This window comes from Ascaphus truei, chromosome 14 (genome assembly GCF_040206685.1).
Source record: "Ascaphus truei isolate aAscTru1 chromosome 14, aAscTru1.hap1, whole genome shotgun sequence".
Classification (NCBI taxonomy): domain Eukaryota; kingdom Metazoa; phylum Chordata; class Amphibia; order Anura; family Ascaphidae; genus Ascaphus; species Ascaphus truei.
In genome coordinates, this window is record NC_134496.1 from 38,989,711 (window position 1) to 39,051,111 (window position 61,401).

General features: G+C 44.5%; 2 protein-coding genes across 2 annotated transcripts; both read right to left on the minus strand.

Annotated features, from left to right (window-relative positions):
• Window positions 1–10,233: 10,233 nt before the first annotated feature.
• CCNL1 (cyclin L1) lies at window positions 10,234–30,182 on the minus strand. Its single transcript, XM_075570549.1, has 11 exons — window positions 29,887–30,182; window positions 26,186–26,260; window positions 25,601–25,710; window positions 18,374–18,494; window positions 17,673–17,737; window positions 15,130–15,229; window positions 14,476–14,580; window positions 13,760–13,901; window positions 12,788–12,887; window positions 12,316–12,405; window positions 10,234–10,820 (listed from the first exon to the last, which is right to left on the minus strand). Exons 1-11 carry the CDS (start codon window positions 30,127–30,129, stop codon window positions 10,481–10,483), a joined length of 1,491 nt encoding a protein of 496 aa, XP_075426664.1. The 5' UTR covers window positions 30,130–30,182; the 3' UTR covers window positions 10,234–10,480.
• Window positions 30,183–31,136: 954 nt separating this feature from the next.
• Window positions 31,137–51,031, minus strand: LOC142465992 (uncharacterized). Its single transcript, XM_075570550.1, has 3 exons — window positions 50,630–51,031; window positions 40,647–41,196; window positions 31,137–32,568 (listed from the first exon to the last, which is right to left on the minus strand). The coding sequence occupies exons 1-3, from the start codon at window positions 50,878–50,880 to the stop codon at window positions 32,131–32,133; spliced, it is 1,239 nt and encodes a 412-aa protein (XP_075426665.1). The 5' UTR covers window positions 50,881–51,031; the 3' UTR covers window positions 31,137–32,130.
• Between the last annotated feature and the right edge of the window lie 10,370 nt (window positions 51,032–61,401).

Genomic DNA, 61,401 nt, shown 5'->3' on the forward strand with positions numbered 1-61,401 from the left:
GATCTTTCAGTACAGCCTTGCACTATATTCTTAACTTAATAACATCTATTTTCTTATACTGGAACAGCAGCAATGTTCCCTTCACATCCACAGCAAAATCTACCACATATTTGAGAGGTGCTTGTTTGTCTAATGGGAATAATTATTCCGAAACATTTTCAAAGAGGAACAGGTCCATTTTTAAGCTCTGTGTTTTGGAGATTCTCAATGAAGCCGTCGTAGTACTTAATTCTTACATATATATATTAACACGCACGCACACAAACATACATGCAAAAATGCACACACGCAAACAAAGACTTACAAACACGCATACACATTGTTATCTATAGATACTGTATATAAAGCTCTCTCTCTGTGTATGTATGTATGCAGGGCCGCCAACAGGGGGGGATAGCCAGTAATGGTGTCCCGGGCACGGTGAGTCAGGGGGCACGGGCCTCACTGCCGGTCACGTGTCACTGTCGGCGGCCGTGTCAGAAAAAAACCCGCTGAAATGCTTTAGGAGATGAGATCCAATCAGAGCCTTCCTCATGGGCGGGGACTAGCAGCTGATATAAGCAACAGCACAGGCGGGAGAAACGTGTTTGAAAGTTCCTGGCTGTGCAGCTGCTTATTCAAACTACACGTATGTATGTACGTGTTGTATGTTTGTATGTGTTCATGCATGTATTAAGTGTTCAAATCCAAGCAACGCTCCAAAAAAACTCATCCTTGGACTTGTTTTTTTTTTTTTAATTTCTTTTGTTTTGTTTCTTTTTTTTTATTAAGTGAAACCTGCAAAAAAAAAAAAAATCATTAACAAAAACTTGAAAAGATTTTTTTACATTTTGTCCCCATCATTTTATAAATATCGAAAACAAATTGAGGTTTAAAAATCAGAGAAACAAAAACACAACATTTTCAGAACCAAATCATAAAGAAACAATGCTGCTGACATTCCAGACATGCAGTGATCAGGGCGCACTACAGAACACTTTTAGGAGTCTCCAGTATCATGCTTATTTCACATCATCACTTCTCCAAAATGACAAACTACTGGAAGGTTGCACGTGAAAATATGCACGTCAACATGAGAAAGGGAAGAGATAAAGACAACAGGGGTTATTCATTAAACTGTAATAGTGCCGATCGGGGCACTATGCATTGTAACGAATAGTGTGTCTGAGATCAGATGCATTGTAAGAAACCCCAACCCTCTCTAATAGCATGTCTGAGATCAGATGCATTGTAAGGAACCCCAAACCTCTCTAACAGCGTACCTGAGATCAGATGCATTTTAGGGAACCCCAACCCTCGCTAATAGCGCGTCTGAGGTCAGAAGCATTGTAAATTCTCCTGTATTTGGTAAAATTTTCAAATGACCTGAAGGTTGCAGGGAACCCTTCAGGGATGCCCAGGGAACCCAAAGCTTCCTAGGAACCCCTGTTGAAAAACACTGGTGTAAGATATATTTAGATATAACCGGTTTAGGTGGCACTGCACCCTTATGAGTTCATGTCTGCACCGTGTTGTGATTCGTTGTCTGTGCTGGCTATCTTCCAGAATACCTCACCCTCCGGCTGCTGTTCCACCTTTGTCCTGAGAAATTATTTCGGTGCAGAGATGCCAGTCCTTCTGGTCTGACCACCTCGCAGCTGTGGGACAAGATAGATACAGCACACACACACCAAGCCTCAGAAACATTCTCACGCGGGAACACATTCTGCGCACAGTTGTGCAATTCCAAAAGTCTAAACAAGGTCACACATAATAATAATAATAATAAGCTGCAGCGTTCTCTCCTCTGCGAGTACGTCTCCCACTCAGGTTTACACCAGCAGTGCTGAAAGGTTTCCAGGACATTGTTGCTTCTATTTATAAGCATAGAAAAATGCTCTTTATTTAACATGTAGGTCAGCAGTTCCCAACCTTTTTTTTCCATTGTTCTGCTAGAATATATTTGTTTTTGCGACCCCCTAATCAATAAATCATATTGACTATCGTTAACAACACTGATCCCAGGCAGTATAGTGTCCTGAGCTTGTGGGGGGAACTCCCGCTTATTAAAGCCCCAAACTGCACCTCACTGTGTGCAGACAGCCTAGGTGGTATAGCTGTCAATTACTGAGGGAGCTTCCAAAGTCTCGCCCCACAATGCCTAGCCATTGTGGATGCAAAGCATTGTGGGGAGCAACTTGGGAAACTACTGCTGTAATTGATGGCTATTCCACTTTACGAAGTTCGCAGTCACCACACGGGCTCAATAACCCACTATAAGGCCTGGAATCCGCCGTTACTTTTTCTTGGAGACACCTCATAAACTCCTAGGGTGTTTCGAACACCCTTTTGGGAATCACTGGTGTAGAGTATTAGGGGGTACAGACAGGGCCGCTTTATACATTAGGCCAAGTAGGCACAGTGCCTCGGGCCTACGAACCTTTTAGGGCCTCCAATATTTCACTTGAAAAAATACCTAAATAAAAAAGATCACAAAATAAGAGAAAACTGCAAATTTTAATTTAAAATGCCTTTGACGTATCGATACCTTTAAATATCGAAACAAAAGTATCGATGCCAAATATCGCTAGAATCGAAAGAAACAAGCAAACAATGAAATTAGCATAAGAATGAGTAAAAATATCGGGGACACAGGCCTCTAGAAATAAAAGTGCCTCGGGCCTGCTAAGGTCTTAAAACGGCCCTGGGTACAGAAACATAAAGGAGTGGTTAGTAATAAGCGGTTTAAAATCTAAAAACCCCCATGCCATGTGTCCTTTTGACTAATTAAGTTATTTTAATTTCAAAGCATCCCTGGTTTCATCCCAATATACAGGGATATACCAAATAAGTAAACATGGGAAGGATGTTGCTCCAGTGAGTAATCTGATTGCCAATTCTTGGAGTCGGGAATTAATTTATTTTTCCGCTTAGGAGATATCACTGGATAATGTTTCACTGGGGTTTTTTGTTTGCCTTCCTCTGGATCAATATAGGGATATAGGATAAAGTATCTGTTGTCTAAATGTAGCATAGGTTGAACTTGATGGACGTACGTCTTTTTTCAACCTCATCTACTATGTAACTATGTAACTATGTAACTCATGGGTTTTTATATCACACTCTAGAAAAGGGCATTTGCACAGCAAAAAAATAATGACTATACTTTATTGATTAAAATGGATTGATGGTGATAGACGTACCTATTGGAGACACACGTGCGACCCATAACATCTCCTAAATCTGCATCAGATCTTTCACTGATCTCCAGCCAATATCCTAGATTTTCCATTTTTAAAGCAACTATAAAACATTGAGTGGATTCCCCAGCAAGTCTGACATTGTTGCCATTGGCTGGACACTAAGAGAGCCATCGTACACATTCATCGTTATCAGCGTAACAAGGTACAAGTTGAACGTGTCAACTGAATGCAAATTAAACAGAAACCAAATTCATCATCCGTTCTACTTTCTTTTCTTTTACTGCGGGGGAAGCTGTGAGCGATGGAAGGTCACTGGAAAACTTCCAGGGGGCTACGTGAGTCTTTGGTCACAGAATGGCCACGAAAACTCGGAAGTACTCACTTGAGATTTGAAACCCCCTCTGCATTGAAGTAGACGCAGGATTGGAATATCGATGGATAGATGCACATTCAACCCGCCTTAAACCTTTCTCACCGACTGCCCCACACCTCTGGAATACCCTTCCCCTCAATATCCAACTGGCACCCTCTCTATCCACCTTTAAGACCCATCTTGAAACACAACTCCTTAACGAAGCATATGAGTAGCACCGTGGCTGATACTTTACACCTCATACATTGACCTTTTTATATTTTATTCTTATTTTAGAACATTCTTATTTTTATCATTTCTAACATCCTTATGTATGCTTCATACACCTCTCAGAACAGAGAGTTATTCTGGAAGTATTAGAAGACCTCATAGTCCACTAGAAACAGCAGTTCTGTGCTGCATAGAGGGCAGAGGTTTATTTCTCATTGTTCATAGCGGAAATTCTATGTATTGTTACATTTTAGTTTAAAAGCATAACACTATGTAACAGTTGAACATGCCTGTGTTATAATTGCAGAAACTCTAGGCAGAGATATTCGCACACATTCCTCAATTGTCTGTGGATGTTCTGCACATTTGTATATACAGTGGCACATGCTATGGAGACTAACGGGCGTTGCCATATATACTGTATTTTGATACACAATGTGAGCATGTATATCCTTGTACATTATTGGTGACCATAGAATACATGCCTTCATGTGGTATTTGATACTTTGATTCATGCAATTCAGCAAACATAAAATCGTTAGATTAAACGATGCATCCAGGCATTGAAACGGATCAGCTCGTTATCAGAAACATACAATTTGCCGGCAGATAAGAACTGACCGCTTGGCTCACCTAGTCTGCCCAGTTTCCTATCTGCTGTAAAAACCTCAGACCCTATGATCCTTTGTTGGCTTTGGGGAAACAGGATTAATAAACGTAGCTACTTTTTTCAGCTTCAGTTGTCCTAGTGCAGGGCTGGCCAACTCCGGCCTTCAAGGGCCACGTATTACGGATATCCCTACTTCAGCACAGATGGCTCAATCAGTGGCTCAGTCATTCTGATTGATCCACCTGTACTGAAGCAGGGATATCCCCAAAGCCTGTTGGTGACACTTGAGGACTGGAGTTGGCCACCTCTGCACTAGAGAATTCAACACTGCACTCTTAAAGGTTCAGCCCAGAGTACTTATCTTTTTTGCTGTTGTTAATCTAGCCCAGTGTTTCCCAACGCCAGTCCTCAGGGAGCCCGAACAGGTCAGGTCTTAAGGATATCCCTGCTCCAGCACAGGTGGCTCAGTCAAAATGACTGATCCGCTGATTGACCCACCTGTGCTGGAGCAGGGATATCCTTAAGACCTGACCTGTTGGGGTTCCCTGAGGACTGGAGTTGGGAAACACTGATCTAGCCTTTAAACTGTTCATTGTGCTTTTTTTTAATGTGAAATTTGTATTTTATAATGTCAGAATCAGTCTCTAAAATGAAATGAAGAAGGCTGCCATTTTGTCAATGGGACGAAATCTTGAATGATGTTTATTATTTTAGCATTTCGAACAATGATTTGAAAAGAAAACAAGAGCAGAATGTTGTTCATTTTTTCCATTACTTCAATGTCACGTGCTTTTTTTTGTTTTCTGTTTTTGTCCTGCTGCGTGGGGCTGTCACTTGAAAGTATTTCAGCTGAGACAGTATTAAACAGGAAGTCCCTCCTAGGGCAAAAGCAAACTAAGGACAGCTGCATCAAAAAAGAAAGAAAAAAAAGAAACGAGACGCCCAGAAAAAGGGAGAAAAAATATACGAGACCTAAAACATTACAAATGCCTCGATACATTCAACATAAAAACTATATTCTAGTAAGTTATAATAAAAAAAATTCATGATATATTATTAACATTAGTATTCTTCATTGTTGGAATGATTATGGTTGTTAAGCTATTTGGATATATTTTAGGGGGCATGTTGAATGTGTTACATTTAGCTAAAAGACCGATCTTTTAAAAAAAATTTTTTTAAATAGGACAAATATAAGTAACTTAAAAACATTTTTTTAACTTTTACATTTCCATGTTAAACAAACGCTTTGAAGTTTCTGTTTATAATATTTGCTCGGCAGTCTGCAAACCGCCGGTAACGTGTTCATTTTGTGTTCTTTGTTAGCAAAGTAATTGTGTTGCTACAATTAGTCATGCAGACACAGAAGTAATTGGCATACTTGAATCCAAAGGTGATTGACTCGTTCTAGTGAAGCCATTTACACTTAGATTGTAAGCTCTTCAGGGCAGATACTTTTGTCTCAAGCACTTATTCCCACTATGTGTTACTGCACCGACACACTTTATTCGAGCAAATACCCGGTATGTACCTGGCAGATACCTGGAATGCTCCGCTCCTCACCTCTGACAAGCCCCGTTGCGTTTGCCTTCCCAGCCTGGGTTCATGCCTGGCTGACGGGCGGCTGATCTGTTAAATGATAATGATTAGGATTTAATAGGCTGCAATGCTTCGCGTGTCTACCAGATGGCATAAATTCCTGAATTGTAATGCAGTATATATATATATATATACTGTGCAGTATTGCAGCCAGCGGGAATAAAATGCTTCAATCCCTGCCTGGAAAATAACTCAATGCACTCGGGCAGAAAACAGTCACAAACCTCAATACACCCGGGTATACCCGAATTCGTGGGACTAGCCGAGCTCGAATAAAGTGTGTCGCCAGTGTATATGATGTCACGTATATACTGCTGTAAAGCGCTATGTACATGGATATCGTCAGTGTTCGACAAATCCATTCACCTACAGGCCCGTGTCGACTGGATTTGACCCCGTGGCGACCTCCTCATGGCCGCCCAAGCAGGGCGGGAATGGGGGCGGGACTAGGTGGCGAGTAGATTTTTGGGTTCGGCGAGTAGATTTTTGGGTGATTTGTCAACTACCGGATATCGTTATATAAATAAAAATAGATATACATACCTACTATGTATTGATATCTATATTTATATAGCGCCATTTATGTACATAGCGCTTCACAGCAGTAATACACGTGATATTCATATAAATCAGGGGTGCGCAAACTCCGGGTTTTACAGAGGCCCCTCGCGCTTCCCGAAGGTACTTAACTTAAATGACGGGGAAGCGGCGAAGGCCTCTGTATACCTCACTTACCTTGGTTCAGCCGGCTTCTGGAGACGCGTCGCCATGCCAATGCGGCGTCATGATGCTGCGGAGTCACGTTGAGTTGCCATGGCAACGTGACGTCATGACGCCGGGAACCAAGGTAAGGGGTTACCTAGATGTTTTCCTTTACACACAGTAAAACGCGGTCACTGTTTAGGTTATGCGGAGTGCCGTTAAGAACAGGGACATTATCCAGTGTTTCAATTTGTACCTATATGTGATAACTCCATCTAGTATATATTATTCATGCAAATGTTTTAATTCTTAGTTACATTATCAGTATGTTATTACTGGAGCCGATGTTCTGAAGGAACGCTCGACTTTAGGAAGCTTGTTGCCTTTCAATGATACACCAAGATAGATTTGCTGTCCTTAATTAAAAGATAAGGGTAACAACTCCACTGATATGAATAGCTGGGCTTCAAGGGCAGCACTGTTTAAGTACATTATATAAAATAGCTGATTGCCTAGCTAAATATCGCCACCTAGTGGCAGTTTAATTTACATTTCATTTTAAATATATAAGTAGTACAATGGAATTTCTGATTGCCTCCAGCTTGTTGACTCTTGGGAGACCTGGAAGGATGGAATCCTCTCTTTGGGGGCTTGTGACAGAATTCTATTGAGTATCCTTGTTGAATAATCTATGGGAACCAGCAATCCTGGATTGTCTGGATGCACATCTCCTTGAACCATTTTAGTCTGACTCATACTGCCATGGCATCTAAAGAGGGAATCCGCTGAACCTCAGAAATGCATTTTCGTGAACGAAGGAAGACCTTGTCCTGGCTCAGATCCGGCATGCGACGTTTTGGCAGCGACCAAAATCGCCACCGGTGCTCTGCCACCAGGATAACTCGCCTCCAGTCACCTCACCCCCGTCCGACATGTTTTAAATGTCCTTGGGAGGATCTCCCCAGCCACCAGTTGAGTGCACCCGTGCGTGAGTCCTTAAGGTCGAAACAGCTGTCTGTTGTGGGTTTACTGGCTATGCGCACGTAGCGACGCCGCCACCGTGAGCTCGGCCTTAGACCGTGGAAGAGGCCTCCCGAGTAAGGAAAAATTGAAGTCTCACCACTACAGAGCCCCGACGGCCCATGGAGGACATGGCTGCTCCTTGGACTGCGAATAAAGAGATCTGAGTAGATCCAACAGGTGGCTAGGATAGCTGGTCAGGTGGGCGTCACGGAGTGGGGGAGAGAACCCTGCTCTTGGACGAATCTCCCATGGTGGCAAAAGCAGACATAGGGGAGGAAGGGGCCAAGTGTAGGCAGGGCAGCAGAGGATGCCGGTGGACGGACACCGAACCAGAGGAGAGACATCTAACAGCATAAAGAGGACAAAAATACAATACACTCCTGTCCTCCATCAATGCTGGTATGAAACCGGACTGCTCAGAGGACTGGAAAGGAGGGATTAATGCAATGTTCACAAGATCAGGTGATTTGTCTTACCTCCAGCATCATGCGCTGGCATGGAGGGACAGATAGAAAATACAGCCAAACTTCAACCACACTTCCAATTACGGGGTGAGCAACTCCAGTCCTCAAGGGCCACCAAACAGGTCAGGTTTTCAGGATATCCCTGCTTCAGCACAGCTGGCTCAGTCAAAAGATTGAGCCACCTGTGCTTAAGCAGGGGTATCCTGAAAACCTGACCTGTTGGTGGCCCTTGAGACAAGGAGTTCCGCACCCCTGTTCTAAGACATTGAATAGGGTCCCATGTTAAAATGAATAAAATGTAAAGCGTGACCCACTGCTCATTAGCATATCACTACCCAGAATCCCTGGCTGCAGTGGAAACAGTTTACCAAGCGATAATGGGGAAAGACAGGGTTGTAGACCTCTCCATGCACAAGTGTTTTGTATTAACAAGACATTGAATGTAATAAATACTTTGCAATGTGAACTTCCAATACAGTGCTACACAATTATACCTAAACCGCAATAGCAAATGAGCAGTATTCAGGAATTGCTTAAAACAGAAGAATGGACACAGTATTGAGTTATGCCGGTACACACATTAATAAATATACCAAATGGGGAAGATAGCGGGTGGGGGAAAATAATAAATGATTTGTTCTTGTATAGCACTACTAGTTTTACATAGCGCTTTACAGAGACATTTTGCAGGCACAGTCCCTGCCCCGTAGAGCTTACAGTTGATGTTTTTGGTGCCTGTGGAACAGGGAGATAAAGGGACTTGCCCAAGATCACAAGGAGCCGACACTGGGAATTGAACCAGGTTCCCCTGCTTCAAACTCCGTGTCAGTCAGTTACTCACTGAGCCGCTCCTCTGTATATTTTCCCACTTGCACAATAATCATGCAAATACCTCCTCTCTTGGCATACAGTAGGCACTGAAATGGAATGGTGAACCAGACCATGCGCACATTTACTTGGATTGTATAAGCAACACTGCTTTTATACATTCACACTGAAGGGGTTGTGGACTCAGCAGAGAACATTCATTAGGACTAAAGTAACAAACAATATGAAGTGGCCTATGTTGCCTGATGCTGCAAATTAGTCATACTGCAAGGGCAAAAACAAGGCTAATCCTTTAACCACTTGTTTGTGGTTGGGCCTAAGAGCCCAATTCAATTTTATCTGAAGAAGCCAATCGCAGCACTGCTATCGACTTGGCCAATCGAAGTTGCTGTAGTTCATGTCAGTCCCTATAGAAATCAGGCTCTAGTTGAGCATCTATGATAGTGTGAGGATGACAACTCCAGTTAAACCGACACATTATAAATGCATGCTCCTTCTTGACCAAGTGTAGCCTCTTAACATGCTTGAATGACAGAACTGGTTTTCAAGAAACTATTTCCTTGATGCTGCACAATCTTTCAGAAATGCTAATATAGATCTGTCTCCAGAGTTATGCCTTGCCATCGCCTAAGGAAAGGAGAATTTATCATTACTGGTTAATACGAGTTTTTGTTCAATTTGAAATGCAGTAAAACACTATTTTGGTGTAAGCTTCATGTCAAATAATAATTAAAAAAAAAAAAAAAAAGTGCTGTACAACTCCTGCAAAAAAACCCCACTTATGATAAATTTTTCACATCGCCCCAAGTAGTTTTCTTCTGAAAAGTTGATCGCTGTGTCCATCTTTCCGGAGTTTGGGACCCTCACTGGCCCCCAATGAAAATATGTATTGAATAATATTCTCTGCTATTTAATCATGCTGCTCAGAATTTATTCTTATGGTCTTAAGTGATAAAGCTTTAATAATTCTATTCCATGAAATAAGAGTTGAATATGGTGTATGTAAAGAAAAAGTAAAAATAGACTATAAAACCCTCGTGTAAAAATACGGTGTATTTTAAAAGAACGCAGTACAAAAAAGTAAACTTTTCTAATTTATTTCCCCATAAAAATCGGTTTGTATACATGCAGACTAAAATCAGTAAGATCGCATAAATGCTTAAATAATCCATCGTCTTAAATATAACAGGGTCTGCAACTAGCTCATTAAAAAAAAACCAAGAAAGACATCTTTACAGCAAGTCATTCACAAAATCCATCTGGTTTAATACACAACTCTAGTACAATTTAGCTCGAGCATGGTTCTTTCATAGAGTTCATACTGTCAAAGTAAAATGTGCAAAAGATATATAAGTTGACAGAAATCCAACGTATCTGACAAATGTCCGGGTTTTGTAAAGTCAAATATTTCGTTTTATTGTTCCAAAATCCTAAATTACAAAGTCCATAAACAAACAACTAAACATGAATTTTTCTCTTTAAAGCAAGCTCAGCGTCTGTGCCTGCCATGTCCGGAATGACCGCTGCCATGCTTGCTTTTATGTGATCTCTCGAAAGACCGGGACCTTTCCCGTCTCTCCCTGTGATGTCCGCGGTCATGCCTGTGCTTCTTGGCGGGGTCAGAATGATCCCTGGATTTGCTTGGAGTCGGGGAATGTGATTTTTTCCTTTTGTGACCATGTCTGTTTGAGCCTTTCAGGTCTTCAGCACGGTGTTTGGGTTTGAGATGTGGAGATCCATGGTTATGTCTACGAGGGCTCTCGCTGTGGCTGCGAGATCGGCTTCTTGACCTTGAGCTGTAGGTTCCGGAACGACTCCTCCTGTTATAACTTGAGAAAGAGAACAATGTAATCTCTTTAGGTTCATAACATTGTCCCTGTAAATCAGTCCTGTAATTTACAACACAGACCGCAATAAAAAATCCCCCCCACTAAGGTCTAAGATCTGCCATGTTTCCTATGTGCGTCTCTGCTGGACTAACATTTAAAGACAAAATCGTCGCTTCCAACATAGGAGTTTCTTTATTTGTGCGTTGTATTAAAGGAGCAATCCAAGACAGCAATTTTTTTTAAAATATAGCATTGAAGCAGGGGGCCTCTCCAGAGCTGAACCCCATTAATTTCAGCTCCAGGGACCTCTACTTCCGGAGATACTTTCCTGCCGTAACTACTCTGGCTCAGCAAGCAGTGCTTTCAGGTTTGACGCTCCCACGTCACATGGACCAATAGGAAGCCACAACAATGACATCACGTGTTCCTATTGGCCCACAGACCAGGAAACATACACACACACACACACACACACACACACACACACACACACACATATATATATATATATATCAGACATTGTGAACCCTGCTTTCCAAGTAGAGCAGCTACCGGCACCTAATTCGCAGGTAGGTATCTCCGGAAGCAGGGGGTCCCCGGAGCTGAAATTAACAGGGTTCAGCTCCGGAGACCCCCTGCTTCAAATATAATGTAATATTTTGCAAAAAAAATCTGCCCCCTTAGATTGCCTCTTTAAGGTGATAGCAAGCATTAGTGTGTGTTGTAGGGATCAGCAGTTGAAAGTACTAAAGGGAGTGGCAGAAACTTCTGACTTCAGTTCTCTCAATTTAGAAGAAAGCTTCAGAAGGTAACAAGTGCAGTCGTCCTACTCAATGTGATCTATTACAGAACGGTCCTTTTCTAAGTCTGTAGCAAACCCAACACAAGCATCTTGGTGTGTGCGTGTGTGGTATGTACTTGTAGAAAAAAGCGATGAGCCATCCAAGCCAACAAATTATGCAAGAGACTTAATGCAAAATAGTCATTTAATGACTAAAACAGTCACAGAGATCGAATGTTTTGGTGCTAACCACCGTCATTCCTGATGATAGTGGTTAGCACCGAAACGTTGGATCTCCGACTGTCATTAAATGACCATTTTGCATCAAGTCTTTTGCATCATTTTTTGGCATGCATTGCTCACCCCTTTTTGCTACCTATGCTTGTGCCCCGACTAGGTCTCCTGCCTATTTCTATTTATGTCCCCTAACATCAGGGGCATCCCAAGTTGCATCGGTCCCGATTCCTCCTTTTGTGTTTGGTATGTACTTTTCACATTGCAAAAATTAAATAATGTTAAGGCTCCCAACTGATTGTATCTAAAACATTAAAGTAATGAAAGCAAAGTACATGGCTATATATGTTTTGGTGGTACTTTTGATTTCTGCATTCAGTTGCAACTGGAATGCACGCCCCTATTTTGATACCAAGCTATGAAACAGAATGACTCTAGAATAGGAAAATAATGTTACCAGAAAGGTAATCTGTTACGTACTGTCTTCGAGGAGAGTGAGATCTGGATCTTGATTTCGTTCTTGATCGTGACCTGCTGACACTTCTGCTTCTCTTGTTTTCTTTACGCAACCTTCAGTTAAAAAATATAAACATGAAAAATGCAGAAACGTAAGCGAGCACCAGATATGATGCGCAATCTTCCGTTGTACGTTTTCAATTACAATGGTTTAGGAGTATACCGACCAACTGTGCATCATCCCAACGCCCACAAATGTCATGGTAAAAACATGAATATTTAATTCACTTTATTTAGCAGAGCACCACAGCTCACTTTTAACTGTGTATGCCTATAGGAAAACAGATACAAAACAAAGGTAGATGGCCTTATTTTACTTTTTAGAATATAAAGATCACATTTTAAGTGACATCTTACAAATCAACGTGGTAACACCAAATGTGTGTGGGTGGGATGTGTGTGTGAGACTTGGTGTGTTAGTGTGCGAGTGTCCTACCCATTGTAAGGGCTCCTAGAAGACTGTTTATCGTCAGGTTCTTTTTTAACTTTAGAAGAAAGTGGAGATTTTTCTTCAGCTTTTACGTCTCGTGGAGATGCTGAAAAGTAATTTAGAAAAGTGAATTAATGATGGTTAATTAAAAGCATGTACATGTATCTCAATTATTTGCTTGAGTTCTTGCAATATGCGAGTCTCCATCAGTAATGCAACGCCAGTGCGATGAAAGCCAAGACCCTCCCACATTAACGGCATTGCTAATGTATTACACAGAGGCACAGCAATAGTATTACTGCAGACAGATTGTTAAATGTGCAGTCCCACCTAAAATAAACTTTGAGCTGAACAGACGGTACAGGTGTAACGGTTACACCGCATGATGATGCCTTACCACTAGCACAATTAACAACATTAGATTTACGACTGCATTAAAACAAATGGAGTTACCAGGAGTAATAATGCCAACTACACCTGTGGCATCTACAAATACTACCCCCTACTTCAGCCCTCACCCATACAAGCAATTCCCAAAACCCATTGACAAACCAGTGTTTCAGCCACTGTATGACAAGACTATATGGCAGGGGTGGGCAAGTCCAGTCCTCAAGGGCCACCAGCAGGTTTTGAGGATATCCCTGCTTCAGTACAGTTGGCTCAATCATTGACTGGGCCACCTGTGCTGAAGCAAGGATATCCTTAAAGCCCCACCTGTTGGTGGCCCTTGAGGACTGGACTTGGCAACCCCTGCTATATGGTTTCCATTTCCCCTCTGAGAATCTCTTGTTCGTTGCATTCTGTTTATTACCATTCTCTTCCCCCCCCTCCCCCCAAGTGAGGGTAGAAACAGGTTGAGCATCATCTGATTCTATTCTGCACTGTACTTTCTGCTACTTAAAAAGCACCAAGATTTAAGAGACTGTAGGCAGCAGCACCTTATAAGCAGATAAAGGAACGGATCCATATTAAACTTACATGGTTTGGATGCAGGAGAGAAACCTCCCATGGTTGAAAGAGCGGGAGTCCCATCAGGATTCAATCCTTTTGCTTTAAATTTAGCTTCTTGCAAAGCTACTTTTTTCTTTTCTATTTCTTTATCCAATAATTCATAGTTTGGCTGTTAAAGACAAGGTGACATGAATACAATTCTCACAAATTACACGTTAAAGCAGCACTATAGGCTGCATTGTGGGTTTATTTAAAAAATACATATTATTACAGGATGGAAGCAGGGGGTCTTCACAGCTGAACAGTGTTAATTTTAGCTTCGGAGACCCCCTGCTTCCAGAGATACTTACCCACGTAACGGAGGGTCAGTATCTGCAGCCAGGGAACTGTGTGCCTAACGATATGGAGTCTTTAAAATGTCCCACGTCACGTGGACCAATAGGAAGCAGCGACATACCATTGCAGCTTTTAATTAAATGTCCTGGTCATGCAGGCGTATCGGAATGCGCAAGGCATGATGTCACGGCTTCCTATTGGACACGTGACGCAGGATAATTAAAGCCGCCATTTCGTTAGACCCACCTCACCCCCTCTGCCGGCATGGGATCCCAGAAAAAAAAAAAAAAGAAAAGTTCAGCTACGAACACCCCCTGCTTCAATCCTGTAATAACCCCCCATACAAACACAATACGGCATATAATGCTGCTTTAATAACAACGACCGTATCTACGGAAAAACGGTACCTTTTTCCTGGAGTAAAGTCTTAGAGTTGTTATACAAATCTCTTGAATATTTTCTTCAGTAGCTCCAAAAAGTAAAAACCAGTGCGGTCGATTAGGCAACGAAATCTGAAGGCAAAAGCAGAGATTACATTCACGAAGACGCCCAAACTCCTCCACTTTCATGTTGTTAATATGAATAAAGTAACTTGGAACACAAACGAATATGGCAACAACCACAATAGGTGAAGCATCCAACTTCCCCACCCTTATTGGTGGCTTAGTCTTATTGGTTTGTAACGGTTAAACATCATGGCTGAGACTTGTGTATACTATAATGATGTGATAACCCAGGGGTGCTCAACTCAAGCCATTTAGCCCCACTCCCCCTGCCAGGTCAGGATTACCGGATATCCCAGCTTCGGCACAGGTGGGTAATCAGAGGCTCAGTCAAAGACTGAGCCTGATTGAGCCACCTGTGCTGAATCAGGGATATCCAGAAAACCTGACCGGTGGGGCGAGAAGGGAGAGAAGGGAGAGAAGGACTGGACTTGAGCACCCCTGTGGCAACCAGCACTAATGAGAAAAGGGGAGAATACTGCAAGCAAAAGATTGGAGATAAATTTACAACAACAAAAAAGTAGATACATGCTAGTTCCACTGCAACGTAATGCTTACCTGCAGAGCTCTGGCAGCAAGGTAAATACAAGCACAGGCAATGGTTTCTGCCTCGAATCTCACAAACACATTGGTTCGAAGGCAATCATTCATGTAATTCCTGAAAAACACAAAACAATAAACAGTTGCAAATATATATATATATATTTAAAAAAAACAAAAAAAAAACATGCAGAATGTGTGTACAGCATAAAATAAAAATATTGGAGACTCAATGCACTTTGTTTTTTCTTCTCTCTGCCATTATTTAAAATCTTGCCCTCAAACACTATTGAAAAAGTAATTTAAATTTTTTTTTAAAAAAAGTCGAAATACATCAGTGAAATAATTCAAACTGAATGTACTTCTTCAGTGTCATTTAGCCACATTCTACATGTAATAAACCTAAACACGAAAATGAAAAAGTACAGTCAAGTGCGTGATACACAATTCCAACTTGGTTTTATACAATTCTGAAATAAAGCCCTTTACCTTTTTGTGTATTCACACCATAAACATATGAGAGGGGCCAGTATTGCATTAGGTATTATACCGCTAGTAGCAAAGGAGGCAACGTCAAAAAGCTATTTCCCCACTAACACCAGGAAGGTCATTCATGAAGCAGCTGTAGCTGTTCTGCAAGTAGTAAACAGGTGTACTCCAGTGGGCCCACTTTGCAGTACGGATATCGCATCAGGAAGGAGTGCCTGTCTGTTCGTGGAGGGAAAATAAATCCAAAGGAAAGTCAGGATGTACCCATGTCAAATTTCTTCTCAATCCGTGCAGCCCAGAAAGGAACCCACGAAAAAATAATAATAATGGCAGCCTCTTATCCTTTTTACAACTTTCACAAGTACTATGAGCGCTATGTAATTTGGAATCTAAAATAATAATTGAGATACTATGAGTGGTAGTCAACTCCAGTCCTCAGAATGAGGCACTTGTGCTGAAGCAGGGATAGCTTGAAAACCTGGTAGCCCTTGAGGACTGGAGATGAACACCCCCCCTGCACTACATGTTTCTACCAAAAGAGGCAGCCAACGTTGTCCATTTCGATGTAATTACTCTGACTTCTGGAAGCAGCAGGAGAAAGAGGGATTAGTCATGAATCTCAAAACCTCTCGCATTATTCCAGTATCGTACATTGCATCACAAACCAGAGATTACCACATTTGGCTATCGGAGGTAAAAGTATGGCATTCGCTTAATTCTACATTTTATTATTCCGTAGAAGTGGAGACTAAAGTTTAATAAAAAATGTTAAAGCCTGCTTTTAAACAGTCAAAAATAAAAGCACATTGTAAAATAAAGAGCAAGCATAATTACCAGCTTATTACTACATCACAATTTACTGACAAGAGATGACAGCCACAATCCAATGACATGAAATTGCATGGTAAAAGCCCCCATTGTAGACAAAAACCATCAACAGGGCTTATTGTCTTTTACTCGGCCTAACAATGCAAACTATACAAACCAGAATAGCACAACAAAAATGAGTCATGCTGCCCATTTAAAAAGCTCAAGGAAGACTAAAATATTATATTGGTACAAGTGCTCTTCTGACAAGAGCTTTTAAGTTAAAATGCACAGGTTCATTTATTCGAAAATGTATGCTTTTTCATGATCTATATATATATATATATATATATATATATATATATATATATATATATATATATATATATATATTTTGTTGTTGCCTGAAACATTATGTAACTGGATTTGGTTTCCTGTTTAAACAGTGTGTGAAGGGGCTAATTAGTTTTCACATTATATTGTGTGATGCGATTGGAAAACAAAAACAAATAATTTCACCTAGAAGCAGAAAGTGGAAGTAGAATATTAAGATTTCCCCTTTGAACAACCTATTCAATATCAAAATCAAACCAGTTTCTTCCCAATTTACACGGTATGACAAATGTACTGAAACAAAAATAAAACGATTATACTATAGTTACTGAGTTAACAGCCCCCACAGAACTCAAACAAAAAGTTAAAGTAAACGTTTGAACAGTACTGTACCTTTCAAAGGAAATGACCCGTTTAACTTTTAAGAGACACACTGGGGATACAGTGTTACTGAAGAAAAAAAATATTATTCCCCCCTCCCTCCTCCTAAATAGCACATTCGTTACAAAAGTACTTCTAGAAGCAAGTATACAAATCCTTTTGACACCACGACAGAATTAGAAGATGCTGCCAGATGGATATGGACCACACTTCAGTGAATCTCGGATGAGAGCTTGCACTGGATTGGCTGAAGAGAAGGGCAGCCAATCAGGCCATCCGGAGGTTGTGGTGCAGAGGGCAGAGTTCTATGACTTACCATCATGGACTACCCTTTAACCAAAGAGTAGAAAAAAGAACAAAGTTAAACTGAGATCTCCATTTCACTTATTGGTCAAGCCATGAAAACAGTAAGCAGAAACAAGTGTACAGTATGTACGTTGAATTTTTTTTTGGGGGGGGGGTTGTGACTTACAGGTATCAGTCTTGAATGGGCCATAACATTATTTCTGCTACTATTTCCCTGACTCGTAAAGAAATTAAAAACAACTTACCAGGCTGTTTGAACGAGGGTTTGATTCCGTTCACATTCTAAGACTTGCAGGTACATAACTATTATCTATAGGAAAAGAAAGACAGAAGACACATGGAACCTTGTTGGAGATGGTTCTGTACTAATGATCTTAAATAAACCCCAAAACAGCCAGAATTGTAAAAAGATGTGTACAATTGAGGCCCAGAAAATACGGGTGGTATATTTAGTGATATGAGGGTGAAAATGTTTGCACTCATTCTAATATTATTCTGAACATTGCTACATTGTAATTGTGCTAATACAACAGTAAACAGCATATTAAGCCTGGCATGGGGCCATATTTGTAACTTTGGAAGAAAGGGGAATATTAGCGAAGGCAATAAAAGTATGCTCACATTATGCCAGTAGACACCTGTGAATTACAGGCCCAGTTATGCTTTACCAAATAGTCAAAACACTCCAAATAAGAAGACAGACTTTAGTTTTACACGTCAGTCCAGTGGGTTTCAACCTTTTTTTTAGTTAGGGAACCCAATAATTATATTGTAAAATTATGCCGAATCCCAATACTCTCAAATAGCGCGTCCGAGATCAGATGCATTGTAATTTCTTATGTATTTAGTACAATTTCCCAATGACCTGCACATTGCAGGGAACCCTTTAGGTATGCCCGGGTAACCCCTGTTGAAAAACTCTGTGTTAGACACTACTTCAACTCACCTTGTGTGGATGTTTTACATGAACACAAAATCCCAACTCCTTCAGTATCCTCCTCTCTGCTTTGATGACTTGATTTTTGGTATTTATATAGCCCTGATCAAGTATTAGTGGAGTCGGTGTCCTAATTTGTGGGAAATAAAATCAATACTGCTTTGCAAACAAAAAAAAAAACGATTAAAAAAGGGTATATACCAAGGCAATTTTTCTCCTTCCAACCGACTAAACGGCAACAGAAACTACATTTTAGCATCCTGCAAGCACGTTAAGGCCTTTGACTTTTGCTGTCCAAGTTGAATGTAACCGTTTGGCCAAAATCTAGTTGCCTATGGTACAGTCCTCAAGACCACCCCAACAGGTCAGGTTTTAAGGCTATCACTGCTTCAGTAAAGGTGGCTCAATCAGTGCTGAAGCAGGGATATCCAGAAAAGCTGACCTGTTGGGGTGTCTTGGGCACTGGAGTTGAGAACTTCATGCCTAAGGAAATCTCTCATTTTGAAAACATCTCTAGTCTTGTAACCTTTCCAGCTTTCTGATCCGAAAGGAAAATTAATCTAAAAAAAATAATTTAAAAAGGGACTTATTGTAAGGGTCTGGAAAGTTTATAGCTTGAATTATTTAAAGAATATAAAGTAGTATTTATTAACATGGTCTATTTTTTAGAATGAAAATAATTCTTAGGCAGTTTTAAGGTTTCAACTAGTGGTGAAAAGTGTTTTTTCCCCCTTCTTGTGGCATTCTGATATTTTTCTGTAAACCGGAATTGGAGAAATGTAAAAAGTCTCCTCTGCAATATAATGTGAGAATGTAATGATCGACCTCAGTGTACTGCAATATAGGTTTATTGAACTGGAGATCAGACTGACAAAATATAACAAATAAGCCTACAAAATAAGATGTAACTAGCACAATTACCCTCCTAGTTTGTATACGGTTTTGTGCAAAGAGTTTGGTTTATGACACGGGAAAGCCTGCCCTGCTCTCTATCCTATCTCAGAAAGTGCTGCCATAAGGAACACCAGGACTAGGAAAATCCATGTGTCTGGGAAAAAGTGGCAGATGAGTGGGAACTGTAGCTTACTTTTCCTTGGACCAAGCACTTACATACACAAAACTGCATGGCGTTATGCGCAGGCAGCGTGCACTCACTACCTGAGCCTCCAAACTAGCGCTTCACAATAACTTGTGCTAGTTTGGGGGCTATGCCGGTGAGTGACCGTCACGCTCATTCCAGGCTGGTTGAGTCTGGCCCTTGCAGCCTCATTGAGGTAATGGTCTTTAATATTAGGAGGTGCAAGGATGTGTGTGTATCAGGGGGGGGACGTGTGATTTTTCCTTGACTGGTGAATGTTTTTTTTTTTTTTTTTAAATAACATGCTGAAAACTATTTACCCGTCATGCAGTGCAGGTTCCTTCGGTAGTGACCATGCATACAACTCCCTGACCCACTACACTGCCCAATGGTAGTCAAATCAAAGTAAACAGGATTTTGCTTTTGTAAGCTCCTACCCATTGACCCGTCGTAAAGTTCAGGATCAAACTTCAGCAAGATTCGTTCAGACCTTTCAAAGACTATAATAAGTACAAATCATACCGGAGTCAAAATAAATACCTATCTATAAATCTCATTTCGGCTCCACGTGCAGAAACACACTGCAACTGGACTAGGGATTCTTTGTAGTTTGTGATACCTTCATTGGACAGACATTGCCAAGCATAAGCTTGACCCACAAGACAGACATTAACAGGTATACTGCAGAGTGGAGGCATAAACACTGATGTGTACCTTGGAATAGGTTGAGCCCGGCTGTAGCTTCCATCGGGACATGGCGATGATACACAGCACAGGATTTGTCCAGTGTAGGTTTGCTGCAGGTTGCGTTACATTTATTAGTAGACCCACATAAACGTTTGACATCAATTTAGTTCTACACAGCATTGAATAGGTAGCATTAAGAAGTCTATTCCTCAGGTATATTGTCTGAATAAGTTACCTTGAAAGTACTGAAAGCTTGTGTGCAACTACACTTACAAAGAACTATGTTGGCCCATATAGTGGTATCACAATTTGCAATGAGCCTATACTTTCTCAGGCTGCGCTACTCCTTTGTCCAATTCAAGGCATCCCAATATATAAATAATACCTTTTCCTAGACCAAAAATGCTGCTCTAATGCTTTTCTATCTCTACAAGGTGTAATGTGAGAACATAAGTTGGGTCTGAAAGACTCATGCCCACTAATTTTAGACGTAAGAAAGCAATTCAGCAACGTTGCCCAATCCTTTCCTCTTTGGACCCCAGGTAGACGGCATGTTGTGTGGCGGTACTAGATTTAATATGTAAACCAAGTACATTCATATCAGTTACACTATTTAATATTCATAAAATCTAAAGCCGTTAGGGTTTGCAGAGGATAACTACCTACCAGGTCCCAATCGGACCAATGCCATGTATGTCTTACTCTCCCATACACCAAACAATAATACATTTCAACAAAGAAACGGACGTCATGTTTATAATATGTATCACAATGGGCAGTGTTGCAGGCTTCAACATTAAGCGAGCACTTAAATGTCCTTTTATTGTGTCCTTGGCTTGTTTCGCAGTCTAGATTTGTTCTTACTGGCCAACATGTAGAAATTAATTTGATGTAGGGTGCACTAGATATATTTTAGGTACAGGAGATGCTACATTGCAAGAAAGCTGATAAACAATTCTAGTCAACTTGTGCATAGTATTTTGAAAAACCCTATGATTTAAATACACAACTAGTTGACCAAAAAAAGTGCAATTTGAAAATATTATGCTGTAGAATATAATACAGTTGCGTGAAAATAATGATTTAAAATGTTAAACCCTTTGACTACACTTAATATCCCTTATTATGTTGCAGAAACAAAATGTCTCCTGTATTCTCACCAACTAGCAACTGTTTCATAAATACTATTCTATTAGTATCAGGGAGGAGTGGCTCAGTGAGTAAAGACACTGACTCACTGGACCAGGTTTCAAACTCTGTGTCATTGTTTAATCTCCCTGTGCCCATTGCACTAAAAACAGAATGTAAGCTCATCTGGGCAGAGACTGTGTAACAATCCTATGTGCTGCGTACTGCGTACTGCGCACTGTACTGTAATTGTGAAGCGCTTTGAGTCCCATTGGGGAAAAAGGCATTATATGAAATAAAGTTATTACATTCATGCACAATTTTATCTCTTAAAAGACTAATTATTACATAGATTATTTTTCGTGTGAAAATGTAGCAGACCTACCAAATGTTTTCACTTGTAAAATAGCCACAGACATCCAAGTGCCGCCCCCCCCCACCCCCCCCCAGAAAATCTCATGGCCCCCCTGGCGGCCCACCCTCCAGTTTGTGCATCCCTGCCTTATACAGGTGGAGATCTATGCTCCAATTTCACTTAGGGTCTTGCCGTTTTAGGTGGAATGGCAGTAAAGTTTCCTCCAAACATTGACGCTCAGACACATGGCCCATATAATCAGACATGTGCATCTTGATAAGTGTAGTGCTGATACACCTCATCTTTTCAAATCTAATGAGCCCTATTAGAACCCTTGTGAAGGGGTTAAAAGACAGAACTTAGACTGCAGGCAAACAGGACTTTTAGTAATTATATTTACCTAAATGGAGTGTGGTGACAAGTCACGCAACAAAGCATTTCGTGGTTTGGTAATAAAAAGAAATGACAGCCATTTTGTTTGTTGCCAATATAGGCTGCAGCACAATAAAGGAGAAGGTGTAACATTTTGCTCAAAATATATTTACAGTTGAAAAGTAAATAGCAGCATTTAACCAAATTAACCTTGCAGAGTATGTATGGGTGCGCGTGTGTATAGGTGCGCGTGTGTATAAGTGCATGTATATATGTGCGCGTGTGTATAGGTGCATGTATATATATGTGCGCGTGTGTATATGTATATGTGTGTATATATACACACACACACACACACTGTGTGCTCATTTGCATGTCATTTCCCAGAATCCCTTGCTGCAGTGGAAGCACTGTATGCTGGTCGATAATGGTGAAAGGCAGGGTTGCAGACCTGTCTAACACATGCAAATGAGCCCACAGTAATAATATATATACGCGCACACAGACTTTATGCCGTTTGGACATCTAATAACAGTGTTGTAACATACAAGGTGTAGCTCTCACCATCCAGCAGTTGAATCATTCACTGCCTCATTTCTCTATTCCAGCGGTGCTCACCTCCAGTCCTCAACTCCCCCCTCCCACCCAACATGTCAGGATTTCAGGATATCCCAGCTTCAGCACAGGTGGCTCAGTCTTCGACTGATTGAGCCACATGTTCTGAAGCAGGGAGTGAAAGCCACCTGTGCCAAGGCTGGGATAGCCTGAAAACCTGACCTGCTGGGGTGAGGGCTTGAGGACTACAGTTGACAACCCCGCTCTATTCCACAATTAACGTCTAATAGGGGAATTGCTTTTGAGCGACACTGCAGGCTTCTCTGGTGCTGCACAGGAACCGACATTAACATATTCACTGAAGACAAACATTGTCTACCATGGAAGGTGTTAAAGGAATGGCAGAAGTGAAACAATGATTATGTACAATACTTGGTATTTTTTAATGGAATTCCATTTTTTGGGGCTTTAAACAAACAAATCCATTCCATGTAGGTTTTGTGTGTTTTTTTCCCCCCCCAACATGAAAAGGTAAAATTAGAAGTATTTTGTGTAGTGTGCCAGATGCACACAAATATAGAATCTGTGCTTAACCTCTACGACAAACAAGATAACGTTAATAACGTTTGTGTTGCAGTGCCGGGAATTTAGATGTAGAAATACAGAAAAGTTAAACCATCTGTAAATATTGAGCAATACAAACTTCCAAAAAGGACAAAGTACTTAAAATAGGTAGTAAAAGCATAGCAAAATCAAATTAAGGAATGTTTAGGAAATCAGAGATTTATAAAATATGTAATTTCTTAGAAGTTGTAGTACAAATACTCACTAGTTGGATCCCAATGTCACATGATTTACTTTGCACATAGTGTAATTTATACCCAAATTAATGAGTCAATAGTCTAAACACAACTTTGGGGTCAGAGTCAGCACAGGCTAAAGGCAGAGCCTATGGCAGTCTAATATAATTGTTACACTTTATTAGCGATTCCTTATTTTCTCTTGAAAAGAATGGCTACTTAAAAAAATATATATATATTTTTAAGAATCTTTTATATTACATCCTTCATATTGATTACATTTATATAATCCACGTGTCTTGTGTGGATGCCTGCGTCACCTACATAAATATCCACAAAAGTTTCTTTTGAACTAACCCATTACCTAGGGCTAGGCTAATACAAAAGAAACACAGGCATGAAAAGGAATCCTTCAAATTAAACTTGGACAGCAAAGACAAAAGCTCTTAACATGATGCAGGAGTTTGTCCAAATGGATCACCAGTGGCCAACCTGTGAGACCCCGATTCCAGTGACCTATTATTCTCAGAGCACTGGCTTCTCCATGGGGATTTTCGACACTTCACTCACTGTTGCCAAGACGAGCGCTTCATCTCTATGTACCACTCCACATCACCCAGGCATTGGTAAATGTAGCTGGTCGCTGTATAGTCGGTTGCAAGGGAAAAAAATGTAAAGTCAATAACGTGGCCGAGAGACAGGAAACGAACACGAATTTGTTCTGCTTGCTTTACATGTCATAACCAATGTCAGAGGCGAAGAGCATTTTAGGTGGATTCCTTGTAAGGATATAACATATAGGGGTAAGAAACAAGAAGATGCAATCTAAGACAAAGGTTACCTTGATATTAAAAACAGTGCAAATATCACACCTACTTAAGTACATCAAAGATATTTGCGTTACAGGTCTGTTATGTCAAAATATTATGCATGTGAACGTCAAAACACTAGAAATATGTCAGTTTGCAACATATTGTTTTTAATAGGTAGTAAAAAGAATTCCTCACTTCTACACTGACATTAATCCTCAGTCTGACTAGTTCTAAAAGGATGTATTCTACAATTATAGTGGCATTTAACGTAACGGAATATACCTATGACAGCACGTGCGCGCCTGTATAGGACATGGGTGTCTGGTTTATTTTTACTGCCAATAAAGTTAGCAAGCTTTACTTTATCTTAATATAATATATCTTAAAATAGCGGCAAAATAATAAAACAGCTTAAAAAGGGATTGAAAACAGTTTGGTTGCTACTGGAATGACTGAAAATTGTAATGTCCCCAATTTCTTAAAACTTCATGTGGGGTTGGTTAAAAAATATATTTTATACTGCACATTTTAAAGTGGTTACTCACAAAAGCGTAAAACCACATTTTCCGGTACAGGTCTTTAAGTGCGTGATATTAGGTGAATTAGTATTTAGAGTTATGAATAGAGAGGGAAAAAAAAAAAAACACTACAGTATAAGATTTTATATATACATTTTTTTTTTTTAGCCGGCATAGTATAAAGGAACTAGTAAAGCTTTGCAGACACTTGGCAGTGAAGTTTTAAAGAACACAGATCAGGAAAACTCGGGTTGCTTCTGTTTTATACAACCATATATTTGGCAATATATTAATCAACTTGCTAAAGTTAAAGTTCTATTCAAGCAACTGGAATCGGATCCATAACTCTCACAAACAAATTCTATTACAATAATCAAACCTGTGTCATGCCTCTGACTTGTAACTTAGGGTTTCTGTGTTTTACAGGCCTGGTCATCCTATACATAGCTAAGTGCTGAAAACAGTATTCCAACACAAGATCTTACTGAAAGATTAAACAAAATATTGATAGCCTCATTACAAATCACCAAGTACAAAGAATACAGAAAAATACAGCACATTTCAAAGCGTTAAAAAATATTTTTTGTTTTATACACAACAAATTTGGTTGTGTTCATTTCTAGCACTTATTCAATGTACGGGTTCAAATGATAGCATGAGCCCCAGTACATTTACCTTGCTATGAATGTCTAGTAAAAAAACATTACCAGCGCTACAAAAGGGTCTTTCTTCAAAGCTTACGGGGGCTCCACTTAGAATGAGCAATTAGAATGGTTATGGTTATTGACTTGTGTGTACGGCTGCGTAAATTAACGGAGTTTTGTAATTAAAAATATATTAAAAAAAAAAGGGAATAAAGTTCACATTTCAATTAAATATTTTCCTGCAGACAAAATATAACAATTCACTACCACAAAATAAAGAAACGTACCTTCTTCCTCTTAACTGGCGTAAATGATGAAAAACATTTATCACATCTCGAATTCGTCTGGGGGCTTCTTCAATTTTGGATGCAAGATTGACGCAAGACATGGCAACAATCTGAAAAGAAGTCAGATTTATGAGAAGGAGTAATTTGTCACCCTGTTAATGGGGATGAAATCAGAGGCCTTGTAATAACTGATGTCCCGTGTATATCATTTTGGCGTTAACTATTTTTGAAAAATGTACAGAATACTTATTTTTTAATAATGTGACGTAACAAAATACCTGAAATAATGAACATAAGCTATTTCTGTTACCATGGCAGGAGGTGGTCATCGGGAGATGAAAATCACTAATCTTCAGCTAGCCAACTATTATTTTTAATCATCACATGGTGCGACGCACGGCAGCCACGAAGGATTCTGGGTAAGAATCTACATCAATTTGCATTATGTAATCCTTCACTGCACACAGGTTCCTGCCCCCATTTTTCAGTGCTTTATATGCTGACCTCCCCCAGCCCCGCCAAGAACTGAAGGAGCAAGCCCCTCGCCTCAGTTTTCCCTTTCGTCCCCATATGAAGCCTCCTCACCTCGAAGCTGTGTTTCACAAATGACTTTGAGTAGAAAAACCGGTGAAACAACACCTGGCCGGTCGCCATCGCCACCTAAGAAAAAGAGAAATAGGTGGATGCCACGTGTGAAGAGGAACAGGGGAGGGGGACGTAGAGTGGGGAGACACGTAGACCAAGGGGGTAAAGGAAAGAAAGGGGGGAAAGAGGGGGGCGGATCGAGAGGGCGAGGTGGGGGAGGAGCGGATCGAGAGGGCGAGGTAGGGGGGGGGAGCGGATCGAGAGGTCGAGGTGGGGGGGGGAAGCGGATCGAGAGGTCGAGGTGGGGGGGGGAGCGGATGGACAGGGCGAGGTGGGGTGGGCTTAGCGGATGGACAGGGCGAGGTGGGGTGGGCTTAGCGGATGGACAGGGCGAGGTGGGGTGGGCTTAGCGGATGGAGAGGGCGAGGTGGGGTGGGCTTAGCGGATGGAGAGGGCGAGGTGGGGTGGGCTTAGCGGATGGAGAGGGCGAGGTGGGGTGGGCTTAGCGGATGGAGAGGGCGAGGTGGGGTGGGCTTAGCGGATGGAGAGGGCGAGGTGGGGTGGGCTTAGCGGATGGAGAGGGCGAGGTGGGGTGGGCTTAGCGGATGGAGAGGGCGAGGTGGGGTGGGCTTAGCGGATGGAGAGGGCGAGGTGGGGTGGGCTTAGCGGATGGAGAGGGCGAGGTGGGGTGGGCTTAGCGGATGGAGAGGGCGAGGTGGGGTGGGCTTAGCGGATGGAGAGGGCGAGGTGGGGTGGGCTTAGCGGATGGAGAGGGCGAGGTGGGGTGGGCTTAGCGGATGGAGAGGGCGAGGTGGGGTGGGCTTAGCGGATGGAGAGGGCGAGGTGGGGTGGGCTTAGCGGATGGAGAGGGCGAGGTGGGGTGGGCTTAGCAAATGGAGAGGGCGAGGTGGGGTGGGCTTAGCGGATGGAGAGGGCGAGGTGGGGTGGGCTTAGCGGATGGAGAGGGCGAGGTGGGGTGGGCTTAGCGGATGGAGAGGGCGAGGTGGGGTGGGCTTAGCGGATGGAGAGGGCGAGGTGGGGTGGGCTTAGCGGATGGAGAGGGCGAGGTGGGGTGGGCTTAGCGGATGGAGAGGGCGAGGTGGGGTGGGCTTAGCGGATGGAGAGGGCGAGGTGGGGTGGGCTTAGCGGATGGAGAGGGCGAGGTGGGGTGGGCTTAGCGGATGGAGAGGGCGAGGTGGGGTGGGCTTAGCGGATGGAGAGGGCGAGGTGGGGTGGGCTTAGCGGATGGAGAGGGCGAGGTGGGGTGGGCTTAGCGGATGGAGAGGGCGAGGTGGGGTGGGCTTAGCGGATGGAGAGGGCGAGGTGGGGTGGCCTTAGCGGATGGAGAGGGCGAGGTGGGGTGGGCTTAGCGGATGGAGAGGGCGAGGTGGGGTGGGCTTAGCGGATGGAGAGGGCGAGGTGGGGTGGGCTTAGCGGATGGAGAGGGCGAGGTGGGGTGGGCTTAGCGGATGAGAGGGTGAGGTGGGCTTAGCGGATGAGAGGGTGAGGTGGGCTTAGCGGATGGAGAGGGCGAGGTGGGGGGGGAGCGGATGGAGAGGGCGAGGTGGGGGGGAGCGGATGGAGAGGGCGAGGTGGGGGGGAGCGGATGGAGAGGGCGAGGTGGGGGGGAGCGGATGGAGAGGGCGAGGTGGGGGGTGAGCGGATGGAGAGGGCGAGGTGGGGGGTGAGCGGATGGAGAGGGCGAGGTGGGGGGGAGCGGATGGAGAGGGCGAGGTGGGGGGGAGCGGATGGAGAGGGCGAGGTGGGGGGGAGCGGATTGAGAGGGCGAGGTGGGGGGGAGCTGACCGAGAGGGCGAGGTGGAGGGGGAGCGGACCGAGAGGGCGAGGTGGGGGGGGAGCGGACCGAGAGGGCGAGGTGGGGGGGGAGCGGACCGAGAGGGCGAGGTGGGGGGGGAGCGGACCGAGAGGGCGAGGTGGGGGGGAGCGGACCGAGAGGGCGAGGTGGGGGGGAGCGGACCGAGAGGGCGAGGTGGGGGGGAGCGGACCGAGAGGGCGAGGTGGGGGGGAGCGGACCGAGAGGGCGAGGTGGGGGGGAGCGGACCGAGAGGGCGAGGTGGGGGGGAGCGGACCGAGAGGGCGAGGTGGGGGGGAGCGGACCGAGAGGGCGAGGTGGGGGGGGAGCGGACCGAGAGGGCGAGGTGGGGGGGAGCGGACCGAGAGGGCGAGGTGGGGGGGAGCGGACCGAGAGGGCGAGGTGGGGGGGGAGCGGACCGAGAGGGCGAGGTGGGGGGGAGCGGACCGAGAGGGCGAGGTGGGGGGGAGCGGACCGAGAGGGCGAGGTGGGGGGGAGCGGACCGAGAGGGCGAGGTGGGGGGGAGCGGACCGAGAGGGCGAGGTGGGGGGGGAGCGGACCGAGAGGGCGAGGTGGGGGGGAGCGGACCGAGAGGGCGAGGTGGGGGGGAGCGGACCGAGAGGGCGAGGTGGGGGGGAGCGGACCGAGAGGGCGAGGTGGGGGGGAGCGGACCGAGAGGGCGAGCGGACCGAGAGGGCGGGGCGGGGGGGAGCGGACCGAGAGGGCGGGGCGGGGGGGAGCGGACCGAGAGGGCGGGGCGGGGGGGAGCGGACCGAGAGGGCGGGGTGGGGGGGAGCGGATCGAGAGGGCGGGGTGGGGGGAGCAGATCGAGAGGGCGGGGTGGGGGGGAGCAGATCGAGAGGGCAGGAGCGGATCGAGAGGGCGAGGTGGAGGGGGAGCGGATCGAGAGGACGGGAGCGGATCGAGAGGACGGGAGCGGATCGAGAGGGAATCTAGGGAGGGCGAGGATCGAGGGCAAGAGTGGGTCGAGGGGGGGTGGGTCGAGGGGGGGTGGGTCGAGGGGGGGGGGGACGGGGTGCGGGTCGAGGGGGGGGGGGACGGGGTGCGGGTCGAGGGGGGGACGGGGGAGCGGGTCGAGGGGGGAAGGGGGAGCGGGTCGAGGGGGGGGACGGGGGAGCGGGTCGAGGGGGGGACACGGGGGAGCGGGTCGAGGGGGGGACACGGGGGAGCGGGTCGAGGGGGGGACACGGGGGAGCGGGTCGAGGGGGGGACACGGGGGAGCGGGTCGAGGGGGGGACACGGGGGAGCGGGTCGAGGGGGGGACACGGGGGAGCGGGTCGAGGGGGGGACACGGGGGAGCGGGTCGAGGGGGGGACACGGGGGAGCGGGTCGAGGGGGGACACGGGGGAGCGGGTCGAGGGGGGGACACGGGGGAGCGGGTCGAGGGGGGGACACGGGGGAGCGGGTCGAGGGGGGGGACACGGGGGAGCGGGTCGAGGGGGGGACACGGGGGAGCGGGTCGAGGGGGGGGACGGGGGAGCGGGTCGAGGGGGGGGACGGGGGAGCGGGTCGAGGGGGGGAGAAGGAAAGGGGGGGAGGAGGAAGGGGGGGGAGGAGGAAGGGGGGGGAGAAAGAAGGGGGGGGAAGAAGGAAGGGGGGGGAAGAAGGAAGGGGGGGGAGGAATGGGGGGGGGAGGAATGGGGGGGGGGAGAGGGTCAGCTTTCCGCCGCCATTTTACAAGCTAGTTTGATTTTCTTCCCCGGAGAACGCGGGGGGGGGGGGGGCTGCGAGGCCCTCCCCTTTTATTTAACCAGCCCCCCCCCCCCCCATGCTCTGTCACCGCGGCCTGCGCAAAAGGCGGCGCAGCGAAATCCGCGATATGACGACGCAGCAGCAGCAAGAGCGGCGCGGCCTCCCTCCCTCTCACCTGCGGCAGGCGCAGCAGGATCCCGGCCGCCTGGATCAGCTCGCAGCCCAGGATGCGCAGGTCGGTCTCCGCGCGGAGGTCCAGGCCGTCCAGCAGGGAGGGGGTCGGGCAGAGCCGCTCCTCCGGGACCAGGGAGTTGTCGATGGCGAGGTAGACTTCGGAGTACAGCCGGTCACCGATTAAGATGCCGCCGGCCGGGCGGGAGGGGGCGCTGGGGGCTGCGGGGTGAGGCACGGACGCCATTTCCTTCTGCGAAACGTTTCTCGCACGAAGACAGGAGGGGGGGCAGGGGGGAGCCGGGCAGTGACGCAACAGCCGTGAGACGCAGCACGCCCGCGTAGAACGTTGTGTACATCCGCCAGTGTCAAACGGCATGAAAATAGTCCCTCTTCCCAGGGAGTTGTGTCTCAAGTCCAACACACACACGCATTGAGTCATTATTTGCAATGATGTATCTCCACTTTTGCCTTTAATACACAGCTAAACATTTACCCTTAGGGACTATAAACTTGGCCTTCAACCTTAAATACCCAAAGGCAGAAAATTCCTGACACAATGTAAGAGGATAATTGGGAACGAGGCGGATATTTTATTATTCACCACACTCTTATTCAAGGCAAATGGGGAGGGGGGAGAGTTGCCCAATCTCAGTGGGACTGGTCTCTGCAGTACATTGGGTATATATCTGTGTGGTAGGCAGGGGAATAACAAATACACAGCTGTCCATAAATTATTGGCCCTATTATAAGCCTTAATAAGTTATAAGAGGGTGAATAATTGATGAGCACTCTGTGTATATCTCACCATGCATGTAGAGGGTTACTATCCCGGTACTGACATGACATGTAAAGATATCAATGAATATAAACTGCTCTGCGCAGATTTCCCAACACAAGCACCAATCTGCGGCTTTGTGACGTCATTTCATGGAATTTCCAGGCCGATAAGAACATAGTGTACCCAGTAACCCCCGCCCCTACTCTTTCTCTCACACATATCTGTGCGCCAGGACTGGCCCTATATTCCGGTCACCTCTCACAGGCTGTTTATTGTGACGTCACAATGAGCCCAGTGACAAAGTGAGCTGATTGGTGGATGCGCAGAGCTGAGGTTCCAGCAGACGTGTTAACTTGTTGCTAAATGCTGGGCTGTGTAACACTTCAGGCTTGTGGGCGACTTTTGTTTTTTGTTTGTCTGATAAAACTGAACAAAAATAAATAAATCTGTAAACTCCACAGTTTTTTCTTCTATTTAATAATAATAATAATAAAAAAAATTTTTTTCACTGATATTCAATTACAGACATTTTGCAGGTCATTATTGTTTGTGACCCAATAATACATATTATTGTTGCATTTTTTTTAAAGCAGCAAAACCCCTGCCCCCCAAATGGATACATATGTATTTGGTTACCAAGTAGAAAATGAGGACATCATGGACTGTTCAAAAGCAATTTATTACAGCCATAAGATACCAACATTTCGGCTGGGCTATACCGCCTTCACTTTGACAAAGCTGAAACGTTTGTATCTTATGGCTGTAATAAATTTCTTTTGAACAAGTTGCCCTTCTCATTTTCAACTTTGAATTTGGACTTAGTGGGAGTACCGGTAAAGTTATAGTGTGTGTGTGTGTGTGTGTGTGTGTGTGTGTGTATATCTATGTATGTGTGTACACATGGAGTCCATTTAAGCAGATGCATTGCCATTCACACAGCTTTTAAGCACAGCATCGGACTAGCAAAGCAAGTCAAACCACTCGCAGACATGTTTCAACCTTGATGGGTATCATCAGTGTGAGGTTGGTTTATACTTGCTTTGCAATATTTCTAGGCCTTGGTAGGTTTACACCGGTGGGGTGGGGGTGGGGGGGGGGGGATGGGCGGAGACTGCTTCTGTTATGCTTCTGTTACCCTTCAGTGCCCCAATGACGTATGGTGTACATCACATAAGTGCCACCTCAGGGGCCCATATGACGTCATTGGTCTCGGTTTGGTTTTTAGGGCCTGTACGCAACCGTACTGCTGATCGCTTAATGCACTGACGGGGGCGCCCATCCACCCTAACAGGGACACCCCCTCACATCCGGCCCGACGGCTAGCAAAAAAAAACCTCACCATGTGATCGCTTGGATGAGCGGTCACGTGACTCGGATGTGCCAGAGGGTCTGTGGCCATGAAGGTGGCACGACCCTCCGGCACTGATAGGGTTAAGCAGTGTTTATGTAACTGGCCGTACCGTTCTCCTAGCATAGATTCATACCTCTGATGTTTAAAAGGCTGAGAATGCCCCTGTGATTGCCTTGCACAGCCAGATCGGCAGCTGTTTCATGCCACTTTGTTTTAACACAGAGGTCTGCCCCCCATTCTTTAAAGGTTTTTACCATATGACAGTGACCTCTCTCTATAGCAAGATGGAAAGGGGTTTTTCCAAGGCTATCTGGGGCATTAATGTCAGCCCCGTGCTGAAGCAGACAGGAAGAAACTGCAATCTGACCCTTGTAGGCTGCATGGTGTAAGGACGTCAGGTTTAATAAGTCTCTACCATTTACAAGGGCTCCTTGTTGCAGTAACAGTGTTACTGCTCCAGTGTGCCCACGTGCTGCAGCTCGATGCAGTGGGGTTAGGTGCTTTTCATCCAAAGCATTCACCACAGCCCCTTTCTTTAGCAGCAACTGTAGAATCTGTAATAAGGGAAAAAATATAATCATGGGGCCATCGGAGACTTGTTGCATAATAAACATGAACAGGTGTTGAAAAACATGGAAAACAATACGTAGCAAATAATGAATGTTATACTAGTAAGCAGGGGGCTAAAGCCCGGGGGGGGCACGCTCTTGGGGGGCCTGCTCTCCCCCCGCCTCTGTAGAGACAGGAGGGGGGAGATGGTATGCAGTGGCGGCCCCCCGGTGTGAAACAGAAGGTAGATAAATCAGTACTTGTTACACAGGCAGAGCAGGAGCGCCCCCCAGCGGTCCGACCCAGAAGTGTTTCGTACTTCCGGTGTCTGCTGCTAGAGCGCGCTCCTCACCTCGTGCCGTCCTGCTCTGCCTGTGTAACAAGCGCGGATTCCTCTAATAATAGCATGTTCTTGTATAGCGCTACTATTTTACGTAGCGCTTGACAGAGACATTTTTGCAGACAGTCCCTGACCCATAGAGCTTACAATCTATGTTTTTTGTACCTGAGGCACAGGGAGATAAAGTGACTTGCCCAAGGTCCCGACAACGGGAGTTGAACCAGGCCCCCCTGCTTCAAACTCAAACTCAGTGCCAGTCAGTGTCTTTACTCACTGAGCCACTCCTCCCTCTACTGGCTTACCTTTTGTTTAATGTTGGGGGGCCCGCGGCCGCATACCAAATACCCCCGTCTGTTTCTATTACCAGTTACCCCACAAAGGTAGGCATGGAGGAGGGGGAGATCTGATGATGATGGGGAGAGCTGATGATGATGAGGGAGAGAGGTGATGATGGGGAGATATAGTGATGGTGATGAGGGGCAGATATGGTGATGAGGGGTTGATGGTGGTGGTGATGATGATGAGGGGGAGAGATGGTGATGGTGATGATGAAGGGGAGAGCTGGTGATGGTGATGATGATGAAGGGGAGAGCTGGTGATGAGGAGGAGGGGGAGAGATGATGATGATGAGGGATGATGAGAGAGAGGATCAGGGAGAGGATGGGGGAAGGGAGAAACAAATGACAGTCAGTATAAATATTAATGGGGCCCTGAAAAAACCCTGCCTGGGGCTCATACATGTCTTGCTACGCCACTGCTAGTAAGTAGCATTTTTGTAGAACCAGATTGAGATCATATACCCAGAAATGGTCTGATTGAAGAATATATATTAAATGTTGATGCTGAGAGCTCTGTTGCAGCATACTCATTGTATTCTATAGACGTTCTCAGTGACTTTCCACAAGAGGGTGATAGGAGGCAGGCACACCAGGTCTTGTAGAAAAAATATCAAATGTATTTATATATCACTGTTTTGCCTCACTCGGTCTTGAGACGCTGATGTGCTTAAATATATATATACAGCATACACACACACATACATATTAATTTTATTATGTATCAATTATAAATAATAGCTTTTTTATTTTATATTTATTCATCATATATATATATATATGTCTCCTCCGGCTGCCTCCTGCCTGCAGTGCACATGTCACTCAGCCGCGTCACAACTGGGACGTCACCAGATCGCGCGGTCGCCCAGCCGCAGCTGGTATAATCGAAGCCTTAGAGAAGTGTCAATTTGAACAAGCGAAAATTGCCTTCCTGGGTTATATCATCTCCAATGGCCTGGAAATTGACCCATGTAAGGCCGCGGGCATGGTCAGCGCTTACCCACTGAGCCACGCTGAGGCAGCGGACTTACCCCCGGCACCCTTTATGAGGGCGGCTTTAGGGGGCGCTTCTGCAGGTGTGCAGAGGAGACATTTCAAATTAAGTTTTGGCGCTGAGGGGAGCGGAGGGCCTGTCACGTGAGCGGTTCGCCTAATGAGGGCGAACCAGCTCCGTGACGTCACTGGCCCGCCCCCAGATACGCCCCCGGACGGCGCGCGCTCTAAGGCCTCAGCCTCCGCGTGCCTCCACAAGGGCTGCAGTCTCTATGGACTCAGCCTAAGGTGGCAGCAGTTCTTGAATAGCCTTTACCTATAGGTCGCAAGCCCATACAATGATTCTTGGGGTTTGCTAACTACTACAGGCGCTGTAGCCAAACGTTTTCTCGTGTGGTAGCTCCTATTAGGATGCTTACCAAAAAAAGAAGCAGTTCCCTCCAAAAGGACTCCCGAAGCCCTAGCAGCCTTCCAGAAACTCAAAACAGCTTTTTCTTTGGCACCTATCCTGATTCATCCCAATCCAGCCAGGCCTTTTGTTCTTGAGGTCGACACTTCCGATGTGGGGGCGGGAGATGTTCTCTCTCAATGTGAAGACTTTCAAGAAAGATTACACCCCTGTACCTTCCTTTCTAAGAAATTTTGTGCGGCAGAGAGGAATTACGATATCGGGAACCTAGGGCTCCTCGCCATCAAGAAGAATGTCGCCATCTTTTAGAATGAACTAGTTCACCATTCACAATTCTCACCGACCACAAAAACCTAGAATACATTGACGCTAAGAGACTTGGGACACGACATGCCAAATGGGCTCTGTTCTTCACTCGCCCAGGCTCCAAAAATATTGCGGATTCAAACCAACCAAATCCGTTAGCGGATTTTACGCTGCAAAACAGATTTTTTTTTGGAGAAAACGTGAGAAATTCCGGGAAAACGGTTCCAGATTCGCCCATCTCAACTACAGAGCTCTCAAGCACACAATCGTTCTATGTAGCAATCCCAGTACAGTGATAGTTATATAAGGTAGCTATTGGTTAGTATGGTTACTATTCTATTTGTAAAAGATTTACAATTCAAAGTGGTAATATTCTTACAACCAACCTGGCAATTATTGTTCCCTTTATATTGTCGTAGAAAAACTCATTCCACACTTATTATGTTTTAGGCAAAAACAATCTATTGAGAAACCTTTATTGTAGCAGCCGCTTGCAAGAGTACATTAACATATATTAAATCAAGATATGTGTCTGATCCAACATAAGATGCACTGCCTATAGGCTCTAAGTAAACTATTTTATACCAGAAAAAGGGGCAGTCATATATAATTTTGCAATGTCAACCCATATGACTTCAGCGGGCATCATACTTTTCTTGCAGTTACTTGGTTATACATTTTGCAATATATTTTAGCAGATTAAGCAAAAAGAAAACACATCTTTCTCAAGGCCGACAGCTGGTACATCTCTCTCTCTGACTCTACAAGGGGGAGAGGGGGTGTTAATAGATAAGACGAGGGGCCCAGCTAAACAAAGAACTTACAGTTTCAGCATTAAAGAAAGTTTGAAGGCAACATTTGTTTTACGCACACACGCACACACACACACACACACACACTTTCACTCTTAACCCATAACGCAATGAAACCCAAAACATGGCTCTTCTTATAGCTATGAAAACCAAAAACCTGATTATAGCTACGCATAGAAATAATCTGACAATATTATTCTTCCAAGTATCCAGAAGATCAATGATGACTCTTGTAGTGGTCGTATAATGTCAGGCTTGTGATGAGGTGTACAAGTAGTAGTATAGACCCTAGTAATATCAGCTGTTTAGACCTCTAGGTTCAAGTAGCCGTATTAAGAAAAGCCAGTGTAACTGCGAGTTCCTTAGCACCGGAACGGCTGCCCCCTCAAACCGCCCCGTACTATTGTCACAATCTCATTCACTTTTGAGGGCATTCAAAGTGTGTGGCACAAATGATTTTTCTGTTCTTTCTTCACTTTAAAATAGTAGATTCTATGCTGCTTTGCAAAATTTGTTTTGTCTACATGGCATTTTATTGATTATTCCTGATTTATTGTTGTGTGCTGACCCATTATTATTATTATTATTATTTTACTGATTATACCTAGCGGTGTAGGATCCTTGCACCAACCAGGCACAGGTGTCTTTTTGTCTATATTTTCCCAAAATTCTAGATCCGGTTGAGTGCATATTCTATTTGTCATGTTTTCTATATTTGTGATGGGTAATAATAATAGCAAGTTCTTGTATAGCGCTGCTAGTGTTACGTAGCGCTTTACAGAGACATTTTGCAGGCATAGATCCCTGCCCCGTGGAACTTATAATCTATGTTTTTGGTGCCTGAGGCACAGGGAGATAAAGTGACTTGCCCAAGGTCACAAGATGCCGACACCTGGAATTAACCCGGGTTCCGCTGCTTCAAACTCAGTGTCTTCACTCACTGAGCCGCTCCTTCTCTCACACTATATAAAACTAAAAGGAACCCTTCCTTAACTTATACAGTATTTGGCTTGGGGAATGTATTGTGTATTTATCATGACTTATGCAACATATAAGTAAATCAAGATCCAAAATTGTGTACCATTTATTTTGATCATTTTGAAAAGTTCACATTTGTACAATTCATGTGACTTCTATCCCTTCCCTTCAAGCCGCAAAACATGTCAAATCTTTACATTTTTTAATTTATATTTTAAAATAAATCAGTTCTGTGATTTTTCGGTTTTTTCTTTTCACGCACCCCTCACCTGGATGTGCCAAAATAGGGAGACAAACACTAGGGTAAACAGGTGGTTTCTGAGCCTACAACCCTTTCATTTTTCTGTTGGACACAGGTCAGGGCTGAAACACAGCATTGCCGACCGGTTGTTTAGGATACACTCCCTGATATACATGGTCGGTCACCCCTCTAGATCAGAGCCGTGAGGGGTGAGGATATGTGTCAGAAAGCAGGGAGTTGTAATAAATACGATATAGGACAGTTTCTATCCTATTTAGCCTAGAAAGTGCAACCACAGTTTAAATGTGATATATCCCACAGTGTAAATGTGATATATCCCACAGCTTCACTGTTGCTGAAGCTGGTGGATGGGAAATCTAGACTAGAGTTCACAATTGTTCTGATTTCTCTCACCTGCCCTCCTATTTGAGGAACAGGTACTTAAATCTCTATCTCTTTCTCTTTTTCTCTCTTTCTCTCTTTTTCTCTCTTTTTCTCTCTTTTTCTCTCTTTTTTCTCTCTTTTTTCTCTCTTTTCTCTCTCTTTTTTCTCTCTTTTTTCTCTCTCTTTGTTCTCTCTTTTTTCTCTCTTTTTTCTCTCTTTTTTCTCTCTTTTTTCTCTCTTTTTTCTTTCTCTTTCTTTCTCTTTCTTTCTCTCTCTTTCTCTCTCTTTTCTCTCTTTTTCTCTCTCTTTTTCTCTCTCTTTTTCTCTCTCTTTTTCTCTCTCTTTTTCTCTCTCTTTTTCTCTCTCTCTTGTCAGGGAAAACCTCCTGTTCAGTTATTACTCAGTTGAGTAGGGATTTTGTTTTTGTCTTTTTCTTTAAAGGGTTGGAGTCCCAGTGCATGGGAATAACTAAAGCAGGCTTAAACCTGGTAAAGCCAACATTGTGGTACGTCTCACCTAGAAGACCCTGTTCTAGCGGGTCCGGACAGATGGCAGAGCCCCCAGAGGAAGCTGTTTGCCACAATATATATTAAAGTTGGAAAGTAGTATTGCTGCTTGAAACAGTTAGGTTCTTTATTCTGGAATATCTTCCTTGCTCTTGTGTTCCATCTGCTGGACTTAGTTAGTTTAGTAGAATAAATACGTACTTCAGTATTAGGTGATACCGAATACTGAAGGACTCATTTATTCTGCACTATCGCAACTGGACTAACACAGCTATGTCTACTTAGTTGGTTTAGTAAAACATCCCCAAGTGATTGATTTATCAGTTGTGCGGACACCACAATGGTACAATGAATTGGGAAATCCCACAAAATGAATAATTGAAGGAACACAATGTGTGCCTACAATACTCAAAAGACTAACATAATGTGCCCTTCCATCACTAGGTACATAACCCAATGTTCTTGTGCTGAAATAACTATGTGACTGACACAGAGACTGACATGTTAGTGATTGTCCAGACTCCAAATATAACAACAATTTAAAAGCAGCAGTGACATTTATTCAAAACCTTAAACATATGTGTTGAAGTTATTAGTATGGGTTTATCCCAGTACTTTCCTTGGTTAGAAATCAAAAGTCCTATATTAACATATCAGCAGAACACTGTATGCCGATATCCCGACTGCCCTCAGCCAAATGCTAGTAGGGAAAATTCAGCAGTCCCACGTATTATTAGGCTGAAGGGATAGACCACATATTAATCCTCCAAAGCCTGCAATATTGAAGTGTTTTATCACTAAACCCATGTGAAAGGGGAGTTCCAGTTTTCCATGTTTTGAGGTTCTCCAGTTAGTACGACTTGCTTTGCCACTATTGTAAGGTGCTTGAGCAAGGGACAGTAGGATTTGTGAGGTTGAAATACACATGTCAAACACAAGCTCCCTGATTCAAGGACACAAGGCAGTTTGATCTGATTCATCAAGCGCCAGTACGGGTTAAAGCACCTGATCCGGAGTTAACGCTAATTCAAGTCAATGGCAGTTAATGCTGGATCCGATGTGCTAACCCAGGGGTGGACAGCTCCAGTCTTCAAGGGCCACCAACAGGTCAGGTTTTTTTTTTTTGTAACTTAAATGTTATTGTAATTCAACATAGCATACAGTACATATACATCATTACATTACAATTTCTGGGATTAAACAAAATCAGGAGGGACACATCTGGGATGGGGGGGGCGGTGGGGAGATCTCGCATCTCGTTGCAGTTGCAAAATGGGCAACCAGTTTACTTTCGGACAACAGGTCAGGTTTTCAAGCTATTCCTGCTGCAGCACAAGTGGCTCAGCCAGAATGATTGAGCCACCTATGCTGAAGCAGGGATATCCATAATACCTGGCCTGTTGGTGGCCCTTGAGGACTGGAGGTGACCCCCCCTGCACTAACCCGTAGCGGCGCTTGATGAATCTGCCACTTGGGACCATATGTACTGAGGGAGAGGGAGCGGCTCAGTGAGTAATGACACTGAGATTGCTGCAGGGGAACCTGGTTCAATTCTCAATGTCGGCTCCTTGTGACCTTGGGCAAGTCACTTTATCTCCCTGTGCCTCAGGCACCAAAAACATAGATTGTAAGCTCCATTTGGCAGAGACCTGTGCCTGCAAAATGTCTCTAAAGCGCTGCGTACAACTAGCAGCGCTATACAAGAACATGCTATTATTATTATTAAAGCTTCCCTGATATGGAGAAAATAGCTTCACAGCATATTTCAGAAGCATCTTAGAGACCAGTCCTTAAAAGAGAAAGTTGCAACCAGCAATAAATCAGTGGTGTACTTCTCAGCCCTGTTACCAAAAAGGAACAGTTTCAGGCCAGGGCAAAATGCCCCCCCCCCCCCCCATCCAATATTATAGGCTCTGCAGACAAGTTAAAAGGGTATAACTAACTATATATTTCTGAAAGCATTCTATGTATGTATGTTTCCCTGGTGTGTTCCCTGTCCCTAGCGGCAATCTCATTGGTCCCTTGGCCCGCCCGCCCCCGCACACCTCTCATTGGCCTCACACACTCACACCACTGCTTCAGGCCCCCTTGCAGCTCACCTTCCCCCCTCCCGGTGGCCGTCACTCTCCCCCGTCACCCGGACCGCAGCTCACCTTCCCCCCCCGGACAGGCCCCGCACCTTCCCCCTCCCGGTGGCCGTCACTCTCCCCCGTCACACGGACAGGCCCTGCACCTTCCCTGCTGCACGTTTCCCGGCGGCTCGCACTCACAGGTGCAGAGAGGGGGCGCGTGCACAGCGTTCCCCGGACGGGAGGAGGGAGAGCAGAGAAGTGCTAGGCGCGCGACAATCGGAGGAGCGCGGGAGAGAGGAGCGGTGCTGTGAGTCCTGGCAGAGGTGAGGGGGCTTTGTGTGTGCGTGGGGAGAGGGGGGGACAGTGTGTGTGGGACACTGTGTGTGTGTGGGGGGGTGGGGGGCGGGGGGCAGTGTGACTCCCGGGCAACGCCGGGTCTCTCAGCTAGTATGGTATATTCACTAAAGTATAATTATCATTGAAGTAAGTTGCCAGTAATGATTACCAATCATTTTAGCAATTTTACCCCTATGATCACAGATTCAAACACATATCTATTATTTGTTAATATTTATTCTGAATATTAATTATATAATACATACATTCCTATGTACTTATAATTGTAAATGAATGTAGGTCGGTAATGATACTGCGTTATGTTCCTGTAGAACTTCTAACAAAAACAAAAATGTATTTTGTCGTCTTACCTCGTTGTACCCATTCTCTGCTGCCAGGTGAAGAGCAGTAAGTCCCTTCATGTCCTTAACATTAACATCCACTTCTTTCTTTAACAGGTAGCTGGTGACTTGGATGTTCCCAGCCAGTGCAGATAAGTGCAGCAGTGTCATCCCAGTAATGCTTTTATCTTCTAAGGAGGCTCCAGTAGATACCAGGAAGTCCAGCACATTTATATGGTCATTGATGGAACACCAGTGCAGTGGGGTCCACTTATTGTTATCTCTGATACTGGACGAGGCCTTGTGCTTTATTAATATGTCTACGGAGAGCAAATGGCCGTTGGCTGCAGCTAAATGCAGTGGCGATTCTCCGCACGAAGTGAGGCCATCTGGAGATGCTCCACTTTGCAAGAGGTAGTCCATTACCTCTGTGTGTCCGTTCCAAGCTGCCCGGTGCAGTGGGGTATATTTGCACACATCTCTGAGCTTCACAGAGGCACCTTTGTGTAGAAGGTATTTTACAAGTGCCAGATTTCCACAGAAGGCAGCACTGTGTAGGGGAGACCATCCTCTGTTATCCCTGTCAAAAGTGTATATGATAAGAAATATGAAAGTACCCAAAGACAAAAAGCCCTAAGTGCTACAACCAATAGGACAAACTATAAAGTTCAATATTTATCTGTTTTTTTCTTTTCATAAGTGAGGGTCATTTAGTTACATTCTTTGGCCAAAGCATTTTAAGCTTGCAATCCAAGGCAAGGTATCTCCTCTTTTGCACGTCTTAACACTACCTGCAAAAGCTCCCCTAACCTCCCTAAGGCTCCGGCCATGTACACTGCTGCACGGGCGCCTGGCGGGCTGGGGGTGTGTGCATGTGTGAAAGCCGTGATCTTCGGCCTCTGGTTGAGCTTCCAGTAAGGAGCAGGAGATCCGATGGGGGGGACGTGACGGGGGTGCGGCCATGATGTCACGTGGCTGGTTCTCCCTCATTGGCTGAACCGCCACCATGACGTGGCCAGCGATCCGTCGCCACAAGAGAATGCAAAAAATCTTGTCGGCAGAAAAACTGGTCGCGCATCGCGATCCGCTACATGCGCTTGTAGGCACCTACTGGGACCGGTTCCATTGAGGAGCGGATCTCATTCCTGCAGTCCACGCCGTAGCTAGCGCAGCAGTAGACACTGAGGCCGAGGCTTAATGGAGGGAGAACTGTCTTAATAGCATAATCTGCATAACAAGATTTGCTATTTAAAAGTGGGATGAGTGAGGTGGAGGGATCACAGACCTCCAAACAATTGTTCACCAAGTGCAGTTTACGAACGCCGTGAGCTTGCACGGGTTATGTGTGTTGACAAATATGAAAGTGCAGTCCCCTTGTAAATACAGGCCCATGTTTACTGAAACATGCAACATCCATAAGGCATCTTACAACCCAATATAATTCCTATAAAGGAACATTCCGTTTTGCCATTCAATGAATGTATTTACCCCCTTTGCTTTGTGTGCACACATGACACTGCAGTGGGAGGGTATTTGTAACCTTTGGATGAGGTATTGCAGGTATATATTCGGATTAGCCTACAGCTCCGCAATTAGGGCAAAGGTAGAGTAAATTAAAATTGCAGGCTAATGGGCTGTAGTTTAAAAGTGTCCCCATCGAAAAGCAAAGACAGCTTCTCTTCTATTCGGTTTCCCAGGGGCAGGGTGCATTATATAGTAAGGGAATGTCAAAACCAAGAAAGAACCCTTCATAAATCTTCATTAGTGACAGGAAAATAGCGGGTATGGAAAAAAAAGAGGAGACAAACAGAGGAGATATTTTTAAGGAGAATTTGTCAGGAAGGGAAAGCGAAAGAAAACCCAACCTGGTAATTTTATCCAACCAACCAATTATTGACGGCTAACCGGAAAAGAGTGAGACAACATTTTCTGCATACATTTACACATTCATTTCACATGCTATTTACCTTTTATATATCTTAGAAATGTCCCCAAATTACGTATTAAAACCAGCATCTAGAAATAGAGGTTTTTATTTTTTACTGATTTTTGTTGTTGTAATGTTCTCCTTTATTATATATCTTTTATCCACCAGGAGGAAGCACATCTCTATAAAGAAGCGGTGACTGTTTTTACTGTACATTATGAAGAGATGCCTGCTTCTTGCAAGTTATTATGCATATCATACATCTTTTATATGGAAGCAAATACCTTTTATTAAAAAAACCCCCAGATGTTTCTATGTAACAAGCGTATGTAAAACTGTGATCACAAATTCTTCGGAACAGGTTCACCTACTGACTATATCACATCATGACAGTAGACAGGCAAGGACAGACACCTGAATGCATTGTGAGTTTAGATCAATGGAAACATATGGTGAATTTACTTTTGGGTGCATTTTCAGTATCAGTGTCAGTGAGTTCGGCGGCATACAAGAAACAATAGTGATAGACACTTCATAATGTACTTTAAAGGAGCAATCCATGCAATATCCTACATGTGTTTTTTTGTTTGTTTTTTCAACTCAATGCAATTTTTAATGAGTTTTAATATACTGAGCATCCTTTGATTTCTATAGGAGGTTTTAGCGCACCTGCCCAGCAGTGCAAGATATTTGCAACACGTTTCTGTTTGTGATCATTTGTTGCCAATATTCCCAGCAGTTTGAGCTGTGAACTGTAACAATAGATAATGTTACCTTAGTAATATCTAGATACATTGTACAGTAGCTGCAGAGTTACACTGACTGAAGCATTAATTGAAACTGAAAGGCAGCCATTATGTTAGGCTCCTTATAACAGGATTGCCAGTTAAGGTAACGATGTCGAATTATACATTGTCAGATACTTCACATATGAAAAAAAGGGGAGAATGTAGTCTTGCTTCTTTAATATCCTCATGAAATGTGCTCCACTAAATGTTGCAGATCACCCCTTCGAAGATTTTAGGCATGCTGACAAGCAAACATTTTAGACATGCCTCCTAAGGCAAAGATAGGAGCTTTGCAATGTGAGTGTTCACCCCCAATACTTATATTTTGGGTAATCCACTTAAAGCTTCAGACCAAGCAATATCTTGTGTGTTAAAAAACAAAACAAAAAAAATCAGTTCTGTACTATAAGGAAATTCGTGTAGTATTTATTTTAAAAAAAATCAACAACTCTGAATTACATTTTGAATGTTTATAATATAACAAGCATTTTTTTGTTTCTATAGCAACCATTTACAAAGTCACACCCCCTTCCTCTTATGAAACAGGCTCTGGCACACCCCTTTTTGAGCCCTGCCCTCTCTCAAGCAGTGCACCAATTGTATCTAGTGACTGCCTGGTCACATGATCTTCCCCACGTAACTTTGCATCTTTGGTCTTCTTCTGCTGCACCGACAGCTATTTAGTGAACCCCCAAGCCGAATCTTCGCTGATTGACAGGAGAACGAATCGATCGGCAATTTAGCAAATTACTTATCATTGTGTGGATTGTATTGATGCACATATTAAAGGGGGGAAAAACCCGGGATCATGGACTGCGGCTTTAACTAAAATAAATGTTTAGTAGTCTTTTGTTCTTACTTTTCCTGATTTGATTTTTTCTTTAGTGTGATCAGATTTCAATCTCTCCACTAAAGTAATAGGAAGTATTTGTGCCTCTTTTGTTCTCCTTTGTAATTAACTCTGTGCCTGAAGGCTGAGATTTGCATTGAGTTGCACAGCACTGCACACTGAGGCCCAGCGTATAGTATATCACCCTATAACTACTGCTGGTGCTAAGCGTAAACAAATGGAACAATTGTCTAGGGCTAGCAGCGATTCTAGATTTTCTGAATAGGGGTGGCAAGTCAAACAGTCTGGGGGGGCAAGAAGGCTTTAGCAAATACTTGGTGTATATGAATAAAATAAGAAATGACCAAATATATTGACATGATTAGGTCAAATACATTGGAATAAGCTGGCTCCTCCAATCAATGGCATGCGTGGAATGCTTAAGGCTAGGTCCCCGCTGCAGCCGGCGGCGCGCGCGCTTCTCACCAGCCCCTTACCTCCTCCCTAGCTGTCCCCAGTGGCGCCTCGCTCCCCGGCTCACTGTGCACTGTGATGCGTCAGCCAGCAGGGGCTACAATAGGATTGTTATCCCGAGCGGCGACGCGTCACGTGGTGTGGCAGGGAGCCAATAAGGAGGGGAGATCGCCGGCAGGGGGGTGGATCCTTCCTCAATCATGCTCAGCCCTCAATGCTGGACACACACACACACACACACAGACACACGGACACACAGACGGACACACACACACACACACACACAGACACACACGGATCAGAAAATGTGCATCATGGCCGCGCCCTCCACCCCCGTCATGGCCACGCCCACCCGACCCATTTTGGCCACGCCCTCCCATGCCTAAAAACGGCTCCCTACAGACCGCAGATCACGATGAAGTGCCGTGCACGCACCGCCAGGATGCAAGGCGGGCGCGCCGGCGTGTGCAGCAGGGCCTTAGCCTAAGTCTCAGTGCTACACAGCGCAGTGTCATGGGACTTGCTGTCACCCATGCTGCCCCTGCATCCCTCCATCTGCTTCCACATTTTGCATCCCCAAATAGAGGACACTATGGTTCTTATCCACAACACGGTGACATTAGTCGCAGCATGGCAACAACTAGCACAGTTTTGTGAATGAGGCACTATTTATTCCTATAAAACACATCCTGAACTCGCCCCAAGCACTCATCCATCTCACTCTGTTACACACTAATACACAGGCACAGGCAGATACACAAACACACTGACCGATCACAACATATACACATTGACAAACATAGACTGACAGACCGTGATAAACACACACATAGTGTACACTGAGTCAGTGACATACATTGTGACAGACACAATGACACCTACATAAACACACTGATACACGCTGACTGTGAGATATACTGATCTCTAATGCATGGATAGGTAGAGCGCTTACACTCTAATGTATAGTGCCACATACACAAACAGTGGTGCTGTCTACAGAACCAGGTCTGGGTATATATGAAGAACCCTGGTTGCAGCTGCCGGTAAGCAACGAGACAGAGCAGCTAAAATGGGGAGGGGGAGCAGAGATTGGGAGAATAGGGTGCAGTGGAGGGTGGATGGAGAGGGGCAGCCAATTAACACTACATTAGGGAAATTCATGCCTCGTCATTTTTCCTACCACATAGCGCATTGCATTATGGGACATGAATTTCCTCTTCACAGCAGTGATTGACAGTAGGCCCCTTCTCTACTCTTTCAGCCTTTGAGCGGCTTAGTCACTGTTGAACTGGGGCATGACGGGTACACAGGGGGAAACCAATTCTTGTGGGGTGTGCATATATATATATATATATATATATATATATATATATATATATATATATATATATATATGTAAAAAAAAAAGACCATTTAAAATACAGCTGAAAAATCATGTCAGCTTGCTCGAGATACATGTGGATAATTTAACAAAATAGTATTAAATATAGTTGAAAATGCATAAACAACTGGAATCGCTAACATGAAACAGGATAAGAAAATATCAGATAAGACAAAATAGTTACTAAGAAAACAAGAAATTAAACAATACCAGACGCAAGAACAACAATGGAATATACAGAGCTGTACAAGACTATCCACAAGCGTACTGAAGATGTAACAACATGTAAATGTGATATGGTGAAGCAGAATATCACAGATAACAAAGTTTAATGAAATTAAAACAGAGACTTCTGATTGGTAAAAAGCAAATCATTGAACTTAAACAAGATGGATCGACAATAAAAGACCAACTAAAGAAAGTTGAGAACTTCTACATGAAATTGTAGAAGAACACAGATAACACAGGGTATAATCAATGGACGAGATGAAACCACCAATGATGCGTCCTTCCTGAAACCCCTTGCAAAACTCTTTACATGCTGCTTGGAGAAAAAAAGTTCCAGAATACTGGAGCAATGCCAAAGCAGAGACAAGGAAGACCTCAAGAGCCACAGACCAGCCAGTCTACTTCCAATCACTTCAAAGATTTTTCTGAAGATGCTCACTAACTAATTGGCTGCAACAGACCCTGGACTTTGCCCAACCTAGAGGACAAACAGGATTTCGCTGGTTACTACACAATGTACCCCATCCAAGTAGCACAGGAAGGGATTTCCTTAACTATTGAATATGCTTTACCCCTTAGGTTTCATAGCCGAAAAATAATTTGATTCTCTACACCTCAGACATTTGAAATACATACAAAAGTCAAAATGTTGAAGCACCTTACATTGATATTATAAGGAATCAACCATAAGGCTACATGAACATACAAGCATGATAAAGATTAGCAAGGGTGTATGATGGGACCAACATGCCACCAAAGTTTTCCACAGCAACACTTGACGAGTTGTTCAAGACATTGAACTATACAGAAGAAAAGATAAAGGCATCAAAATCAATAGTGAATATTTGAGTCACCTATGATTTGCAGATCACATTGTTATTTTTGCTGCATGTCCAGAACACCTCCAGCAACAAAGCAAGTAAGGAGGTGGGCCTCCATATGAATCTCAGAAAGACAAAAGCATTATTCAATAAGTGTGTCAACTCTACAAAGATGTAAATAAATGGAACAGAACTAGAAGATGTAGAAACCGATGTCTACCTTGGCTAGCAAGTATCTATGGATTGTAACCAAATTAAATCAATAGAAGAATGAAGATGGGATAGAGTTCATTTGTAAGAAACAAGACCATTTTTCAAGGGAGCCTTGTACTGTGTTTGAATTCTGCCTGTGCTCACTTATGGATGTGAAACTTGGACACAAGGGAGCTTATCCATTATATTATAATATATAATATATAATGGATAAGCTTCAGACAATTCAAAGAAGTATGGGGAAATAAAGGATTAGGTTCAAAAACAAACAAATGTCCGTGACCTCATCACATGGGTGACGATATTAAAATGGTAGTGGGTTGGACATGTTGCAAGAAGAAATTACCATGGTTGGAGAAACATAGAACTTAACTGGATTCCACGGGATATCAAAGACCACTACAAAAAGTAAGCTGGCAGAATTACATTAGGAAATTAGGAGCAACATGGAGAAGAAAGGCTTGCAACCGCAGTACCTGGAAGGTCATTTGGAAATCCATCATCCAGCAGTGTATCAACAAGGGGTGCAGATGACTATAGAGAGAGCAAATGTATCACATGAGGAAGAGAGAGAGAGAGAGTGCGTGACATGAGGAAGAAAGTGAGTGACATGAGGTTGGGAGTGGGTGATGGGGGTAGGATTGGGTGACTTTACCTACCACTGTGTGCTGGTTGGGTCCTGTGCTGCCTCTGTGTGCTGCTGAAGCCTGGGCCCCTGGCTGATGTATTGCAAGGTTTCCCCTTGTTAATAATAACCCCCTTGGCCCTACATGACACAAACATCATCACATAATACCAGGCTGGGCTACATGCCGTGCGATTTCCCCACCCCAACCAATCGTGCCAGGTGCAGGGCAGCCCTCTCCCTTCCCACACATCCTTTCCTCCTCCTAACAGTAGCTAACAGCACAGTGAGGCCTGCACTTGTACGAACATGGAGTCACGTTGGTGAATTTGGACATTAGCCACCGGGAGGGACCAGTTCCCAGCCGTTCCAGCCTGGTGTGACTGCATTCACATGGCAGGGAAGGCAGCAGCAGAGGCATGTGGGTCCAATGGTGGTGGTGGTGCTGGTGGTGGGGGCAGTTTGTACCCCTGCCCCCCTCCCATAGAATTGCCCCTGCCTCAAACAGCTCCAATTGACTTTATTGTTTTTTTTATCAGTACTTTGTTTTATATTGTGTAGTATTTGTGAGTATTTTTCAGGATCATACAGGATTTGGACAAGCTTAAAAAAATCAGTTTCAGGAACATTAGCACCAGCTCTGACCCCAGTATTTTAAATGATCTCCATGCTTATCTCTTATTTGCATTTCATATTGAGGTTGAAGATTTAGCTGAAATCAAACTGTTTCTGGCAGTGGGATTACAGGTGGGGGAAGGGGAAATTCTACTTCTCTCATATTCTGAAGCTAGCATTTGTTTTGTTGACTATGTATGTGTTCTATATCTTGATACTCTCCAGCCTAATTATATATATATATATATATATATAAATATATATATATATATATATATATATATGAAAATAAAAGACAGCGCCCTTATTAGCATACACCTATAACCCTGCAAAACAGACCTCACACTGCAGGATGATATACCAAGCACAGATATAAGACAATGTTTCTAGATTAGCAGGAAACCAAGCAAATTGCAATATAAAAAATGAATAAACAAAATTGTGAAAAAATATATAAAAAATGAAAAATATAAAAAATGTAAAAAATGTATTTTGGCAACAAAAACAATAAAAAAATAAAAAATACCTATAAAAATTGTGTGTAAGTCTCTTTTGTATTGTTGACAAAAATATATAATCAATATCAAATGATGTCCATATAAATCCTTAAAAATGAATTAGAAGTCCTGGGCAGCTTAATTCTTGGGATCACCAACCTCCCGACGATACCTAAGAAAAAAAGAAGATAGAAAAAGCGCCCGATCCTAGTGTAAATTCAGATTTAAAAGGTTTTAATTAACATGAACGTGTTAATTAAAACCTTTTAAATCTGAATTTACACTAGGATCGGGCGCTTTTTCTTTCTTCTTTTTTTCTTTTATATATATATATATATATCTATATATCTATATATCTATATATCTATATATATATATATATATATATATATATATATATATATATATATATATATATATATATATATATATCGTATGTCTCTATTCAGGGTCAGGATTAATAATTGATTTACATTCTTATATTGTAAAAAGAGGGTAACTGTATGACTGGGGCACCTTGAGGCTGGTATGTTGGAAGCTCTGCTTTAGCAGTTAGTTAGGTCCTGGATCTTATACAGTAGTATACACATATCTCTGTGGGACTGCGCTGTGTCTGTATTGATTTGCTACGAGCACCCTATGTTCAGCTGTGAAAGGCAATAAATCCCTTTATTTTATACTTGAAACGAATCCTGACCCTTTGAAAGGAAAAAACAATAGCCACCATATACCTGTATAAAGAAAAAGAAAAGTACGTTTGGAAGGTGCTTTAAATCCTAAGAGGCTAAAATCACGTTAGCCCAGAATCCAAGAGCATACGCAAAAAAGTTAGCATAAGCACACACACCAAGGTTGGTTACTCACGGATCCAAAGAGATCAGCTAGATGCACAGAAAAAAGGTACTTTTGGGGTCACTTGATCTTTCCCAATGGTACAGTCCTTTGAATCCTCACAGATATTATATTCAGATGTACAGTACATGCCACAAAATATTTGCTGGCAGAATTGTATGTAAACCTATACGCAAGCAAGATATAGAGGCATCAGATAGAAACTGGGAAGAATGTGGCAGATCTTGAACTGCTGGGTTGAGTATATGGTAGTAATCCGAATTCCAACGACCTATTAATACCATACATAACATGTTAAATTATGATCTATACAAGAAGAAATAAATAAGGGGGCCACTGTACCAGGCATGAGCGTTGGTTTGGCGTTTATGGCCTCCCACCTGTTATGAGGGTTGTGCTTCACTGGATGAAGCATTTATTAAACGGAGGTGAGCGTTAACGTGTGGACCAAATATGAAAATGGAGACCAATTCTTAGTGAGCGACCATCTACACGTGGTGCTGGGTATATCAATGCCTTAAGTACTATAAGGGCCCTCTCTCCAGGGTTATTATTTATATCACACGGATACCATAATTAGGGGGTAACGTTAGATAATAAGTATATGGAAGTAGAAGATGTATATAGCATAGAGTTGAAGGTATGGTATGTAGCTGTCACATAGGACAGTTTTGTAGCCATGCATATAAATGATAAATATCATTATTTGGAAACACAAGCAATAATTAACCCAAACTACTGCAGTTGAAGGTGAGAAACTTACTGGCAGTTAACAGGAATCCCAAAGTTGAACAGGGTGTTAACTTGGTCCAAGTCACCTTTCCACACTGCCTCGTGTAGCAAGGTCTTCTTATTTTCCAGCGAGTCTGTCATTGATGAACGTAAATGTGGACATCTATCCACCTGCCATTGCTTCAGACCTCCTGTTCTTCTGACTTTTCTTTCAGACCTGGAAAGTGAGATGGAATCATGAAGTTCAAGCAGCTTCCAGGCTGTTTCCATTGGCTGCGCCATTGGCAGAATAATTCCACAAGTGCAATTTGGATTCACTTTTTAAAGGCAGGTGCAGTCTCTGCATTCAAGCCCAAGACTACAAGCCCAACATTTCCAGGCTGTCAGATTAAGGGTGAGCCTATTCCTGTTTTGCTGTTGTCATGGGCAGCACAATTTGACACATTACGTGCTAAGGCTTTGCACCAGCTCATTCCCTGGGTATTTTAGCATTCCTTCTTTTGTTACAATGTAGCTCGAGACAATCGTCTGTTAGGTTACAAAAACAATTGGTTAATGTCCTTCACAAAATAATAAACCATAAAGCTAGTTTGTCTAAAACTATGTTGCTAATTAAATATGAGCCTTATCTTCATGTCAGATTGTTGCTGAACCAAGGGATTTCACTGTACAATTATGTTTAACTATACCGTGCTTCATACTTAAGTTACAACATACTAATTATTGTAAGTGGCGTTACAATACTTGTAAAACTATACTGTACATTTTTGTACAAACAAAAAACGATAGACAGCACTCAAAATAAAGATAACAATTAACTTAATGCAGGGTGCAACAGGAACACAGAGGACCCTAATTCCCCCTAATGTAATATCCAAATATCAACCAATGTTCCAGCACTCACTGACTTTAAACGGAAAAAATGTCAACCAGGAAATAAGCCATATCAGTGATAATATGATATGGAGCAAATCAGAGCAATAGCGCAAAGTAGTCCAGAACCAGCAAGAGTCCCAATGTAGTAAGCAGCAAATAGCAGAAAATCAGACCGTTTGATTGTAAATTGATATTATATCTGATTGTGGGACTTGTCTTACAATTAGTTGGGGAAAGAGGGATAAGGGAAGTACCTTATGGTCGTTCTGGACCAGAGGGAACGGGCCTGAAGAAGGGGTATCCACCTCGAAACGTTGCCCCCCAAATTTACCCTCCCCCCATGGTGTTTGTTTCCACCACACCTTATTTATTGTCTTTCTCACTCCCTTACCCTGTTTTCTTTCCCCATACTATGTATACCCCAGAAGTCTTTTATCCATTGTGAGACATCACTCCAAGTTATTATTATCTTGTGTATATATTAAATTCTTTTTATTTTGGCTTATTTCCTGGTTGACATTTTTTCCGTTTAAAGTCAGTGAGTGCTGGAACATTGGTTGATATTTGAATATACATTTTTGTAGTTTAATCAAATCTCCCTTGTCTATCAACATGAATAAATATCACACTAAAAGGCCAAATCTTTTAATTACCGGAAGTTGGTATAGTTTGTTGAATGCACACATAATATCCCATGAATGCAGCAGTTCCCAACTTGTTTTTAACTAAGCCCCTACAAAGTATCAGTTTTTCCTCTGGTCTCCCTGTTCTGTATTCAGTGCACAAAGAAATAGGGCTTTTGGAACCCTAAAAAAAATCCTATAAAAAGCAATGAATCCCCATAGTGATAGAAATATATTATTTGAGTTCTTGATGAAAGGAAATGTTAATTCTCTCTGGTCACTCTTCTGACCACTTTCTATCTATTTGTCACTCTATGCCCAACCCCCTCCCCATTTTCTCTGCCACTTGCTGTATCTCCCAGTGTCTGTCCACAGGCCCGCCAACAGGGTGGGTCTGCTGGGGTTGGCATCCCGGGCCCCGTGAGTCAGGGGGCCCGGGCCCCCTGCGCGGCCGTACCCCTCGACAAATCCAGTCGCCCGGCGACAGTATTTAGCGCGCTGGCGATCCGCCAAGTTCTCTCCCAATAATAAAAAAACATCCCCCCCCCGCTTAGCTGGCTCGTGTTGGCACGCTGCCAGGATTTTTGGGGGGGCCCCCACCAAGCTCTATCCAAGCTTGCAAAGTGCGGCCCGCCTTTTCCTGCATGGAGCAAGTAAGGTAAATACTGCTCCATGCCTCCCTTACCTCCCATGCCTCTTTGCCCCGATTGCCCCTTCCTTGCCACGATTGCCCCTCCTTGCTCCGATTGCCCCCTCTTTGCCCCGATTGCCCCCTCCTTGCTTCGATTGCCCCCTCTTGCTCCATTGGCCCCCGTGTACCCGTGTGTGTCCGTGTGTGTGTGACAGTGTCTGTGTGTCCGTGTGTGTGAGAGTCTGTGTGAGTGTCTGTGTGAGAGTGTCTGTGTGAGAATGTCTGTGTGTGAGAGGTTGTGAGAGTCTGTTTGAGTGTCTAAGTGTGAGTGTCTGTGTCAGTGTGTGTGTGTGTGTGAGTGTTTACTATTGCACCTGAAAGAGAAAATAGACCTTAAAGTACAAACTGTACATGTTTTTGTGTTCAGAAAATGTTTCTTTAGTCATTATTTTATTTCAGTAGGATTTTGACCATTTTTCTTCATATGTTAAAGCAGCAATCCAGGTTTTGTTTTTAAATAGGATTGAAGCAGGGGGTCTTCGAAGCTGAACCCCATTCATTTCAGCTCCAGAAACCCCCCTGCTTCCAGAGTTACTTACCTCCGTAAGGGTGCCAGTATCTCTCTACAGCCAGGGAACTTGTGTGCCTAACATAATGGAGGCCTCTAAATGTCCTGCATCAAGTGGGCCAATAGGAAGCCGTGATGTCATCCGTTGCAGCTTCCTGTTCGCTCGCGGGACATTTAAACCTCACAGAGATACCGGAAGCACCTATGGAGTTAAGTGTCTCTGGAACAGGGGTTCCCCAGAGCTGAAATTAACTGGGTTATAACAAAAAAACAAACAAGAAATGCAACCTGGACTCCTGCTTTAAAGTAGATTCAGCCTTTTGACACAAAGAAGTGCAGTAGAAATGGATACACTACACCACCTCCCTAAAATGCACAAGTGTTGTATGAGACCCTAGCAACAGCTACTGGTGTCGATATTTATGTCAACAGGACATTGTTAACTGTTATATCATTTCTAAATAACACGAGTTAGAGATGTCAGATGTAATTACAGGTTACAAGAAAAGCACAGCAAGAGTAAAACCTATCATTTAGACGGATTTGAAAACGACTTAATTCAAGGTCAAGAAATCTGAGTGCCACTGCCAATTTGAAGTAAAGGAGTATAAGTGGCTTTGCTAGGTAAAGTAGTTGATGCTCACACGAACACTACAAGACAAAATAAACCGCAGGCTCCTGAAAAGCAGGATTATAAGCACATAAAAAGAACATACATTGCTTGAGCTGCCATCTGATGTAAGAAGCCTGTACAGGCATACCCCGCATTAACGTACGCAATGGGACCGGAGCATGTATGTAAAGCGAAAATGTACTTAAAGTGAAGCACGACCTTTGTCCCACTTATCGATGCATGTACTGTACTGCAATCGTCATATACGTGCATAACTGATGTAAATAACGCATTTGTTACAGGGTCTATAGTCTCCCCGCTTGCGCACAGCTTCGGTACAGGTATGGAGCCGGTATTGCTGTTCAGGACGTGCCGAAAGGCGGATGCGTGACCTGCGTTTGCCTATTGGGCGATATGTCCTTACTTGCGAGTGTACTTAAAGTGAGTGTCCTTAAACCGGGGAATGCCTGTATTATAGTCTGGTGCAGTCTTAATGGGACACAATGATGGAGTTGGGTGCAGAACCTGAAACGTCACATTATGTGTATTGGGTAACTTCTCCCTTACTCTTCCCATAATGACCCCACAAGTGCTAAGCTGATGCAGGAAAAGGCAAAGTAGTGAAGACAGAGATGCAAAGTACTTTGAAACATTGACAGCTGTATTTGACATTATGTGAACGTGTGAACCGCAGGGTTTTGCAGAGTTAGGCCACGCCCACAGAGTGCGCCACAGAGTTTTCAGCAGACAACAGAATTTGTTTTTGTCGCGCGACGGCCGGGTCACATGAGCGGTTCAGCCAATGAGGGCGAACCAGCCTCGTGACGTCACGGGCCACGCCTCCCCGTTACTGTGGATCTCAGGCCACAGATCGCTCGGCCGACAGGCGCGCCCACTATGTCCGAAGCCATAGGATCATTGCAAACTTTAAACATGCTGCACATGTCGGCTACATTGTACTTTGAAAGTGACCAATAGAAAAGTGTTCTGAATGATGATGTTGCTGCTAGTCTTTAAGCGCTAAGTGAATGCTGGGAAATGGAATATTTCTGGCACAAGCACTAGACTAAAAGAATAATGCATATAATAAAATAAATCTTAGTTATTTAAAATGTCTTCACAGTAAATATACTTTAAATATATGTAAAATGGTGTCTATATAATACGTTGAGTCTTGACGCATGGCCTGAAATAGTGAGACCCGAGCATTGAATAATTTGGCCACTGCTGGGCCGGCTTGATGGCGCTGCCAATGGTGTGACTGTGTGACTGCTCCGTGTTCCGCGCCTACAGAGGCCCCGCAACATTTACACTGTGATTATGGAAGTAGGGCCAGGGCCTCTGGAAGCGCGACATCACATGACCTTATCATGTTATTGGGGGGGGGGAGGGGAAAGAGGCCCCACCATGTTCCAAGCTGGCCCTGTTAAGGCAAGCGGTCTAGGACAATTGGTTGTGATCATTTTGCCGCAACTCACCTCGCCGCCAGGACACTCGGACGCAGCCCGCTTCACCACTACGGTAAGTCCCTAACCTACGCCCTTACCATAAAATCCCTAATACAAATGATACCCTCTACCCTAAAAACCTTAACCCCTTACCCTAAAACCCTTTAAGGTAACCCCCTACATTATGCTAAAACCCTTAAAACGTACCTTATGTTAGGAGTGGGCGGTGGCTCAGTGTCCAGCGGATGAGGGTTCGTCTGCGGCTGCTATTTGTTATTATTTAAGTTGCTTAAATATCTCTTACATTTTTTTGCATGGGAAGCCAGTTCCACACATGGGGGCCTATGCAGAGAGCAGCGCTATTTCGAAATTCGCCATTTTTTGGAGAAAATCGCGCAGAAAACAGCAGAAAATGGCGAGTTCCGAAAAACGCGCCAATTTTTCTTTTCTATTTGTAAAACTCGCCTCGCGGCTGGCGAGAACCTCAATCTCGCTAGTTTTAAAAATATCCTAATGCAGAGAGCCGCGAACGACATCTAGCGGCTGTTCGCGCCAATAAAATGGCGCGATTGTCTCCTTTTTGCCTCGCCAGAAAAAATTGGCAAGAAGCTGCCGCTCGCGGCCATTGCAATGGGAAAAAAAAGGCGCGAATTTGTTTTTACACGTTTCTGAAGCGCGCATCTCGCCAATTTAAACTCGCCACACGCATCCATGTTAAACATAGCAGAATTCGCACTTTTCTGCATATGGAGAATAAAACTCTCCAAAAAAGCTACTTTTTACTAAATTCGCCATTTTTAAAATTCGCTGCTCTCTGCATAGGCCCCATGGTCTTTTTCCTGTCTGGAGTTTGGTGGAAGTGGTGGGAGGGTAATAATGTAATCACCAGCAAGTCACTCCAGCTCAGAAAGGGGTTAACATCAAAAGGTGACCTGAAATTACTTAGCAGCTTATTAAAAGATGCGGGGTGAGCAGAACTTCTGCTTTAAAGGTAACCTCAGAAATAGGTATATTATTAGATGAAATCTACATACAAGTGGTAGCTGAGATAATTGTCCTTTCACTCAACAGTCAGAGGAAATTCAGATGATGTAGCTGGACATCACTCTCATTACCATGAGACCCTGGGACTTGTGTACCAAGGCATCGGATCACAAAGAGGCTCGTGTTTCCCACATGTTACAGTTTGTACTGGGTTGAGATTTATTACTCTTGCTGCGATGAATAATAAATCCAACTCAAATGACACACAGATGTTTCATAGACACATCTTGCTTCTTGGAGCATTATTCTTATGCTGTATCATTTATATATAGACTGTATGCTGATTTGTGTGATTGTATGACTGTTTTGAAACTCCACATCATCCATATGTACTGTATGTCCTCAGATAGTACCCCCTTTCTGGATCCATGCCCTGTGTGGTGATGGATTAACAAAGACAGGGTGGACTGAGCCGAAGTTCTTATCCTTACTGTGTTTATGTGCCAGAATAGCTTAATTGGGATAGTTATCTCTGATTAACATGGCATAGACAAAGTGAAATGAATATCTGATCCTGCAAAGAGATAAAAGACCCTTCTGGAGACAAGGAGACTGATAATAATAAGATGTACATCGTCAGAAAAACTGAAAAGAGGAAGTCTTGCAACAGTAGTGTAACTTCAATTTTTGGCCCCCCTGTAAACATTTTTTAAGGCCCCCCTCTGTCACTCTCTTTCCCCCTTCATCTAAGTTTCTCCACTACTATCTCTCCCCACTCCTCCTCTCTAATTCTTCCCCTTCTCTCTAACTCTTCCACCCTTCTCACTAACTACGCTCCCCCTCTCCCCTCCTCTCTAACTTACTCTCTCCCCCTCCAGCCCAACTCTCTCGCCCCTCCACCCTAACTCCCTCCCCCCTCTCTCACTCAATTCCTCCTCCTCTCTTCCTCTCACACTCAATCCCCCTTCCGTCCTCACACTCAATCCCCCTTCCGTCCTCACACTTAATCCCCTTCTTTTAGACTCATTCTCCCTTTCTTTCCTTGTCGGCAATGTGGGCCGATGGAGAGGCCTCGGGTCCCGCGTCGTTGGGAAGCTGGAGCCATGCGGGCAGATGCAGAATTTGGGCCCGATTTCTGGGCGGTCCCAACTTTGGGTGCCGACTGTATACACAGGCGGGGGGAGGTGCTTGGCGTGAGAGCCTCGAAAAAAAAGAAGACCCCGACTTCTGACCATGCCCAACTTCCAGTGCTGACCAGCCAGGAGCCCCCCCCCCCCATGCTCTCAGGCTCAGTGTTTTGTTTTGCAGTAGTGTAGTTATGCCCCTGTGTGGCAAGCAAAATTAGGCAATCCTGTAGATCAGGGTTGCGCAAATTGGGGGGCACCCACCCAGGGGGGGCAGGAGATTTTGCTGGGGGGCGCGAGCGGATGCAGAGGCCCCGCGCTCTTCCCCCAGGCATTTAATAGAATGCCTGGGGATTGCGTGAGGCCTCTGCAACACTCCACTTACCGGGATTCAGCCGACTGTGTGACGCGTCGCCATGGCAACGCCGTGGGGCCATGTGACGTGACATCACACGCGTCAAATGACGCCGTGGGTTACGTGACATGACGTCACATGACCCGCAGCATCATTTGATGAGGATACAAGATGGGGGGGGGGGCGCGAGAGCCGGGGAAGGGAAGACTGGGGGGGGGGGGGGGGAGCGCAGCTTCAAAAGTTTGCTCTCCCCTGCTGTAGATTGTAAACTCTCAGGAGCAGGCCTTCATGGCCTTTTTATATGTTTCTGCATGTTTGTCTACATTTGTATGTAACTGTTTATGCAATGATCACATCTCTGTACCCGCACTGTGTCGCGCTGCGGAATATGTTGGTGCTTTACAAATAAATGATCATTAACTGTAAGGCTACGATTATACCAGCTCCGGCTGGGCGTGCGCGCGATCTGGTGACGTCAGCAGTGCCATCCGGCAGAGCGGCGTGTGCACTGCAAGCAGGAGGCACCCGGAGGACACAGTGAGGTGTGGCGGAGGCGTGGCCATGAGCGGTTCGCCCTCATTGGTTGAACCGCTCACGTGACACGGCCGTCGCCTGAAGAAAACAATTTCCCTGGTCTGTTCTCCTGTCTGCCGCCCTGCAGTTCCAGTCTGCGCGCGCGTCGCACTCCGTATGTATATTTTAATTGTCTTGTTGCTATTTGTTTTTGAGCTGCCTGGCGCCGCTGGCCACTTTTGATATAATCACGGCCTAAGCTAGCAATCGATCACAGTAAGGCTACGGCCCCAGCATTTACTGCTGCACGGGGAGCGTTGGGATGCGCGGGGGGGGGTGCATGACGGGGGTGGGCAGCCATGACGGGGCATATCTGCCCTACTATTGGCTGCCCGTCGACCATGTGATCGCATTACAGCATGGGTAGACAAAATGATAGTCTTCACTGCCAGCGTAAGCGTCATCGCGCTTTGTGCGCCCACACACACACGGTCACTGGGGCCTGCCCCATAGAGGGCTGTGCTGTGGTGTGTGGCGCGTACGTCATGGCACGTGCCGCAGCCTACACTGAGGACCTGGCCATAGCTTCCCCCAGCTACAGAAAAGTATCTTCATTTACAATGGACGGCACCAGAGAGTGTAGAGTGCATCAGTCAGCAAGAATCCTAATGTTTGATGCCATGTCATTGCAGGAACTCAGCACCAGATGTGATGTAAGTGACTTTGTAAATAAACCTCGCCTGATTTACTCATAGAACTACTGGAGTGTAGTGTGTGGTGTTCTCTTGCTCTCTTCAACACTAAAACAAACGCCTTACCTCACCAGCTGTACGAACATGTGAAGCAACCTACTGTATGTAACCGTTGACATCATGACCACCAGACAGATGATTGATACTAAAGGCTGCACAGTGATTTCATATCATGAACCGTAAATAAACACAGTTATACATTGTATACATTTCACCTTTCTTCAAGGTCATTTAAAGATTGTTTCAAAATATAGCCCAACTCCTTGCTGCAAATGGACTGGAAACTTTAAATAGCTTTAATTGTTTTTATAAGATAACAGATACAATGAGCGTTTTGTGCATGAGTTTGCCATCAATATCCTTGATTTTATGGTCACTTGAGATAAGAAGTGCAGGATTTGGGAACATTTGTAGCACTCTGAGATTTGGTATTTACACAGGTTGGGCACATAGCCAGCTAGAAACTAGAGGTGAGCACATTCGGATTTTTAGACCCTCACACCCTTGAACCTCAGCAATCCCAACAAATCTAGCCAATAACCTTGAGCTAAATTGTACAGGAGGGCCCCGCTCATACGGCAGGTTCCGTTCCATGGCGCCACTGCAAAGCGAAAATCGCCGAAAAGCGGAACTGGTGATTTTCGGCGTCTCCTACCCTTCTGCGCATGCGCAGTCTTGCAGTCCCCCCTTCTGCGCACGCACGAACTTGGCCGCTCCCCCGTTCTGCGCATGCGTGACCTCGACCGGCCCCGTTCTGCGCATGCGCAGACATGGCGGCCCCCTTCTCGGTACCGCCGTATTGGCGGATCGCGGAGAAGCGAATCACCGGGAAGCTGGGCCCTACTGTACTTGGATTACGGAGGTTCAAGGAGTCCGATTCCAAAAATCCAAACTCGCTCATCTCTACTAAAAAACGTCTCGTATTGGTAGTTGGAGATGAGATCAATGGAGTTTACACTAGCTACAATAAAATGATTTAACCATTTATGTCGGAGAGGGTCGACTGAGTGCACAGCCACTTACGTGGAAGAGTAGGAGGCAATGCTACTTTTAAGTGTTTCATTACTAACTTTACTTTTCAAATATACATATTACTTTAAAATGAGGACGCATTTATACCAGGAAAAATGATGCAGTTAATAATAACTTTATAATCCTTGGCATTGTGTTAACACACAACTTTGGCTTTTATAGAGGTGGTCACACTTGCTGATGATCAATTAATCAAGGGCATTTGATTAGCAGCACCTGTCTGCTACTTAGCATCTTAATTCCTATGGCAGCAGTAAGGGTGTACTTAGTTTTTTGCTTTATTTTTGTTAAATCATGACACGGTGTAATATGGCATGTGTTGTTGTTCATCTGATGTTGTTTTTACCTAATTTTATGACCTGCTAAGGAACAGATGATTGTTATTATGTCCTGATATGTAAAACCATGGAATTCAAAGAGGGTGTACTTTCTTTTTCACACCACTGTGTATATATATATATATATATACAGTGCTCGACAAATAATGATAACCTGTCGCCCGTTGCGAGTGGATTTAGGCAGCTGGCGACCCGTGCTGCAGCTCTATGAATTCCCCTGCTCCTGCCAATTTTTTTTTTTTTTTTTTTAAATAAATAAATAATCCCCCTTCCTGATTGGGTTAAAAAAAAAGTTAAAAAAAATGGCGGCAAATCCTGTGGTCCCGGCGCGCGTGCACAGGGCAAGCAGAGTGTCCTGCCATTTGCGCTGCCTGTTCCCCCCAGCAACCCAGAATTCCCCGCATTCCTCCCCCCCCCACTCCCCACGTGGGACGGAGGGGGAAGCCCAAACCAAGCCCCGCGCGCAACCCAGCCCCCCCCCCTCCGCTCCCCAAGTGGGACGGAGGGGGAAGCCCAAAACAAGCGCCGCGCTCTATCCAGCCCCCACACCCTCCCCCCTCCGCTCCCCACGTGGACGGAGGGGGAAGCCCAAAACAAGCGCGCGATCCAGCCCCCCCCGCACCCTCCGCTCCCCACGTGGGACGGAGGGGGAAGTGCCAACCCAGCTTCCCCCGTGCGCGCCTCCTGCACATGATCTCCCCCTAATCACATGCCCCCGATCCTCGCTTGCTGCCCGGGAGTGTCCGGGGAGCGTGCTGCGGCGTCGGCCGCTTCTGGGGGGGGGGGGGGGGGGGGGGACCTGCTGCTGCTGCTGCTGCTGAGGCCCACGCTGCGCTGTGTGTCCCATGTCTTGGAGAGGGCCCACTGCCGTGCGGAGACCCCACTGCTGCCACGTGTGACCCGGTGAGTGTGTGAGTGACAGACTGAGTGTCTGTGAGTGTGTGAG

What these genes read in the sequence shown, in the direction of transcription:
- LOC142465992 (XM_075570550.1), bottom strand. Translation starts at nt 50,880, where the DNA reads ATGGCGCAGCCAATGGAAACAGCCTGGAAGCTGCTTGAACTTCATGAT. An exon ending in GGGATTCCTGTTAACTGCCA is followed by an intron (nt 41,197 to 50,629) that starts GTAAGTTTCTCA and finishes CACTTTTGACAG; the next exon opens with GGATAACAGAGGATGGTCTC. An exon ending in CAGAGAATGGGTACAACGAG is followed by an intron (nt 32,569 to 40,646) that starts GTAAGACGACAA and finishes CCCTTATTACAG; the next exon opens with ATTCTACAGTTGCTGCTAAA.
- CCNL1 (XM_075570549.1), bottom strand. Translation starts at nt 30,129, where the DNA reads ATGGCGTCCGTGCCTCACCCCGCAGCCCCCAGCGCCCCCTCCCGCCCG. An exon ending in TTGTGAAACACAGCTTCGAG is followed by an intron (nt 25,711 to 26,185) that starts GTGAGGAGGCTT and finishes ACTTCTTTTCAG; the next exon opens with ATTGTTGCCATGTCTTGCGT. An exon ending in TTGCTGCCAGAGCTCTGCAG is followed by an intron (nt 14,581 to 15,129) that starts GTAAGCATTACG and finishes TTTTGCCTTCAG; the next exon opens with ATTTCGTTGCCTAATCGACC.